Source organism: Platalea leucorodia (genome assembly GCF_965183815.1).
Source record: "Platalea leucorodia genome assembly, chromosome: 7".
NCBI lineage: Eukaryota > Metazoa > Chordata > Aves > Pelecaniformes > Threskiornithidae > Platalea > Platalea leucorodia.
In genome coordinates this window covers 46823241-46893588 of record NC_138829.1, presented here as the reverse complement: position 1 = coordinate 46893588, position 70348 = coordinate 46823241, and the positions used below count along the sequence as shown (strand labels likewise).

The 70348-nt window shown below is 47.9% G+C and overlaps 1 protein-coding gene across 2 annotated transcripts; it reads left to right on the top strand.

Moving 5' to 3' along the window:
• Positions 1-28002: 28002 nt before the first annotated feature.
• On the top strand, positions 28003-69537 carry CD82 (CD82 molecule). 2 transcript variants are annotated; one of them, XM_082317167.1, is made up of 9 exons: positions 28003-28076; positions 47711-47792; positions 53351-53423; positions 56435-56559; positions 57255-57329; positions 64043-64150; positions 66417-66608; positions 66900-66983; positions 67502-69537. In XM_082317167.1, exons 2-9 carry the CDS (start codon positions 47730-47732, stop codon positions 67577-67579), a joined length of 798 nt encoding a protein of 265 aa, XP_082173293.1. In that variant the 5' UTR covers positions 28003-28076; positions 47711-47729; the 3' UTR covers positions 67580-69537. The 2 variants fall into 2 exon arrangements, with proteins under 2 accessions (XP_082173293.1, XP_082173294.1); XM_082317168.1 differs by lacking the exons at positions 28003-28076; positions 53351-53423 and having other exon boundaries at positions 47713-47792.
• The last annotated feature ends 811 nt before the right edge of the window (positions 69538-70348 follow it).

Sequence of the window (70348 nt, the reverse complement as noted above, 5' to 3'; positions counted from 1 at the left end):
CCAAATATTTCATGTCTGGCAAAGCCAATCTGTGCCTAAACTTCACCACATCATTTAAAGTTTGGGATGTGGCAGTTGGGCACGTACCAGAAAGAAGCAGCCACAAAGTCTGAACTCTCCCCAAGTTTAGGAGTACTCAGATCCCTGCGTTCACTTCAGTTTCCTCTCTGGCTTCGGCTGGGAATGTTTGTGCCAGCAACCTAGAGAAGAAAATGAAGTCCATTGCACACAGATGCTTGGCCAGCTCTCAGTAATGAAACACGTCTTTATCGTCCACAATTTTTGATTTAAGGAAAGGGGCAAAACTGCCCACAGTTTGCAGAGAAAATAAAATATATAAAAAAAGAAGCAAGCCTCAATGCTTAGGTTGTGAAACGCAGCTTCCTCGGGACAATAAAGACGTGTTTCATTATGGAAAGTGGCCGACCATCTGTGCGCGTTTGACTCGTATCCCTCAGATCTGGGAAGTAACAAGGCCAGTTTTACACTCACTTCGCTGACTGTAACTGCGCTGACGTGTCTGACTTTGTAAACATTGCCAGCATTTTCGGAGCGAAGACCACATGCCTCCTGCTCCTCTGGGCATGCTCCTCCCGTGGGGCGTGGGGGAGCCCTCCTGCTTCCCCTCCGGCAGGCAGAGATGTTCGGCACACCGTCTGTCTGTTATGTGTTGCTCTGAAGGGCTCTTTCGCCTGTCACTGGCAGCCTCTAGAATGGCTGAAATTATCTCAGAGCAGGAACACTCATGCTGTTTAAAGGGCGTAGTGTGACATGCTACCTTGGGCCAAAGTAATACTAGGCAGACCACACTTTGTTGGTAAAATCCTGCAGTGGCCCTGTGCATGCTGCTCCCCTGCTTGCTCTGCTCAGGCTGATTTTCAAGCAAGGGAGAGCTGCTGGATGGATGCACCTGGAGCTGGATGCTTGCTGTCTGTACGTAGTATACGGTAATGGCAGTGAAGGTGCTTGTACCATGCCTGGTCCCCCAGCTCTGCCCTGAAGCTGCCCAAAGCTGCCCAGTCGTTGTCTGGCCCTTGCCTCCCCTGCTGACACTGCCCACAAAGCTCCTGCTTGCAGTGAGCCTTTTTGAGCTGAGGATGCTTCTGCCTGCACCCCTTGGCGGCCCTGTGCTGGGCTGCTTGTGCCAAGGAATAGAGAAAAAGGGAGATCCAACACGGGCAAAGACAGTGCTGCACTCTCGGAGGTTGCTTTTTCATATCAGCCACTGCGCCTGACCCATGGGCACTTGCTGGAGAGGACACTGTGGGGGTGCCACTGCGGGGGTGCCACTGCCTCCACCATGATCTCCAGCCAGTGCCATGGGTGGTCGTGCTGCCACTTGCACCTTTCCCCCAGCTAACATAGGCTGTGTCCACCTCTGGCAATCAGCCCTCGACCCGGCAGTTGTTAGTCAGGCAGTACTTCTGTGTGTTGTTGCAGAAACGGGCAGAGTGGTACCAGAGGAGGCTGCTGTGGGAAGGGTGGGAAGGGTGTTTTGCATGTGAACAGTGGGATGGAAGGGAAGGTGAGATGTCCTGGCGTTGGCTCCATTTTGGGGTCGGGTTCTTCATGACATGGAAGGTTTCACCTCTCATATCTCACCTGTTGAAGGCCAAACCTTCACGCAGATCTTCTTTGGCTTTTACATTTTAAACATATCCTTTTATGTTTCTGACTCACTGTGCAGTCTATCTGTCCATCTATCTCTGATGCTTCCTATGGCTATCCAATACCAAGGCTGCCACTGGTTAGGAAAAAACCCCTCCAATTTCAGAAGAGACAGAGCTCTGGGAAGAGTCACAGTTGATACCTACCCAACATGATTGAAGATGTACCAAAATCTACTCAGGCTGCTCCAAAATCCATCAAAGACAGCATAAAAACTCCAGCTGTGACCACCAGCCCTTGGATCAGGTCCTAAATGAAGCCATGTGAACTATCTGTGGACAGAAGAAACACAGCCCTAAGTGCACGATGTGGCAAAAATATGACATTTCCCAAACAGCAGGCAAACTGATTTAAAAAAAAAAAAGAAAGAAAAAAAAAAAAAAAGGCAGAAGAGCAGAACAGCACAGACTTCCTCCATGTCTGTTCTGTATGGCTCAGAAAGGGTAATACAGTACCAGGAGCCCTCATTTCTAAACATGACACAAGGAGCTGGAATTGGTGTTTACATGGTCATTTTAGGGAAGGAAGAGAGTTTAATTTCAACAGCACCCCACCTACACATGTGCCTGGATATCATTATTGGCAGGTGCATGCAATCACAAAAACACCAATCAAATAATAAAAACATTAAGTTTCAGCTCAAGATCAAAAGAATGAACCAAAACCTCTACCCTGGCTCAGCCTGATGTGTCAGCCACATGCCTCAATACCTATAGCTTCAAGATTACTCATTCCTCGAAGGCACATATGTTTGGGTCTCTGGGAAAGCTGAGGAGCTTCTCCTCCTGGGCCCCCACCTGTAAAATCAGTCGGCAGAAGCTTTCCTTGGAGTAATGCAATGAAACTGAGCTAGGGGAAATTTCTGGATGGTGAGGTCTTGTAAAGGGCTACAGGCAAAAGCCCAAGGAGCAGTGCAGCTCGGGTAACCGATACCGACAAGCAGATCTCCAGCCGTGCCTGCTGAGGGTTTGCATTCCGCCTTTGGGGACGGACGTGGCTGAGCAGGCTGGTCAGGGACAGATGGGTGACAATGCAGCATTATTAAAAGTGGGAGAGATGGCACTGACCAAAAATAAATGTTCTTCCAAGGCTGGGGCCACATGCCCATCATTTAAGTAATTTAAAAAGTAGATTAGATAAGGAGTTGAAGAAGACATGGCCTGGATCAGTCCTGCACTGGGTTCCCAGGGGAAAGCTTGAGATAGAATTTAATAGCTTTTTCCCCCCAGTTGTAATTTCCATTAAGTGGAAGGCTTTGTGCCTGCCAAAACCAGAAGGCAAGGGTTCTCTGAAATGCTTGGCTAAACGCTCCTCTCGCTTGCACCAGGAGAAGCATGGATTTAATTCCACAGCAATCAGTGGAGCTCACCCAGGGCCTCTGGTGTTCGGGGCAGGAGCCTGCCTGATGTCCCTGCCGTGTTCCCTGCTCCAGCCTTCACACAGACGCTGCTCATGTCTATCTCGTGCACAGAGCAGCTGCCCCATCACCCTGAGTAAGTCGGTCCCTCTCTCCGTTGGGCTGTGGTGCAATGTGGCTTTCTTGGGGTTTTGTTCTTTCTAAACTAACTAGCTGCTGGCCACTGAAACTGGTGTTTTAGAGTTACTAAACTGCAGCTGCTTGGCATAGCGTGTCCAGACAAGTGAGGAAAAAAGGAAAGGGAGCAAGAGATTTGTGCGCATAGAGTCCAGGTCAACAGTGGTTTATTAAGTCCCATTAACCATATGGTCACGATTATAATAAAAGTCTGAGTTATGGCCAGTGACATGTGTAAACCACCCCCCCTCCTCAAAACCCGATATATATATGATGGGTATAGATTCAATGTGAACACAGACCTATATCACAGTTTTTTTTAACCCTTTCTGATCCCCAAGGGAAAGGAAGAAAGACATGGCTGCGGCCTGGCTATGTCTGATAACTCTCCAGCTCAACAAAGCCTCTCAAAAGATACAGCCTCTCCTGCTACTGCTTTCATTTCCTTCAAGGGTTCACTGCAACTGCTTGGGTTGGGACACTGCTCTTACACCACCGGACCCCAGTAATTAGGATACTTTCCCATGTACCAGCAGCGGGCCCAGCTCCTGCTCCATCTCCGTCTGCCTTGTGAAGAGCCTGCATGGCTCCTGCAGGCTCCCCCTGAGCTGCATGGGTGTAATTCAGAGCAGAATTTGGCTCTGTATATTTCTGAGCAGTTTTTTAGTGGGCTAGCTCTGGACTGAAACACCTGCAGGTTGACCCTTATGGGTGAGAAAATATTCTTGACACTGTGAAGACATCACGTTTCTTTAGTACCACCCACAGAAAGTGCTCACAGTGCTCTGCTGGCACGTAACAATTTGACACGTGAGATGCAAAGGCTCTTCAGCTATTTCACGGGTCAAAGAGCCAAGGTAAAAAGAGGTACTGGCTAACATAAGTGATGACACTGGTGACAGAGCTAGAAGGAAAATTCAGAGAGCATGAGGAGGGAGAAACAGCAAAACTTTCTGAGGTATTTTCCTGGCCAGGCCAGAGAAGGCAACAAACAGTGAAGAGGAATATGTAATTTTAAAAATTCTTTCCATTTTAATCATTGCGGGAGTTATTAACCCCTGGAAGGAAATTTAAATGTGTGAATTTTTGCTTTGGCAAGGTTCCTTTGAAACAGAAAGACCAAACTGTCTGTGAAGGGCAGTGACTCCTCCCGGGCTACCTCCTCTGCTGCACAACGGGGCTGCGGCTCCTCCGGCTCCCTCGCCTGTGGCTGCGGGAGGCTGGGAGCAAGCTGGGCTCCCTCCTGCAGCCACAGGCGAGGGAGCCGGAGGAGCTGTGCAGAGTCCAGGAGTCCTGCGCAGAGCCTGTGGCCAGCCCAGTGCTGGTTCCTCCGGCTCCTGCTGCCTTGCCGCCACCTCTCCCAGGCTGCAACTGAGCCCTCTGGAGAGGCGGTGGTACTGGCAGCTCTGCCGTGTTGACTCTGGCTGCTTGCCTCGAGGTCTCCGAGTCTGTGAGATAACTGCAACGCAATTCACACTCTGTCCTGTCTTTCCAAGTGATTAATTTGCTGGAGAGGTTCTCTTCTCTCACTGCTCCTTCCTTAGCCTGGTGTTAGCGTCTGCTCCTCCCGTGTGAACACACACCAGGCAGATCTCCAGCTCTTGTAAATTGGAGCATGTCTGGTGACACCTTGCCCCAGTAGAGGTTTTGACCTGTTGGTCTTTGACCATAAACAATGATATTATAAAAGGTATTTCCATTTCCTGGCTCTGAGGAGAATCAAAATCCAGGTCTTCACGGTTTGGAAAGACTCCCCCCTCCTTGTCACTGTTACAGGGTTGATCTGAAAATCAGCAGAATTTGTGCCCTGCTCTACATCAGGAGCGAGGCTGGTGGCAGAGAGCAGACAGGCATGGGCTGGCACAGCAGGCAGGGGAGCAGTAGCTGGGGTGGCTGTTGAGGAAGACCTGGGATTTGGGAAAGATTATATCTGCATGTAGCAGTGATCAATATGCAAAGCCCGCTGAGGACAATACCTGGGCCTGTTCTCCCCTCAGGCATCTCAGCAGCCTGCAAAACAAGCACTATGGCCAAGCAATTCCCAACATGCCTTCATCATGCCTAAACCACGCAACCGTCCATCCTTTCTCCTAACATGGCCGCATGTCCGGCCTCAACCCAAAGTCATGCAAAACTCAGCTGCTAGCACTTACCTGAGCACCCCCTTCTGACACACCCCCCCACCCGTCCCCTCCTTTCAGCAGCTTCCTAAATCTCTGTCCTGAGGAGTGATTTGCCTCAGGGACTCCAGTTCTGCTGGAGAAAAGGCCCCAGTCAGGAGCTCAACTCGCCTTTCCATCACTTGGAGCTGGAGAGTTTCAGACAGCAAAGCCTAGGACATAAATAAAAATTTGGTTGAGACAGCATTGGAAAGTGCTGGACGTGCAAAGAAATGACCTAAAAGGTAAAAGTCAAAGATAAATAAGAACAGTCCGTGTAAACTGTGTGCTCATCTTAACAATAAACAGAGCGGCTGCTGCAGAGGAACTTGAAAGGGCTCCACTCTGCAAAGATGAATGGTTTGCTGAGCCTGCTCCGGGCTTCGTTCGAGGGGCTTCGGCATGAGTAATTGGGTGTGAGAAGCGCTTGCTCACCAGGGCCGGAGCAGGCGAGCTCCAAGGAGGGGGAATGCGTAATGATCACTGGGGTTATTTATTGTTTCGTTTGCTCATTAGCTTGGCATCACCTTAAGTCTCCAGCCAGAGCACGTGACTGCTTTGAACTGGCGCCCCGGGTGTCGCGGACGCTGTGACATGCAGTTTTGATGTGTGCCCTGCAGCTCCCGTAGGATTTCCGCTCTCCACTCTGCTCAGTCCAGCCGTCCGGCTGGGGATAAATCACCCTCCCCTCTCCAGAACAGCCCGGGGGTTTATTGGTATTATCTATCATTGTAGAGTCCCCGTCTGGACGCGTGCAAGCTTACTGTCTCTCAACAGTGAGGGCAGGATTTCAGTGTGCTGGGAGAGCTAAAACACGGGGAGCTAAAGCCTCGTGGGCTTCCCCAGGCTTGCTATTCATCACAGGCAGCATGTGAAACTAGAGACAGGCCTGGGATATAGCACGGTCGGGTCTTGCTGAAGGCTCTTGCCTGCAGAGGGGCAAGCTCTGCAGCCAGCATGTGTGCTGCTCCCCAAGATGGGGGAGCACGGCAGGGCTAGCCCTGCTCTCTGTAGCTCTTGGCTGGAGGCCGGCTGAACTTGCACTCCTTTTATCTCCTCGGAAAGGGAAATCTTCCTTGCAGGCATTGCCTGGCATTAGCGGTGCTGGGGAAGATGCAATGTTGGAAGACAAGCCCAAGGAGAGAAGAGGAACTTTCAGAGAAATTATCAGTTCAGGGACACCAGCATCAGTCCAAAACAGCTGGACAAATGCCAGTCCACTGCTTGCAAATGTAACCTATAACAGCGGACTTTGTCCAACATGTTATGGACTTCAGCAGGTCATCTGCACAAAGGGAGACTGTCAGTATCAACATCTTGTGCCATTAGCCACTTTCATTCCTTTAATTTGGCACCAACATTCCCTAACCTAAAGAAAGCCGGAGTTGCAAGTGACAGTGTCCTGGTTTCAGCTGGGATAGAGTTAATTTTCTTCTTAGTAGCTGGTAGAGTGCTGTGTTTTGGATTTAGGATGAGAATAATGTTGATAAGACACTGATGTTTTGGTTCTTGCTGAGTAGAGTTTACACTAGTCAAGGACTTTTTAGCTTCTTGTGCTCTGCCAGGTGCATAAGAAGCTGGGAGGGAGCATAGCTAGGACAGCTGACCCAGACTGGCCAAAGGGCTATTCCATACCATATGACATCATGCTCAGTATATAAGCTGGGGGAAGAAGAAGGAAGGGGGGGACATTGGGTGTGATGGCGTTTGTCTTCCCAAGTAACCGTTACGCGTGATGGAGCCCTGCTTTCCTGGAGATGGCTGAACACCTGCCTGCCGATGGGAAGTAGTGAATGAATTCCTTGCTTTGCTTTGCTTGTGCGTGTGGCTTTTGCTTTACCTATTAAACTGTCTTTATCTCAACCCATGAGTTTTCTCACTTTTACTCTTCCGATTCTCTCCCCCATCCCACCGGGGGGGAGTGAGCGAGCGGCTGTGTGGTGCTTAGTTGCTGGCTGGGGTTAAACCACGACAGACAGACAGAGACCACAGTCTTCCTTAAGACACCCTGATGTCACTCGTGATCATGACAATGTGTCATGCTATTGCCATGATAAAATACAAGCTCAGCAAAACTACATTGGCAGGAGGATTCCAAGAAAACACCTCTGTGATTTGAGAAAGGTGAACGAAATCCCAAACTGCATTGCAGTAGTGTTTACACTGTCCTTGTTCTTCTCCTAGCAGATCTGGTCTGCTTGACTTTCCCCCACTGTTTATTAAGTAGGGTTTGACCATGTTCTGTGTTAATGGCTTGCTAGAGCATACTGCTTAGGGTGAGCCTTCGGAAAGTACCTACCAGCAGGAATGAGCACATCATCAAACTTGTCAGTAGACGGATCCATTGTCCGACCTATATCCTAGCGATGAGTATAAAATAATGGAATGAAAACTCAGTGGTAAAAGACACATGGGAACTCCTCTCTTCCTTCTTTCAGAAAAACCAGCTAGTTAGCAAAAGCCAATGCAAATAGCTAAATGTTTCAACATGCAGTAAAAGGCAGCAGGCTTTGAGTTCTGCTGGGAGGAACCTTGAAAGTCCTCTGCTGAGAAATTTGTGTGCTCGGACATGGAAAACTGGAGACCCGAGGCAAGAGCCTTTTAGAAGATCCTAGGTGTTGGGAAAGAGCTCATGTCCTTAGCTCGTATCCAACACAAAAGATATAACACAGAGAACAGCAATAAGCACTTGGCTTGGCCATAGGGGCAAACACAATGTCAATGATGTGTCCAGAGTGATGGATGTAAGGGGCATCAGAAGGCAAAAAGGTGTTTTTAAAGCTGTGGACCCACTTGCAAATATCAGGTGGGTTTTCTGTGAGTGTCCACCCAGGAGGCATCACCCAGCTTCTCTGGAGACAGCCAGAATTACAATGCTCCCAGATGTTGTTCTGAGCATCCACCCTGGCACAAACATCCTGCAAATGCCTCTGCAGTCTCTCCAGCAGTTTGCAAGCTCCAGATAATGCTGACACTTAGACTTTTCTCCCGGCCTCTCCCTGGCTCCCTTCCCACCTTCCCATCCCAGCTCCATGCAACACGAGCAGCAGATCTCCCTTCTCAGGGCTATTTTCCCATTTTTTCCTGTGATGCTCTGTTCTGTCATATGCCCCACATATGTGCCAGAGTTCGGCTCCCTGGGGCTGCAGGCAGGGGGGCAGCTGCATGGCATGGGTGCTACCCTTATTAACATGCTTCCTTCCTGGGACACAAAACGATGTCTGTGAAATGCTCTGGGCGGCAGTCACAGTTCTCTGCAGTCCCTCCTGCACCAGCAGAGAGGATCGCAGGGATGAGCAAAGCCAGGTTTTGCAAAGCTGGTTCCATTCCCTTCTCACTAGCCGTGAACACATGCAGCAGGTCCATGCCCAGGCTTCCTCCGTTGCTCCACCTGGAACCATCCAGGTGAGTGCAGATGTAGTGCCCAGGTAACCGGACCCTGGAGAAGGATGATGAGGCCCTGGAAGCCTGCAGGAACAGAGCGCTCCAGCTGAAAAAGCCAAGTGCACCTCTGTAATGCTGGATGACGGACACATTAAAGGCATCTATTTCAGCTCCTTGGAGCCAGATGCCTCCTCCTTCCTCCGCTGGGCAGAGAGCTGGCTCAGCATGGAGTTTTCTCTCCCATTTCCTAGGGATGTCAGTCAAAGCCAGGCTCTTGGAAGTTCAAGCGTGGCCAAAAGGAAGCAGATTTCAAAACACACCCCTCCCTCCATTCCCCCCTTCCTAGGCCTTTTGTTTCCAGTTCCCCCTCCTCCCATCAAAGAAAGAAACAAGAAAAGATTCTGGAGTCACCAAGCCATGATCTATCATTCTTTCAGGGAAGTTTCTTCTAATATTAATCAACACAAGCCTCTCTCCCCGCCTCCCCCGCCCCAAGGGAGCAGCGGGCTTGGAAAGCTCAAGCGGGTTTCGGATGGGTCTTGCGGCAAAATTCCTTAGTTCTCAGTTGGAGCGAGATGGTGTTGGGGCAGTTGCCAGGCTTTCCGAGATTCTTGGAAGATAAATGAGATTCACTGCCTATTGCCTAGCGCTGTGAAGGCATAGGACACCCAGAAACTCCGCTGTTTTCTGCAAAGTGACTGGCGACTTCGTCCTGCAAATTAGGGCCACGGTCCCCGCTTCGCTGCAATTGTCCCCAGCAAAGAAGGTGAGGGTCCAGCCGGGAGCTGATGACTCATTCTGTATTTTGCTTTTCAACCCTGGACCAGATGGCAGAAGCATAAAGATTATCCTAAATATGTCAGCTGCTGACAGACCTCTGGGAGTGGCCTCCCAGTGGCACAGACTGAGAGTACAATTTCTCAGGCCACTTTTTCCCCTTTGGGTCCCTCCCCTCAGTCTCTCGGGGGGTGCCAGCAGAGTGACGCAGGAGTGAGTTGTTCCCTCCCTGTGCCCAGTGGTGACAGCTTTGCACTGGGACATGAGGCAAGTTTGGGCTGTTTGGAGGGTGCAGAGGGACTGAAGTGAGGCGGAGAAGTTGCCTTGTCCTGCAGTCTCTCCCCCCGCCCCGGTATGGCATGAATGCCTCTGGTGTTAAGCTCTGCAGATGAGCCAAAGAATGTCCTCAGTGGCTGCCAAGTGGGACACTCCCATCCATGCAGTTCAAGACACTGGCTGGCTTACCCTCAGGCCAGGGCTTGGGTCCCTAGATGGCAAGAGGCACACAAGGAGCTCCCAGCTCCTCCTTACCAGGAGGTAAAGCAGGTGCCCAGTCAGTGTTTAATCTCCTGGGGAAGAAAGAAGGACACTTTCAGGATTCCAGGTAATCTTAGAAGAGGTTCCTCTTCCTTCCTCTGTATCTGACTCCCATGACACACTCTTGGCTGGGGATGAATTAATTTTCTGCTGTGCCCATCATTGCTGATTTGGCTGTTTTGCAGAACATCATTTGCAAAACCTCGCACCCATGCCGTTGATATAATTTTGCCACTAGATTTGCTCTAGTCCATTAAAACCACAGTGAAGGTGCTCTAATCTTTCACAAATCCTTGCAGGCTCTGCTGACTTCATGGATCTTGCCATGATCTCTGCCCTCAACATCTCTTTGACTTTTCCTTTTGCTATTTAGTTAGTTTAAGCATCAACAGCCATCAACAGCCACTAAGCAACTGTCTTGTTAGTCCTCCTGATAGCCTTAAAAGTACAACAGACAAGACGGAGAACAAACAGGAACCTTCCAAAACCCTGCATGAGAACCTGGGTTCTGAAGCATAAGTGGACCACACCACCCCTGATCTATCTGCCCAAAAGAGTCAAAACAAGTCACAGCAGAAGAATTTGCTGACAAAATAGTGCACCCTCCTGAGCACTTTGGTTAAGACAGCTAATTAATCTGACAGCTAAAGATGGTGACCTGAACCTTCTCCACTACCAAGAGTAAGGACTGCCTCTAAATCATACTCATGTGAGTGCTCAAACTGACTGGCAGAAGTCTCCTTCTGTTTGCAGATGATCTTGTAACAATCCCTTTGATATATGTTACCAGCAATAAAGGTGTCCTCTCTGGATCCTGATCTCCAGAACACTCTTGCCATATTTTATTCACTTTTCATCTCACTCTAAACGTAGATGATTTCACACTCCCCAATTTCTGATTTTCACTCTCATTGTTTTATTATTTAACCCTGTAAGAAGTTCTTTTTTTCTTTTTCTTTTTTTGCAAATATCAGACCAAAGAGTCATAAATATTGATACGATGTTGAGGACCAGGTTGTAATTATATGTGGCCCATTCTTCTTCCAGAGCTCAGGACTGTCAAGAAAAAAGCGTAATACTTACTGTGGTTTTAAAATTCCTTTTTAAACTCAGTGTCAAAATCTGCTGGCTCTGGGTCAGGCCTCGGTCACTGGCTTTACCCCTGTGGGACAGCCTGGGCAGTCGGCACAGAGCCAGGGGCCAGGGCAGCACAGACCTCCCCAGGGCTGACCTGCTCCAATACACCTCCCCCATGAGGCTTTGCCAGAGAAAACCTCACTATATTCACTATATACAGTGAATACACTAGTATTCATTATTTGTCTCATGGTCCTTTTCATGGCTCAAGGATAATCACTGATACAGAATTAAAAACTCAGTCCCCATCTCGAGGATCTTACTCTCTGGCTGCACTAGGCCCAAGTGCCTTTCATGTTAATGTCCACTCCTGATCTAAATTTCCATGAAGACTCTACTGTTGAGGCTCATCTCAGAAGACTTTTGGTTGGATGTTTGAAAGACTTTCCAATAACTTTGGAGGAAAGTGCTAACATTGCATTGATTTTGGTGAAAACTCCCACAGAAAAATGCTTCATATTAGAATTTTTTCCAGCTATAGAAATTGTGCTGGAGTTTCAAAAATACTATTTTTGAATATATGGTTTGTTTTATCTTATTTCATTTTGTTGATTTGTATGTTCTTGTTTCCACTATTTCATTTCCCATCACCATGAGCACATGCTAGGGACACACTTGGAACTAGCATAAAAAGGATAGCAAATATAATGCAGAAAGGAAGGAAGACAAAATGGTATTTTGAAATTTGATGCATTTCCAAAACTGGAAGCAGTATTTTTCTGAAACAAAAGCTTTTTTAAATGTCTGAAATGATCTTAAAATCCTGCTTCACTGAAAGTTATAAACATATTATTTTCATTTTTAGTTTAGACAGAAAGGAAATTCATTGATGACGACATCTCCTGTACAAGTGGCATTTGGAGGCTGAAGCAGCCCTCGGTCTGTGTCTTTAAGAAGGAGGGATGACAAGAGGCTGGCATGCAGTGGCTGTTAGCATTTCCAAGATGCTTTGTATTATGGCAGGACAGAAGAGTTGACAGTCTCTTCTCAGTTCTGTGGTTAGCTGGCTACAGGCATGCAGTCATTACTTTATATTAATGTGAGATGTGAACATTGTTTTGCTGGTTATAATTATTCTCCAAGCAGTACAACCTTAAAAATTACAGCTTTGGAGAATCTCTTTCTCTGTAGTTCTTCCTGGGAGTCCCTGCCTGGGTCGGTTCCCAATAATGAGATTTTCTAAGGGGGCTGGGAATGTATTGATTGATTTATTTGCTTTTGGATGTTAATTAACTTTGATGTTCTGCAGCCACGCTCCTGGCTGCCATACTGCATGCAGGGGAACAGCAGGGCCGGGCCTCCGTTTAGCAAAAAGACCACAGCGGGGGTCAGATGGGAGTGAGTGTTGCTGGTTTGTATTGCATTTTGCTCCTAAGACAGAATTAGAAACCTTTCTGAAGAGCCCTTCTTTTCACAAGACACCCCAATGGACAAGAGCAGGGGCGTCCCCGTGCACCAGGCATTTCTAACATGGCCAAGGCAGATGGAGACGCCCCGGTGTTGGGCTGCCCTCCAGCGAACCAGGAGTGGGAACTGCCCACGCCCCCACAGGCAGCTGTACCTTCTGGCAAAGGTTGTCCTGCAGCTGCCAGGGCCCCCAGCTTCCACTCTGACCAGGGCAAAAGCAAGGCAAAGACATCTGAAACAATTGCTTAAGCAGTGATGAAAGGGATCAGCTTCCCTTTATCTCCACAAAAGGCACTGTGTCATCAGTCTTTGCACCATATTTCAGCACTATCCTCTCCCCCAAGCCTGCCAGTGAGGGGCTGTGTGGCTGCACAAGCAGATGTGGTGATGGGCTCAGTGCTGTTGAGTCCAAGGCTTGGATGAAAACCAAGCCGCTCCTCTCACACAGGCAAGAGTCATCAGCAGTGATAACTTCTGGTAACACTCAGCTCTCAACGGGGTCTTAACCAGAGCCTTCCCCCCGGTCACCACAGCCCCTCAGCACACATTGAAATGAGAGTAGAAGACCACTCAAGCCCTTCTAGGCCGTGGGCTTGTGTTGCTGTGGCACACCAGTGGTGGGAATTTAGGAAGGAATGTAGGTGGCTAATGCCATGCACTGACGTTCCCTCCTCAGCCCAAAGGATCGGTAGACATTTGTGAACATACCAAAAGTGGCTGGCCTTCTGCTGGGGTTCAGAGTGTGCTTCAAGATCCAAGTGAGGCTGCAACATCCAAACTGCCTGAACGATGGAAGTGTAGGCCCTTATTTTTCTTCTTTACTACTTCCCTCCTCACTCTCTCTTTGTTTTGTCTTAGTGCATAGCAGGGCATAGCAGGGCAAAGTGAAATAGGAACAGAGGGATGTACTCATTTCTTCTGGTAATGAAGAAGAGAGATGGCCTCTTTTGCAGAGGAAACAACCCTGCACTCACAGAATACCATTTTAAGATCCCTAGCGTTAATGTTTACATGATGCTGCATCTACTAGAGCAACACATGTGATACCCACATTTATGGTAGCAGCCTCCTCAGCCATCATTTTGCCACACACATCATAAGTCAGCAAGACCTCCTGCGTTTGCTTATGGAGCTCTGGCTCTGTGCCTCTCCTCCAACCAATTTGTACCATCCTCTGAGTATTTAGCAGCTTGCCACAGTGCAGAGCCAAGCCATAAATCCCTTGTGGGGAGCCATGCTATAAATGTCCACTTGGACCTCTGCACTGCCAGGGTGAAGCAGGCTGTCCCCTGAGGCCACTGGAAAGCAGCTCCTTCCCTGCTCCCGGTCACGGAGTCACCCTTAGAGCAGAAAGGGCCAGGTGCCTACTGCTGCTGCTGCTGCCTAGAAAGGACCCAATCTGCCTTGAGCATGGTGGTGTGGTCAACCACAGGACACAACATGCTGCCTTTCCTTTCAGTTGTGTCCAAAACTCTCGGTAGTGACCTCAGTTACTAATAGGTGACATAAGGGTTTGAGATCTGGACACAGCTTGGTAGCTGCTTTTTGATCTCACATCTAAAAAGCCTCTGCCACAGGAAAGGTGAGTGAGGAGAGCCCCAGTTAACCTGGACAATTCACTCCTGAGCAGGATGCAGAGAGCCTCACTTGAACTTAAAGTGAGACAACAGCAACTCTGCCCTGCTAGGATGGATCTGACATAGACAGATGGTCCAACGGAGTAAAGTCAAACAGCTTTCGTGCTGCAGCAAGAGGTGGATAGATAAGAACAGGCTGGATCGTTGGGCTGGGGCCAACTGTATGAGATTCAACAAGGCTAAGTGCTGGGTCCTGCACTTGGGTCACAACAACCGCATGCAACACTACAGGCTTGGGGAGGAGTGGCTGAAGAGCTGCCTGGTGGAAAAGGACCTGCGGGTGTTGGCTGACAGCCGCCTGAACATGAGCCAGCAGTGTGCTCAGGTGGCCAAGAGGGCCAATGGCATCCTGGCTTGTATCAGGAATAGTGTGGCCAGCAGGACCAGGGAGGTGATAGTGCCCCTGTACTCGACACTGCTGAGGCCGCACCTCAAGTACTGTGTTCTGTTTTGGGCAAGAAGTACACGGCAAGAAGGACACTACAAGAAGGACATCAAGGTGCTGGAGCGTGTCCAAAGAAGGGCAACGAAGTTGGTGAAGGGTCTAGAGCACAAGTCTTATGAGGAGCGGCTGAAGGAACGGGGGTTGTTTAGTCTGGAGAAGAGGAGGCTGAGGGGAGACCTTATTGCTCTGTACAACTACCTGAAAGGAGGTTGTAGCGAGGTGGGGTCGGTCTCTTCTCCCTAGTAACAAGCGATAGGACGAGAGGAAACGGCCTCAAGCTGCACCAGGGGAAGTTTAGGTTGGATATTAGGAAAAACTTCTTCACTGAAAGGGTAGTCAGGCATTGGAACAGGCTGCCCAGGGAAGTGGTTGAGTCTCCATCCCTGGAGGTATTTAAAAGCTGGGTAGACGTGGTGCTCGAGGACATGGTTTAGTGGTGGCCTTGGCAGTGATAGGTTAACGGTTGGACTCGATGATCTTAAGGATCTTTTCCAACCTAAATGATTCTATGATTCTATGAAGGGGCAAGAAAAACCGTGGACACACCCATTCCTGCTCATGACATGGAAGCAGCAGAGAGCTGGTGCTGCTCATCAGCAGGGTGGATGCAAGTATCCCTCTAGAGAGCAGGGAAGTATTAAGGTGTAATCATTCATTCATAGTAAACCAAATTTTGGGCTCCTGCTTCCTCCCTCTTTCTAGTCCAGGCCCACATCCTCCAGGATTATTCGGATATCTATCTATCTATCTATCTATCTATCTATCTATCTATCTATCTATCTATCTATCTCCTCTTTAGACACATACTTCCCATTAATGTTAATGAAAGGTTCTTAAATAGGAGTCAGATGCCTAGATCCTTTAGAGGACCTGGGATCCCAGCAGTCACTGATTTCTGTCAATTAACTCATTTTTTCTGCTGGTGGAAATGAGAACAGAATTTAGCTCACTGTTCTCAGAGCACTCAGTGGGTACATGTGCCAATATGCATTCAAAGAATAGATATCTCTAAATACTGGAATGGGTAAATTTTATTCTCAGCAGCAGCAATGAACCTGATTGCTTTCTGCAAATGGAATTTCTTTAGAAATCTCTGACATAATTTCATCACCCCTTTTCGAAAACCCAGTTGGCATCTTTCATTTTACTTCATTCTCTTTCCTCTTCCTCACAGTTTCTATCTTGAGATCGCAGGTTGGAAAAGTTTAGCTATCAGCAGACCCGTTCATCCTTTCTTTACCAGCTCCTCTGGTCAGCTGCGCATCCTTCCCCCTTTGCTTTGTATTTTCTTTACAACTCTGGGATCTGCCTTTTCCCAGCTCTTCATGATGTTGGGCTCCTTGATTTCTGGAGCATTTTAGCACATCATTGAAATCCTTTGAGTATATTCCCTTCCTTGCGTCTCTGAAATCTGTTTGAACTGCTAATCATACTTCCCATTACTGATGGCAATAGCCAAACTTTGATTTCATGCAGGCCAATGCTTTCTGTGTTACACTACTCAGGACACAGCAATACAAGCCAGCTCTGTACATTCAGTGGCACCTGGATGGCTGATGCATGGCCAAAATGTCTCAGTATGGTTTGTGGTAACACGTAAAGGCCCATAGTTTGCATAAAGCCCAGGTTCCAGTGCTTGGGCTCTGGGAACACTGAGCTGGCACTCAAAACTGTAGTCTTGACATTGTGCTGAATGTGAAAAAGTAGCCAGGACCAAAGTCTTGAATAAGAACAGCTCTTAACTGCTCCATGTTGAGAGGAAAGCAACTCCTGGAAGCCAAACAGCTGCTGCATCCCCCTCCACGCCTCCCATGTCCAAATCTTACAAGGGACCAAAAGTCTCAACTTTACTTTCAGAGATTTTCTGAATCTCTGCTGGCTCTTTGGCTTTTTCTATCTCTAGCTTTGTGTTGACTGATAACAGAACCTAAAACCATAAAAGTTATCAGTTTCTGAGTCCCTCTCTACCCTGGCAGATCCATAAGCTCTCTGAAGGAAAACAAACAAGCCAGCAGAGCAGCACTCATTTTTATTCCTCCAAGGAGGACCAGGGAAATCAGCAGCCTTTTGTCTTCCTAAGCTTTCTAGAGCACCTCAGAGAACCAAAAGACATTTACTCACAACAGAGTACTCACCCTTTCTCTCTGTATCTCTAATCCCACCCAACGGCTGGGTTAGGCATGTGGGATGGGTGAATCCATACCTTATGGTGTCTGTGGTAGAGTGCAAAACTGCCTCAGTGCCCAAGACCAGCATGCTGACCCCCAAAGAAATGCAGAGATTTCCAGCAACATGACACAAGTGTTCCAAATCAAACCTCAAGCATCATCCATCCAGTCTCCAACACAGTCCAAACTATGTGAGAGACTTTATGAAACAGTGGCAGCTGAGCTGGACTTACCAGGGCTCTTTTAGCTGCCATGAACTGCACTAGCAATCCAGCTATTGGCCAACAGTCTGAGCTGTCTGTAACAGATGACTGGGTGCTATGGGATCGTTCTCCGAGCTCTCAGACAATGAAAGGACTGTTTTTTCCCAAGCCTCCTCACTGACTGCCACATTTAATGAAGATACATAATGGGACAGTCAGCACCTTAGGTGGTGAGACCATCAGTTGTCTTCTGCAATGAAAGAGGGTCTTTTTTTCACCCTTCTAGTTACTGAAGCTTATTCAGAGAGACTGCAAGAGATGAATTATCTCAGCTGAAAAGTCTGGGCCTGTTAAATCTTGTAGGGTGGCTAGCTGGGCAGCACTATTGCAACATGAAGATGACTCAGCCACATAGCATCTTTGTTGGCATCCTATTAGCTGCTGCCGAGACGATTATTTCTTTATTGCTAAACAGAGTCTGTCAGTGGCTTGGGGCACTTCTGTGAAAAATGTAACAGAGGCAGAATAATAATTCAAAACATGCCAGACCAGAAAGCCATGGCTCATCGTATCAGACTCCTTCTGCCTGAAAATCAACCAGTCCATATTGTTCAGGGTGGGTGAACCGATGCCACAGATGCTTGTGACTTCAGCAAAAGCAGCGCATCCTTCCAGGAAAGCAGGATCCCCTTCTCATGCAAATGACCTTACAAATACAGAAGCAGAAGGGAGCAGAGAAATTCTCCAAGTGGAAGCTACATCAGCAGAACTGACTCAGAAGAGAAATTTGCTTTTCAAAGTTTTCCATGAGGCATCAGCTGCTCTTGGGTGAAGTGATGCTAGCAGGCAGCGTTGCAGTTACTTTCCCACTGTGGGAACAAAACCCTTTTAAAACTGTTTTGACTGTAACTAAGGAATTAGAGAGATGGATGAAGCCAGCCGAAAGTGTGACAATCTCCTAAAGGCGCACAGATGGTGAGCAGACCCTGGAAATGGATTCACTTTGAGCAATCACTTTCCAGAAGCACATTTTGGACAGTTTTTCAACCTCTCTGAGGACCTGAGGAAACCCGTAACTTCTCCGAGGCAAAATGAGGGGCAAGGGGGGAGACAGGAAAAAAGCATGATTTTTTCTTGAATCGCACATTCACACATAGTTATTTATTTACTTGCCCTTTGACATCGAGAGAAGCTCATCTCTCAGAGAACGATCACCCGTGGCTCAGCCCAGATGGAGGTGGGATACAAATTTCATTGCCAGTGGTAACCATGAAAAGATTTTCCCGTTTTACCAGAAACCACAATCTCCCATAGTTCCCAGACTTCTCAAGTGATGTATAGCTTGGTAATTGTCCTGAGAGATAAGGGAAAGCCTCCTCTGTGGTTGCATTTGATATTGGCCTGATGTATGGGATTGCTCAGTGCCGGCTCAGTGGAGGGTGTCTAGAGACAGCCTTCTGCCTTCTTCTTCTCGCTGGGGAACCTCTGCTGGTGGCAAGCAGGATCCTGAGGGTTGCAAATTGCTTTCCCACATCTAACATCCCTTTCATAGCAGCCTTAGTCAGTTTTTGGCATGAGGAGGAGAGTTAAAGAGTTGTTTATAGCTGCTCCAGAGCCTCCTCTGCAGTGCTGCCACCCCTGTGGCACCCCTGCACCAAGGACTGAAAGGAATTGCTGAGGGCAGCCCAAAAGGGTAGGAGGGAAACGGGGCACGGAGGGGAAAGTCTTGCAAGTGGAAGAGGGAGAAAAGCTTCTGGAGAGGGAAACCTTCAGCCACAGCAAGTGGCAGAAGCCCCTTTTCTTGGGTCAGTGCAAGTGACACTGGACAAACCCTCACTCAATCACCTATTCGAAACACTGGTTGTGGCAAATCCTGCTAACCAGACGGAGCCTTATATAGACACCTTCCAGCGTGCTGCTGTATAGAACAAATGGACAACTTAAGATTTTCAGATAAGACTCTGCAATGCTTAATGTTCCACTATCCAGAGAGAAATGAGGACCTTGTTAAGAATTTGGGATAAGATTGTCCAAGCAATCGGGACGAGCAGCCGCTAGATGGCACGGCCATCCTCTCCAAACTCAGTAGCCCACAGCTATGAAAGTCCAGGATGACCCACTCATCCCACGCAGGCACAGCAAAAGGCTGAAATGTTATCTCAGCATCTGCTCTAAGAAAACGCTGGCACACTTTGCAGTTATTTTGCGTTGGGGCTCTGCAATCTGATGAACATTCCTCTGTGATTTTGAAAGGATTTAAAAATAAGCTGCACGCAGATTTTGCAAACTTGCTCTCACTGGTTTCAGTGGAGATGTACTAGGACTGCAAAGAGCATTTATGTGCAAAACAGCTCGTAAAAGGAAATATACAGTGCTTTGTTCTCCCACAGGAGGGCTAGTGAATTATTTGGGTAGAACCCACATGAAGTAAGAAGTTATTGGTAGATACTATTTTCCAGATCCTCAGCTGCTGTTATGTGGTATGCTTCCCTCGTTTATACTAGCTGAGAGTCTAGTCTCTAGGTCTCCAGGTCAGAATTAAACAAGACACCAAGAGGTCTTTGGAGAAAGGAACTTTTATTTGAGGGGACTGCCAAACACATTAGATTTGGACCACTTTCTCTCAGAGATTTAATCTCAGAGGAACTGGCAAAACAGAAAAGGCCCAGAAACAGGAGTGGGTCAAGCACATTAAGGCATTATGCTGTAAGCCACAGCGTTTTCCATGTGTAACAGCAAATATCTGAAGTCTTTCAAAGCAGAGAGTTCCAGTGTAGCTTTTGTCATTGAAAAACTGGCTTGCACTATGCAGAAATTGAAAAGGAAGCTAAGCTTATAGATTTCCCTATCAAGTCAGTCTTATGTACCATAAAGTTGTAGGGTTCTGGTGCAAAAAGGCTTAAATCACCTCCTCTCCCCCGCCCCCCCCCCCCCCCCCCCGAAATTTTCCCACTATAATATGAGGAAAGATTAGGCGTATTGTACAGGGTTTTAAAATTCTCCCTCATCTTCTCTGTTTGTGCACAAGGGCAAAGACTGTGCTTCTATTTGATGTTATTTTGAAATTATCCTTTTAAAAAATGCTGTTTTGTGAATTCCGTAAAGTAGCACTTTGTGTTTCAATTGCATGCCTGTAAACATCTCTAGCATTTGTTAGTGGGTGAGCCAAACCAGCCCTAGCTCTCTGTAACACGAATTAGGTCAAGTTGGACAACGAATATGTTACTTTCATGAAACAAACCCAGCAACCAAAAATAAATATTTGAATTTCCTAAACACATTTAAAACTGATGGGGAGCATACAGCAAAGCTATACAGCTGGGAGGGGAAGAAAAGGGAGTCTCACATTTTGTGAATTCTCTACGTTGCTGATCGCTATGGAGTCGTGGTGCCTCACTGAAACTTTGGAGTACTTCTACAATGCAAATAACAAATAATCATCCCCAGGAGAGCACTACTGGAGATCCAGCCCCAGATTTGAGACTAAAGAGAGACACCAAGTGGAAGAAAGGCACATGACCAGTTGCAAGTCATCAGCGGACCCCAAGGATTTAATTCCTACATGCGATTCACTGCAGCTTTACATGCATAAATACATGATGCAGGGGCACATTTGGGCACCTCATTGCCCATGTGGGCATTGAAACGTGCATCTGGGTGAGCAAGAGCAGGGAGGCAAAGGTGAAAAAGAGACTTCTTTCAATGCGGACCCCAAGGATTTAATTCCTACATGCGATTCACTGCAGCTTTACATGCATAAATACATGATGCAGGGGCACATTTGGGCACCTCATTGCCCATGTGGGCATTGAAACGTGCATCTGGGTGAGCAAGAGCAGGGAGGCAAAGGTGAAAAAGAGACTTCTTTCAATGCAAGATTTAAAATTACCTGTACACAGCAAGGAGGTACGTGGATGCCTTTATAAATGAAATTGAAGGGATTTAAGTCTCTAAATACTTCCGTGGATCTGAGCTTATGTAAGAAGTATTAGTATCATAGGATTGTTTGTTCCACTCGCCTTGCTCCTTCAGGTAAATCATGCCAGTGTTGCACACATTTCCCTGAGAAAATATCCAGCCTGCCAGTGCCAGCTCCTGAGTGCTTTCATTTACTTTGTCAGACCTTGAACTGGGTTTTCCTTCCTTGGATTTTCTAAAGTGTTTTTGTTAACTGGACTGAAAGGGATGACTTCTCACCAGGCTCCAGGGCTGTGGGGTGTGGAATTAATACTGCCTAAGTAACAGCATCTGTCCCAGCATACCTCAAATGCAGATCAACAGGGAAGGTTTCCCCATTGCTGGGTAACGTTCATTCCTCTCAATCCAAGGTACCAGACAGTTAAAAGAACTGTCAAGAAACAGATGAGTGTTTAAACACAGTTATTCAGCCTTGTATTACAGACAGAGCTGGTCCAGGTCAACATGGGTGCTGGGAGTGCATCACATATGAGATCTGCCCAGATGTGCCCGTGTTTCTCTGGTGCCAATTCTGTTTTTCCTTTTTGAAAGACGAAGGCAGATCCATGCAACTTTGCATTCAAGTTATGATCTTAGGAGGAAAGTAGTCTTATTATCAGTGCTCTGGCTCCTTCTTCCTACTATGCAGAAAAATGCATTTACTCATCCAGGCAGCCTAATCTCAGAAACACTGTTATGGAAAGATATTATGCAAAATAGCTCAAATCTTGTGGGAGGGGAGGGATCTCATGGTGCTTTGGCATTTCATAACCTCCCTGTGCAAAGCTGGATGTAATATCCAGAATATCACTTCAATCTGTAAGTACTAGATCAAAACAAGGTTGTAAGTGGAACCTATTGTGCTCCACCAGGCTGCCTTTAGAAACAAGACCCTACTTGGTTCCTGGAGGAATGGTGGATATTCTTGTTGCCCTCTGAACAGGAGGTTGTGATTCAAGGTAAAAGGTATCATCTCCTGCAAAAGGCACAAACAAGACGCCTTATATCTCCAAGGAGAGAGAGCACACTGGAAGAAGCAGAATGCTCCTGTGTAAGAGCAAGAAGAAAGATTTTGGTGTCTAGTATGGAGGCCTCAGGAGTAAGGTCAAGTTCTTCACATGTTCATCCATATCTACATGTGTTTAAAAGGACTGAGCCTGAATGCTCTCTCTTTGGAGTTAGTTTCTGGTTGCCAAAAATGACTGCAAAAAGCACAAAAAAGATTGTAAAATTGGGTTAAGTCCTAGCTCCACCAAGTTCCACAAAGTCACACTATGGGGAGTGTTAGCTCAGGCATGCCCTGGTACTGAACAGAGCTCAGCAGCACGAGCAAGAGCTCCTTAGTGACTGGAATGCTTTCTTGTGTCCTGGTTCTGGCTGGGATAGAGTTAAGTTTCTTCCTAGTAGCTAGTATAGTGCTGTGTTTTGGATTTAGTATGAGAATAATGTTGATAACACACTGATGTTTTAGTCGTTGCTATGTAGTGCTTGCACTAGCCAAGGACTTTTCAGCTTCCCATGCTCTGCCAGGTGCACAAGAAGCTGGGAGGGGGCACAGCCAGGACAGCTGACCCAGACTGGCCAAAGGGCCATTCCATACCATGTGATGTCATGCTCAGTATATAAACTGGGGGGGAGTTGGCCAGGGGGCAGCGATTGCCACTTGGGGACGGGCTGGGCATTAGTCAGCGGGTGGCGAGCAATTGCACTGTGCATCACTTGTTTTGTATATTCTTTTATCATTATTATTATTACTATTATTTTCTCTTCCTCTGCTCCTATTAAACTGTCTTTATCTCAGCCTGCGGGTTTTACTTTTTTTTTGTCAATTCTCTCCCCATCCCACCGGGGCAGGGGGGGAGGGTGAGTGAGCAGCTGTGCGGTGCCAACTGAGGTTAAACCACATTTTGAAACTCATCTGACATTTTCTGTATTATCTGCCTCAAATGAGCAAGCCCATGGCAACAGACATGGTCTCATCTCAACCCAGAGATGTCTGTGACCTGCTTGCACTCTGTGGAAGACTTTTTGAGATTTGTTTCTATGAGGATTTTTAAAAAGGGAGAAATTCTGGAAAGCATAGCATGATAAATCTTGATGATGTGTTCCATCAAATTTCCCATCCCAAAGGTCAGATAGACATCCAGCTCATGGGGGCACATGCTCCCATACTTGCTAATGCTCAATGGATCACAAAAGCTTAGAGTTCAGAAGGCCAAAGTTAATGCACACATCCCTGTCTGCTGCATTTTCCCGTGCCCATTGAGGGGGGAGCAATCTTTTCTTGCAAAAAAAAACCGAGTTAGGGAGTGCAGTCACCTCTGTAATAGTGAGCTGTGAGGGACCCCTACCAGGGTCCAAAATAACCAAGCTACAGAGGAATCTGCTTCCCGTTACGTGGTGCCTCTGGCAGAACAGTTTCCCTTTGGCTCGTCCAAGTCTAACTTCTGCTGGAAAATTTCAGTTGCCTGCATTTCTCACTTCAACCAGGGGAGGGCAACTGGTCATCAGGAAAATTAATGCAGTTCACTAAAGCTGACTTGTTCGCTTCGATGTCGTAAAACTCAGAATTAGTAAATATAATTAATCCTGAAAAAAAAAACAGACTACTTTAAAGACATACCTTTTGGCAAACATTTTTTTTCCCTAATGTAAGTTAAAATAGTCTCCCTTTGCCCTACAAGCCCTACCAACCAGTGCACTTTTATTGCTGTTCACGCTAACCATTATTCTTTGTATATGATTAATGTGCTAGTAAATCACAGTTTTTGGCAAATAAAAGAGGATTCCACTTACGGTGCCACGAAAGCACTTCTGTCAAATTAGACTTGACAAAATCTGTAATTTTAAATCATGCTTTGCATTCTATCTATTTTAAACAGATACTAACTGTGAACTGTAAGTTGTTTGATCATGTGTTTGTTTTTTTTTTTTTAACTTGGAATTTAAACAGAAAAATTACCACAATTCTTTGCTCTATTTTTGAAGTCTTTCCTCCTTATCAAAGCAACTTTGAAAGAACATTTTTTTCCGAAAGTTAGGCAGTTTGTGTTGATAATTACAGCACTCATCATTGTATCACCTGAACCCCTCAATGTTTTGGCCCTGTCAGAACAGAAATCCTTCCCCTCTTAGAGTCCAAGTGTGGCCAGTTCAAAGATATTTTAAGGGAAAGAAATATGCAAACATTATAAATCCACATGTGTCTTCCTCTGTTCTCCCTAACGCCAAGGACTAATTTCCTGCTTCTGATACATGTGACACTGGGCAGCAACCTGTGCCAGCTGAACCTCAGATCCCTTCTTCTCAGAGATCCTCTGAGACCCGAGAAAAGCAGTGTGGTCCCTGCCACTCTGCAGCTTGCTGCAGAACAACCCCAACACCTTCCATCCCTGATTCACAGAGACGCGAAGCACTGCCTGTACATAAAATGATGGGAACTTGCTTGCTTGCATCCCGCTGTTCCAGAATGGCTCCTACCCAGCCAGGCATGGTTTTACCAACAGAGAATGAGGGGCTGCAGCTCCCTCCATCATTAGCAGCCACCCATAATTAGTAGCCCCCCATGCAGTACCCGTGTTTTTCATTGCAAAGCAGTGGGGCTCTGAGGACCGTGCAGCTTCTCGCAAACCAGAGCAAGGCTGCAAAGGGCCGTAAAGGCGCAGCACAGCCAGCTCCGTGCAGGGCATTAGTATTCCCCTGTGCTTGAAGGAGACAGACCGTGTGTACAAATGAATCAGGACCTGTATGAGGCTGCATCCCAGGGACTTGGACTCGTGTGCAGACTTCCTCTGTTTATCCACAGAATAGGCCATGACTTGACTGGGTAAAGAGATTAATTCCTTCTAAAAAGAAAGTATTCATTTGACAGGGAATGGTTGTTGTGCTTGAAATGAAGATGGCCCAAGGCAAAAACAGATTGCTTGGCTGAATGACCTGTTGGCTGGTCTCTGGCTGCCTTTGAAATGGTATTCGGTCTTCAGCCTTACAAGCCACATAATGGTGGGTTTCTCCAGCCTTCGTGTTTTCTTACAAGCACTTTTGTCCTGTCACTAGCTGAGAATCCAGCCTACTGTGTATGTTGTAAAAGACGCTGTTTATACTTGGGCTTTTAGTTTACCATCTGTGCACAGCTCAGCTGCAACATCTTTGCAGATCTGTTTCTCCTCTGATGCCAAGTCCCTGCTGCAAGCCCTCAGAAGAGCATGATTTACTTCAGACTTTCTAGTAAAATTCAGGCTCTTTGCAAGTTCTCTTTTAAAACCTATCCCCTGTTCTCAGCAAATGCAGTGGTATAGACCTAATGCTTTTCTACAGACTCACTGATTCAAATCCGAGTGGCACTGAAGCATAACCAGTTACACATGCAATCGCTCATGCATGTATACCTCCACACTGCCCTAGCTAACATGTATCCCATTCTCAAAGCCATTGACACAAATTCATTCAGGCACCAGAGCGGCTGGCGCATACACAATCCATTTGCACTGCACCTTGTAATCACTTTTTATTTTAAACCCACTTTCTTTAAGAAGCAGCCTTGCACTAATCCTCAGGGGGAATATTTTGAGCCCAGGCTTCCTTTCTCAAAGTAGGACACTTTTTGTAAGAATCAGAAACAAGCTACATGCTCAGTACCTGTAGGCTTGGGTACTCTGTCAGTGCACGGATGAGGAAGGCTGAATATAAGAACAGGCAGACACTACTTCAGCTGCCCCATAGGGCTTTGCGTCTTTAGAGGTAAGCATTCTGGCTTACAGAGTACGGGCATGAGCCTGACCAGATGTTTAAATTAAAGACAAAGCCTATTACAGAGAGAGAGAGGGGAAAGAAATAGTACTTTCAGTATTCTGTAGGAGAGTAGGAGTGTTTTTACTGAAGGTTAATTCTGCTTGAAAAAGAGATGCTGGAGTGCTACCAATTTCCAGAGAGACACATAGTCCCCAAGACTGGTTGTAAATGAGTTTTCAGATACTGCCCCAAATAATTCTGATGCAAAATTTGTCCTCATCTTAGACACTAACAACTGACCTTGCAACTCTTTTGGTAAGAGAGAGGAGCCTGAGCAAAGTTAGGTTTATTAGACAGTTTGCAAGCCATGGATAGCCTGGTATTGCTGTGGAGAGCTGCAGAAATAGAGGTGACGAGACCACACCTACAAAAAAGTCCCTGTGCAGAGCGAGTCATTTCACTTCCACCTTATCGTCTCTGTTCTGCTTCAGCACCTGCATTTCAACCATCTGTCCTTGCCCGAGCCCACACACCAGCTGCAGCTGATGAGCCTGCAGTTACCTGCCAGTGGCCTGGAGGAGGGCAGGCAGCCCGGGGTGCTGCGTGCAATGTGTGTAGTGCCCAGCGAGTGGCACCTGCTCTGAGGTGCAGCCCCCTCCCACGGCCTCTCCTGTTTCACACTATCCAAGATGCATGAAGGAGGACTTGTTATGTGGCCTGCGTTCGCCCATGACACGACCACATGCTCATCCTGCCAAAAATGTAAGATGTCTGCAGGATACAGGCTAGTGGTAAGGCTGCTGGGAACCACTGCTGCAAAACAGGGGAAGGATGTGTTTAATCCTGGTACCAGAGGAAGAGAATGGGAGCTGCACAGAAAAGTTTGAACTAGATGTGGGTTTTGAATGCAAGAATTAAAACCAAGTGCATGCAACAAATAAAGCACAGTGTAGAAAAGGACCTTTAAGAATCTTTTCTTCAAAGTCTGGTGGCATAGTGAGGAATCACCCTGCAGGCACAGAAAGATGATTGAGAGGCATCTTGTAAGGACAGAGTAAGGCGGCCATGGTACACCTGTCTCAGTACAAAGGCCAAACTGTTTTTTGCTGCCCCCAGGAATGAGGACTGGGGCCTTGAGTTCCTCCTCCTCCCAGGACAGCAGAAACCATGAAAGTGAGGAATGCTGCTCCTCAGAAGAGTGAGGGACCTCCTGACCTTCCCTTGTTTTAGGATTGGCTTGCCTGATTTGGTTTTGGTGTCTTTGAAATGAGGACTTAAAGAGGATCACAATATTGTTGCTGTTAGATTGCCTTATCGCTATTATTTTTATTTCTGTTCTGCCAGGAGAGAAGAGGCAGGATCCTATCGGGCTAGTTATGCCACACGCCAAGAACAAAGAGACGGTACTGTGAGCTCGTTGCCTGCCGCGCAAAGCGGACACGCGACACAAAACGGCAAAGCCCGGGGAAACAATGCAATGACACCGGTCAGCAGAGTCAACAGCAGCCACAGCGCGCTAGCACCTCACCGCCCTCACACTGCTGTAATCACTGGGGCAAACAAGAGCTTAACGGGGTTTGGATGGGGAGCAATGCAGCAGCCCTACTGATGTTTACAGAGTTCACTAGGGCAGCAAAATTCCCCACTGGAAAAATCTTTGAGTGTGTCATCAGGCTTGCTTTCGCTTGGCAGAGAGCCACAGCGCACATCTCGCAGGAGCAGACAAGCTGTGAGCGGCCTTAAATATTAAGGTGCGTACGTACCTCCTTGATAGGCCATAAAGGGAGAGCCTTCAGTGAGGTGGGCGACGCAGCAAATACAGCGAGTCAGGGCAAGCGACCCTAGAGCAGTACCTGGGCTACCTGCCTAAGGGGAGCAAGATGAACTGATCACAGCTGGAGAGGATGAGGTAGCAGCCAAGGCCTAACAGGTGAGAGGGGCCGAGAGGAGCTTAGCTCCCACGGGGAGCTGAAAAGGTGTTACTTGGTTTGAGGGGGGAGTGTAAACGGGATGCAGCAGCCGAGCGAGAGGCTGGCCCCAAAGCAGGGCGGCAGGCGGCGAGCGGGGCACCGTGTGGAGCCGCGGGCGGGCGCTCGCAGCAGGGCCGCCAGCCCCGGGTAGGGCACGACGCGGCCGCCGGCAGCGGCGCCGGCGCTCCGCGGCCTCCCCAGCGGGGGCCGGGCGGGGGGCGGCCCGCCCCGGGGCCGGCTCAGCGCAGCCGCCTGCTCCGCCCCGCTGGGACAGGAGCAGAGCCGGGGCCGGGAGCGGAGCCGGGGCCACATCGGCGGAGGGAGGGAGCGGATCGCCGAGCCGTGGGGAGCCCGCCCAGCAGGTAGGCGCGCTGCGGCCGCCCTCTCTGTGGGGCCGGCGAGCGGCGCGGCCCGGGAGGAGAGGGCGAGGGCCGGGACCCCCTCAGCCGGGCCCGGCGGCCGCGCTCCCCTCGGCCCGGGGGTCTCGGCGGGGCGGTGCGGGGGCCGGTCCCGGCGGGGCTCTCAGCGGCGGGGACTTCCCGGGGGCTTTCCGCGGGGCGCTGGCGGCCGGGACCGGGAGCGCCTCCCCCGGGCGCGGCGGGGCGAAAATCCCCGCCGCGGTTAGCGCAGCCCCTTGCGGGGGGCGGCCGGGCGGGCAGCCCTCCCGCGCCTCCTCCCCGCGGGGGCTGCTGCGGGGGCCGCGGGGCGCCCCTCTGGGGCGAGTCCCCGCTGCTCACGGCTCACACGCGTGCCTCCGCGGGTGCCCGTTCAAACGGGTGGGTGAGCTTCGATCCTCTCGCGTAGCTGATAGGTGCCCCGAAAAAGATCATCAGGTGCAGTGGACCTGGTGTCACGCAGGAATGAGTCCTGCAGGCCGGGCGTGTTGGCGCTGTAAAGCGGTTTCGGCAGGCTGAATGTGCCTCGGCTGCCTACCGAGAGACTGGGCAATGCCGCTGTCTTCAGCGGGACTCGGTCTTGATTGATTTCTAAGATGTAGATTAGTTGCCTCTGTAGCAATCTTACCCCTATTACAGCTACAGAAATCTAGTACTGGCCCAGCCTGCTGTGTCCCTTTTTTTTTTTTTTTTTTTTCCTCTTCCTTTTAATGTCCCAGTGAAGAGAAGAGTTCAGAGTAGTGCTTCCATTGCAACAGCTGGGTAGATGTTGGCTGTGAATCGTCTTGCAGTGTGACTGTTAACAAATCTGTTGATACAGGGGTAAGGGCTTGTTACAACCCAGGCATGCAGTTTCTGCCCCAGAGCATAAAAGCTGTGCTGTGTATGCTTTAACATAAAATGGAGCACTCAGTACAAAAAGAAAAAAAGGGGGGGGGGAGCGGGGGCGGGAAACCCAACATCCTGGAGTCTGAATGTTGGCTTCAGTAAATGGTAAAGCTAGTTCAGGATGAAGTGTTCCTATGTCTTGGACCAGCTCTAGCATTTCCATCTTGTGCATGAGATGAGAGCTTGCAACTTTACTAGCTGTGCAAGGGAGGGACAGAGTGTCCTGCTGCGGTGCTCTTGGAGAAGAGCAGCTCTTGGAGATGTTTGTACTGGCAGTAGGAGTTCGCAGGGACGTAACCTATCCCAGTGCTAGCGAGGCCTCTCGATGTGTAGCTTCTGAAAACACCCGTACACTTCTGTGCAAGTGAGGGTGTACAACTGGAGAGTGCTGTATTGAAATCAGCCATCAGTGATACTTCCTCTCCACGGAAGACTTTTTTTTTTTTTTTTTTTTTTTTTTAACTTTCTCAGGCACCTTGGGCTTGAGAAAAGTCCTCTTCAAGCCCGAGGCGTGAGCCTGCTGCTGTGAAGCTTGCTTGCTGCATGAGAACTATCGAGCAGAAGCGTGTGGCTAGGATCCTTTTGGTGGGGTGGGTGGGTGGGTCTATGCTTTGGTCCAAGTGTAGAAACACTGCTCTGAAAACCTAGAGGGAGGTGTCTAGTGAGAGGAGCAATCGTGGTAGAGCACTGCAGTATGCTGGTGTCAAGATAAGCATATGACAAACAAGCTGGAAAAATGACAAATTACTCGGATCTTACTAAATACTTCATGAGCCCTAAGTGGGAAGAAAGCATTAACAGGGGAGAAGGGCACTGGTGGTGTGGTCAATGACCTGTTCTGCAGTGTCACTGCACGGGCGGTCGCAGTCCTGCCAGTGTCCCATCGCAGGACCTCTTTGTGGTTGCTGCAGTCACAGTCCTGCCAGTGTCCCATCGCAGGACCTCTTTGTGGTTGCTGCAGTGGGGTGGTTTTAACATTCGTGCTTGTTTCTGGTCCTTTGGCTGGAGGAAGAAGTCCCACACCGACAGTTGTGCTTCTTTTAAAAAAAAAAAAAAAAAAAAAATCCATGGGTGCTTTCTCAGGTTGGGCTGCCACATGGGTGAAAAGGACCTTTGCCACCTGCTCAGCAAGCCAATGTGTGGATTTGGAGTGGCTCAGGGAAATGAGTAGCCTCTCCTCACTCCTAACGTCCTTTCATTTAACACCTCTTTCATAGAAGGATCTTGCTTCCAAAGTAGCTTCACTCGGTGGAGCCTCTCTGGGCCCAAACCCCTCTTGGCCTGGGCTTGTCCGTCCTTGCTGAGGGCTCTGGGGACTGCTGGGACGACAGCCTTGTCCCTGTGCTGCAGGGCAGGGGTGGCTGGGTGAAGTCTTGCAGCATTTGCTCAGCTTCTTACCTGCATCCAACAGAAATAGAGCAAGATGCAAGCTCAGTGCCTGGAGAAAGCTCTCCCTGTAGGCAATCTCTGTCCTGCTGCATGGAAGCTCCTCCCTTAAGAGGATTTAGCGGCTTTAATGATGTGGCTCATCTGGACTCTCTTCATTCCTGTTATTGTCTCTATTTTAGTTCTCGGGGGACAGGCAGGTGTAGTGTGACCTGCAACCGTAAGCTGGTGCAGGAGATGCTCTAACAAGGCCTTCCCACAGCTCCGTGGAGGTTTCCTGCCCCTGCTACCCAAACCACTCTCTGCTTGCAACACCCTGAAGTGCAGGAGGGGATTCATATGAAATTCCTTATCTGACCGTAGCTGAGGAAAGGTTTTATCCCTCTCCTCTTTCTCTGGGTCATTGTGTCGCAGCTGTAAGGCAGCAGGGAACCGTCTAGGACTGCAGGCATTCATCTAGTAGATGTTTAAATCAGAGAGGTGCAGGTGGGAGTCTTGCAGGCCTCTGGTAACCACAGGCCCCGAGGCACTTTCCAACTCAAACCATGGCTGTGGTTCTTGGTGCCCACTGGCACTGTTACAGTGGGAAGCAAGCAGCAGAGGCAAAAGGCGCTGCCACAAGGACCTCAGGCACCGATGGCACAGGATCTGTTACGGGAAAGCCAGGGTGACGCCGGGAGGTGGACCATGCCCCATGCTATCCAAAGTGGTAATTATTGCTCCGCTTTAATGGTGCCTGTGGTGTGGCAGCTGCTTTCTTCCTGGTCTCCTTTCTGTTTCTGTTCGCTGGCGAGTGGGAGGTGCTGGTGTGGGTCTAGCAGGGCGCGGGCTGTGGTTGAGTGGCTTGGAAGGCTGGAGGAGGTGGTGATGCTTTCAGTCGGCCTGTGCAACAAGGGATGGTTGGAGCCTCAGTTCTTGCACTTCTTCCTCAGTTTCCTCTTCGGAAAAACTTGTGTGCATCAAAATTAACTTCTTATTGCCAGAAACTCTGGCCCTTACCATACAGTGCCTTAACTTCACCTCTCTGAAACAGGAGCACCACGTCTGCCTCCCCTTCTCCTTCCCTGCCTTCATTTGTCTCCGATTATGGATCATGACATCCTGGGATCTGGGGTCCTTCTGTACAGCAAAGGGTGAGCTGGGCCCAGTAGCCTTGCCCACTGCCCCGTGGTTGTCAGCTTTGATGGGCTAAGAAATAAACTGTGCTCTTGCACTGATACTTCTGTTGGAAGAACGTGGGATTAGAGCTTTCTACAGGCAAATGATTAACGACACGTGCGTGAAGGGACGGCTGCGTGAGCCACCTTCTCTTTAGGAGGTGTGTAATGAGCTGCAGTTGTTACCTAACCACCTCCGTCTCTTCCTGGTTTGTCTGTATTCTTAAAGAAGGAATGAAATGGAGGAAAGGCTGAAAATTACAGGCTCTCTCTTGGCATGGTAAAAGGAATAATAGGGGAGGCACAGCCAGCGCCAGCAGTTCCTTGATGGTTGGTCCGCTGTGGCAGAGCCTGTTTGCTGAAAGCTATCTGGGCTATCAGGGCTCGGAAACACTGAAGCAGTTAATGGCTGACTTGAACCTAGACGAGGTGATAAGCGAAGCACAAGCAACTCGGTGCTGGAGATAGCTTAAATCATTGCTTGCCTGCGCTGACAGATTCAGAGCGAGCTAATTTTCTGGAAGAAAGATGAGGCGTTACTGTGGGCAGCTCTGCGAAAGGGACTGCCTGGTAGATGACAGGAGAAAAAGGGAATAAAAGAGTAGCCAGTTGGGATGGGGATCGGAGACTGCCGGCTCAGTACCCAAGCGTGTGTTCTCTCAGACACAGCAGGGCCAGGGAAGCTGGGTGGTTCGAGGCTCCTCCAAAGTAAATACAGGGGAGAAAGGGAAGGAGACTAAGCTGAAGGCAGGCTTTCTCCTGTGGGAAGAGGCACTTGCATGGGCTGTCTGGCTGACTGCTCTAGTTCTTTTATCTCCTTGATGGAGCTTCAGAACTGGGACAACACCATTTAAAAACAAGTCAAATCAAAGTGCGGTGCATGTACTTAATTTCTGAAACTTGCTGCTGAGCTAAGTGGCCTGTCTGTCTTTAAGGAGCTCAGGAGCTGGGAAGGGCCAGCTCTCCTGTGCCACCAGGAGCCTTGTATATGGGCAAAGGGCTGGTGGCATTTGTTAAGAATGCTACTGGGCTGCTGTTTCAGTTTCTCTGCAGTGCAGCCTTGAGCACACAGGTGCATCATGAAAGCGCTTTACCCTTTACTGCAAAATTGTTGCTGGGCTGTAAGCAGATTGCTGATATCTTTCAGTATGATGATAATCCCATTGCCATGTGTACTGGAGAAATGCTGATGTGGGACAAGCTATATATGTTCGGATATCCAGCAGCCCAGAGATTTGAAGTTATATAATGGAGAGTTCCCCTTGTAGGCAAGAATAATTCTGCTTCAGCCAGAGGGAGGTCTCTTCTACGCAAGCAAAGGAAGGGATGAGCCGTCAGAGCTGCAGCCATGCACCTTCAGCCGAGCTGACCTTCCCACAGCTGGAGTCTGGGACTGCCTTTGGTCCCTTCTGCTGCCGCTCCCCATCCGTTGCCATGGAGGCAGTTTGGGAAAGGGGAGGGAGAGGAGCTAGCTTACAGGGATGTGCATAGCAGGGCCCAAACTTGCTGTAAAGTAGCCCTACCTGTTGGGAATGAAGGAGCCTGTTTTGCAGTTGCCCTGGAGAAGAGGTTATGGTCACTGGATGTGGCAGTGTCCTCTGCCAGCACCTTCCTTTGGCCACTGCTTCTGTGATCCATGAGGTTTCTGTGCCCTCGCCAGGATGGGGTCAAGGGGCCACACAGGAGCTCGATGCCCTCACCTCCTGCTCTTGCAGGAGAGGCTTCATGCAGCAAATTGTCTGTCTAGTTTTAATAGCAACTCACTGCAGGACCCTGATTTCGCTTGGGCTGGCGTATCAGACTGGCACAGGTTTGAGTGAGTTGCCTGTAGGTGTTTTATGCACTGGGGGGCTGCGGGATCACCACCTGCGCTGTATTGGTGCGGGGCTTCAGGAGCAGCACGCGAGGCAGGTGTGGAAGTGACATCTTGGCACTTGACTAGGACTGCATGGGCTGCTGCCATCATCCCATAATATAAGAATATGCAAATCCTAAATGCCCGGAGCTGGCATGTCTCCTGTGATAGATGATTAGCAGTTTGGTTGGGAATCAATTGTGAAGTCTAAATTAACTAGAAGAGCTCTACTGTTGCACAATAATGGCTCAGTGCTCTAGTTAGACTTTTCCAGGGAAGTTTCTGTACCTTTCATGGCATTTCAGTTTCTAGGTGCCCTAGTCTTAGAGGCAAAAATATCTGTGTTGGGAATGTCTTATTCCCTTCCTACCTGATTTTTTTCTGATTTCTCCTTGGTCCTTCAAATGGCTTACTTAACATTACTTGAAATATGTGTGGACAGAAATTGAAGAGAGGTTCTGTATTCAGTAGTGTCAGTATGGAGTGGTTGTTTTTTTTTTTTTTTTACTCTGGTCCCCAGAGCTAACATGCCTGCTTTCGAAAGGCACTATGCAGACTGCTCTGCTCATCTCCTTTCTGCTTGTAATAAAATAATTTGTAGAGTACTCTTCGCATAAAACGGTACCATTCTGGCTGGTGTGGTGATAGGACACCATCCTCTAGTACTGCAATTATTATTGTGCATTGGTTCTGGGGCTTGTTTCGTGCTGATGGTGTGGCGCAATCGGTGTCCTCTTGACCGCTGTGGAGCCAGTCATGTGTCTGCTCTGTGTCAGCATGGACTGAAGCTGCTGGTGATGAGTCAGTCTTGAGCAGCTTTGCTGGAATGCCCTCAGCTTCCTAGTGTGCTTTACTAAGTAAACTCTCTCTCCTGTCCCCTCACTCCCCATCTTCTGTGTCTTGTGATCATGGAGCTAGGCTCCCTGTTCATACAGAAGCGTGGCTCCAGAATACTGTGCTGGACTTGGATTGAGGAGACTGCTGACCTGCAGGATAGCAAGGCTGTTTCCCCCTGGTGTTGCCTTGAATTTTCCACTGACCAAGCAGAGATGGGAACTACTTTCCAGCATCTGTGCTGGATGCTTGAAGAATCTGGGGCTTAAAAGGCAGGCAGCAGTTCTAATTATGCTCATCTCTGAAGTCTCTTCTGGGGGGGGGAAAAAAACCCAACCAGACAAAACCCAGCTGCCAGGATGTACTTTCCCAACAGTCCAAGAAGCTGCTGGGCTCTTCTTTGCATTCAGGTCCCTTTCTAATGCAGGTTTGCAGAGACACTGCACATGGAATAACTAAAGAGCCCTCTGAGTTGTGCAGTAAATCTGCCTATTCCTGAAGGAAGCTCTTTTAATTAGAGAAGACTTCTGCTGGGCAGCTGCTGTGCAGGACAGTGCTAGATCACAGCTGTGCAGAGAAGCCTTGCTGAGCCATGCGAAACCAGGTAAAGGCACAGCCCTTCTCTTTCTGCTCCCAAGAAGTCTGCTGCACCTCCTTGGGGATGCTGCACAGGACGGAGGGGAGGCTGGGGGTACAACGGAGGTCCTCAGAGGCTGGTGGTGAGGGGGAGTGGAGCCCTGTCGGGCAGGTCAGCCTTGCAAGCGAGCCCCAGCCCCTCTGTGGGACTTTCTGCAGGAGGTGGCTGCTCTGGCTGCACGGGGCTCAGCAGGTCCCTCCCACTGGATCCTCCAAGGGCAATAACAACTTGTCTGAGTGCAGATAAAATGAGGGTGGTTATGCCTGCTCCCGAGGGGTGGGAGGTGATGCCCACGGCCGCTGGTGCCTCTTCCGCCTGACGTGAGGGGACCTGACAGGTCGGAGTTTCCTCTCGCCCCTGCTCCCTGGGGGAGGCGTTGTGACTCGTGGCTTCCTGGAACGAAACCCAGGTGACCAAAATGCTGTTGCCGAAACCGCATGGGAATTTCTTAATGTCAAAAGCAGCATCAAACTGGCTGCTACCTTGTCAGAAGAGGTTATTTCAAGGGAGGAACAGTAAGCTGCTTTAATGCCTGAGTCCAAGACCTCAAAGGCTCGTTTGATTTGATGCTGCAGTCCTGCTGGTGGTGTCAGAGCCTGGGTGTTTCTGCATTCATTCCCAATCCGTCGTGTTGCAGCTTTGGGCGCTGTCGTGGCAGTGGTTTAGACTTGATCCTGTAGTAAAACAGTAAGTTTGTGCTTTGCGTAGCTTCAGGCAGATGGGAAATCTCTTCTATCTCAGCTGTCAGCTACAAGCAAGACCTACCAGCGTGTATACAAGTAGATGGCCATGCATGCGGTGTTGTCCCGTGGGAACCTAAACAGTTGCTCCTTGTTTGCCCAGAGGAGAGACAGCCTTCGGCACAGGGTGTTTGCTGTCAGGAGGAACAGCCTGTGCAGCAGTGTGTGAGCTGAGCCGGGTCAGCGGCCATCCATGTTACTGTGGTACTGTCTGGTTACTCCTTTGCCCAGGGTCTTGGCGGAGAGTCCCGGCATCCTGCGGTGGGTGGCTGTCCTGCTGGCAGCCTCCTGTCGGAGGAGGAGCAGGTGATGGGGCTTTGCTGGGCTGGGTTTCAAGCTGCTGCGCTAGCGAGGGGTGGGCGTGTGTTCTGGGAGCAGAGGGAGCCTTCTGTTGCAGCCCTTACCTGCCTAGGTAGCATGCATGAGACCCCTTGCTGTAATTCGATGTTATTAGTACATTTGGCTTGATTAAAAATTGTAGAGCTGATGTGAAGTAGAAACAGTCTCTGGGGAGTGGGCTGTGGGGGAAAGAGCACAACGTGGTGGGACAGGCAAGTAAGAAAAAAAAAATCTGTCTGCAGCCCTATTAAAGAGTAATCTAAAAAGCCTCAATTGTGATTTACCAATTAAAGATGAAACAGCCCTGCTGTTTCCTGGGAGCATTTATCTCTGCATTGAGGCTTATCTGATATTTGTAATTCAGTTATTCTGGATAAAAGTTCTTTCTTTTTAAAATAAATACCTCTGAACTACCCTTTTTCTATCTCATTCTTCTAGCATTGCTCCATCAAATAGTCTCCTGAAGTATTTGTGCCCTAAATTTAGAAAAGGAGACCCTTTCAAGAAAGTAGAAAAGGCCACCCAGCCTCCCTTGGTTTGGGTTCAGCTGAACCCGTTTTCCAGACCACTGTGTGTGGATCTGCAGACTCCAAGGAGGCCCCTCCTTTTCCCAAAACAAACCCAGCTTTTCGAAGTCTTGCTGTCTATTTTAACTGCCAAATTCCTGGGGAACTTATCCCATATGTCTGTTCCTCTTGGCTTGAAGCAGTCCTGTCCACAACCTACGCATGTGGTGCTTGGAAGGCTGGATTGATGATTTTCCTTTTTTTGGATGGTATTTGGTGGAGAGGTGATCTTAACTGCAGGTGGCAGGTCTATAATTGAGTAATGTTCTCACATTGCTACAATTAAGTCTGCTGGGATTACCTGCCGTAATGCAGCAGTCAGCAGGTATTGCAGTCTGCCTTGGCCTCCAGGACCATCTTCATAGAAGGGAAACCAAAAGCTTTTGAGCATCTCTTCCAGCTGGCTATGTGTTTTCTAGAGGCCCCCTTTGTTTTCCAGCTTTGTCTGCTGAGATTTCTTATTGTGGCATTTCACTTCCCGAAATGCTTAGGCTGGGAACGAAGCAGCTTCACTGCAGCTTCTGTAACAGCTTGTGCTGTGTTACTCTTGCTCCTCACAGTGCTGCCCTTTGCTGCCATACAATGCAGCTTTCTTTTCCACTTTCTTTCCCCTGTAGGAAGGGCTTGGAGTGAGGAGACTGCTCTGCGAAGGTGGAAGAAAAAAGTGATAGACAATGCTGCTGTACATCTTGGAGACTGTACAGCAGCCTCTGCTGGGACTGACTCTTCCAGAGTAAAGCACAAAATTGCTTCTGAGCTGCATCCTCAGAGTGATCAGACCAGCGAGGGGCTGGGCTGTTGTGGCCAGGTGCTGCCAGTTACAAATGTGAAGAAATTTGTATTATTCACATTGAAATTGGAGGGGGAAAATGTGGTTGCAGGTGGATATTTTTGAGTAGAAGGGAATGACTCAAAACATCTGTGCTCTAAACTCTTGTACTTCAGGGCTTTTCTTGCCCTTTGCCCTCTCTGGAATCATCATTCCGAAAGAGGGGCTGCTTGAGACAGAGTCCCTTCCTCTGAAGCTTTTAATAGTTCTGGTTTTGTCTTTTCATTCATGCCTGCTGATAGTGTCAAGTAGTATCTGTGGCATGAAACTCAGGATGTTGTGAAATGTTTGTCCTCAGACTGTGACGATGCTCATTCCGCCAGCAGGCAGACCAGGCTCCGGTCGGGCATGGGCTCTTGTGTGGCCCTTGGGTAGTTTGATGGGAAGTAAAGCTTGTCCTAGGGCAGAGGGCAGTGAGTGCAGAGGCTGGGTCCAGCAGTAACCTTTCGTGGCTGCGGCACCAGTGTTGTGCGAATGGCTCTGTACCATTGAGTCCGTTGAGTTTGCAGACCCCTTGCTTAGCTGTCCCTGTCTACTTGTAGCCAGTGGGTTTGCTGAGTTGCTTTTCTTGTCCTCTCCGATACGCGTGTCTGGGAGACACCGTGAGATACTTCGCATGAGAATCTTGCAGGAGTCCTGTTCTTCTGACTCTGGGTACTAGCAGCCCTGCAATGAGGTCCTTCAGGTTGTAGAGTGAAGGGGCCATGGTTATGGTAGGGCAGACCTTGTTGAAGAGGGATGATTATTACAGCTGCTGATCTGTGATCTTCTGCTCTAGAAGCACGTGTACCAGTGCCATCATACTAGCAGGGGAACAGGAGTGGTTCAGTGGGCACAGGCATACTGACAGCTGGTAAATGCTGAGGGTGCTGCAATTAGCAAATGGTGTATTTGGCAAAAACAAGATTCCTGAGATCACAAATAGTAAAGGGGCTGTTGTGAACAGGCCAAAAGATGCATCGCTTTGTGGGCTGAGGCACTTCTCTGTGCCAGTAGGACTTATGTGACTTTCTGGTCATGCTGAGTCTGCAGTAGTCTTCCAGCTCTGCTTGTCTGTGGGGCTAAAGGGTTAAAAACCTCTGCTTCTTGAGATCAGTGCCTTGCTATCAGCAGAGGTTCTGATACAAAGCATGTGATATGATTAAAGTAGACTAATAGCCTGTCTATTCTCTTGTTCCAGAAAGCTGACTTAATTCTAAAGCTTCACAATCATTTGCAATAACGAGCCAGAGGTCTCTTCTCTGTTTCCTTTGTAGTGGTTTTTTTGTTTGTTTGTTTTTCTTCCTTTCTGCCACTTAAGATCAGGGGGATAGCTAGAGGGGAGAGATCTTGGAGAATCCTGGTGCCAGAAGGCACTTCCATTCTCCAGTGGGCTGGTCCCCTAGCAGCAGGGGACTTCAGTGCTCTGGTAAGCACTCAGCTAGCTTGGCAGGGTGTCTGAGCTTCTCCAGAGGCTTAGCCTGAGAAGCACAAGGGAGTGCTCGTCCCCCTACGCCCTTCTGGGTAGGCGATCTCTAGCTCTTGGCTTCTAGCAGTGTCTGGCTTCAGCTATGGAGTGAACTACTGAACAGCCTGCTATTGCTGGAAATGGTGGTGGATAAGCTGGAAATGGTGGTGGATAAGCCTAGTTGGGCTCAGCTTCCTTCCCATGCTGAGTGCCAGTGCCTGGGCTCTGCTCAGCCCTGTGGAGAAGAAGGGTGCAGTCCCAAGGTTTGACAGGCAGAGGGAAGGTAGAGAGAGAGAGGATGTTTGTTTAATTGCTGTGCAAGTTGCTAAGCTGGGGAAAACTTCCTGCCCTTGAAGTAAAAGTACTTGCTCTGCACCTTTACTACATCCTTGCTAATTCCTGGAAAGAACCAAAAAGAACAGGAAACCTCATTTCCCAGTTCAAGCAGATGCTGTAACTTCTCAGAAACATGTTTGGCATGGGTGTGCTGAATCTAAACACCCACTAGTTATCTGCCCTAGCATCTGAGAAAATGGAAGTAACTGAAAACCAGTTTGTTTTGAAAGGCAACTTTACAGTAGAAAGTCCTCAACCTTGACCTCTTGCATTTTATGGGAGGAGGAGGTGGAAAAGATAAAAATCAGTTATATTACCTGGCTCCTACATCAGTCTGGCAATCTCTGGTGCTGTCTCATAAGATAGGAAAGAATCTTGTGTTAGGGCTTTCTTCTTGCCTGGACTGCGGTAGCCCTTGGGTGCTTTGGCAGGGAGGGAAGGCTGCTGGGTCTCAGGAAGGTATCTCCAAGCCAAGTGGCATTGGGAGGGATATTGTGCAACTCCTCAGAGGAGATTTGTTGACATCCAAGGCATTGCCTGCATGAGAAAGGAGGCTCAGGAGCCAGTCCTGTGCATGTACTTGCTCTGGGAATTTCCAGGCTGATGAGTCAGATGGCAACAGCAAATGCTTAGTAGTGTCCTCTGCCCGCTGCAGAGCCGCGATGAGGAGAAGCTTACCTGAGCACAAGCAGGGTGCTGCTCGCCTGTGTTGGCCACCCTGCTGCAGTTTGGGGTGCAGGTTGTGCTCAGGGGCTTTGCTCCTCCATGGGGTGGTGTGGGGCAAGCCAGCATGGGGGGGGGCTGCCTTTGACACACAGGCACAGCTCGTGGGCGGGGGAGCCAGTGGAGGCATCCGTTTCAGGGGTTAAGTTTACAGCGTAACAGCTCCAAGTGCAGAAAACAAAGCTGACCTGGTCTTGTTTTTGGAGCCATTAAAGAGCCAATGTAGTCAAGTGACAGAGTTGCCCAACCAGTTTTGTGAAAACTGCATTTTTACTGCACCTTGTGCTGGTTTTCATCAGTGTGGAGACTTCTTTCTGGACCCTACCTGCAGCGTTTGTTGCCCAGATAACTTTCTAGTACGTGGTAATCAAAAAGAGAAGAAGTCCACTAAACTGCACTTTTGGTGCTTTCTTCTGTCTGCTATTTCTGGTAAGTTGTTTGGTTTTGGTTTTTTGTGTTTTAAGGGGGAGAGGAGAACCAAATGACTTCTGCGACAGGTTGTGGGGTTGTTTTTTTTTTTTTTTTTCCATTTTTTTTGGCAGACTTGTCTCTCTGGTCTTGCTGAATGGAAAGATTTACTTAAATAGGAGAAATACTGTCCTGCAAATACTGTCATGCCGTGCAAGCATGAGTGTATAGACTGAAAATAGCAAAGAACTTTCTCAATTTACCAGTCATAGGGACTGAAGACCTACTTAAATGCTGGCTCTCAAACTGAAGTGTGAAGTTCAGATGTTCTTAGAATCTGATTGCATCCCTTGCAAATATAGAGATATGATAATGGGCGCCTCTAAAACCTGCGCTGCTCTTTGATACTGAACTGTGAGGCGTTTTTTAACAGTATGATAGTGGTTTATAAATGTCTAATCACTTCCCCTCAAGCATCAGAAGTACATTTCCAAAATACGCATTTCCTTTAAAAAAAAATGCACAACATGTGCTGCTTGTGATAAAACATGCTGAAAAACCTCTGCCATCCTAGACAGTCCTACGAGTGCTTTCTAATCTAGGGTCTGACTGGATGACACTGTCGCTTGTCAGATTATTCACACAACAATATACTAACTACAGAAGTCAAACAGAAAAGCTTAATGTCTTTCAGGTGCACCAGGAACAAATTACCTTTGCAGTGTGACTTGATGAGTTTCCTCAGAAATCTAGTCTTTCCAGTGGTTTTTCTGCAGTACTTGCAGCCAACTGATGCCTTGCTTTAGTCTGCTCCCCTTACTCCAGGGGTAGCAAATGTGCAGGGACTGCGTGCACACTTGAGCCTCTGGCTGGCATCAGTGACGTATGCATAAATAAAAGTAATTTCTGCATCCACAAGTGTGGCCTGTTTGAGAGAGTAACCCTGATTAGCAGCCTTAATTTTTAGGATCCAGCTTGTTCTTCAGATCCCTCCATTGTAACTTTAGAAGAGATGCTGTTTGGAAAATCTCCATGACAAACATGATCCTGTTTGTTTTCAAGGTCATTACACAGCTGGTATTATCTCAGTGGAGCTTAAAGAAAAGTTCAGTGAATTCAGACCTTGGTCTTTCATTGGCTCTGCAGTTATTTGCTTGCCAGAGACAAGATGTACTTCCCAGGTATACTCAAAGTCCAAGGCCTTTGAATATTAACATCAACAAGATGAACTCCTTTGGATGTTCTTTGTATGTTAATGTGGCTGTAACTTGCAGTCTCTGCCCTGAGGGCAGTGCTGTACCTGGTTAACAGGAGACTTAGTAACTCTGTCATTGTTCATTAACTGGTACTGTTGTGTGAAGCTGTCCTGTCTCATCACTGATGATCAGGAGACCTTCTGATTGCCAAGTGCTTGTTCTTCATGTGCATGGATAGAGAAGCATTCTCGGCAGCTGAGTTTTGGGGTGCAAGGGCTCAGAATCCTGCAAAAGATGGGCTGTTTCCTCCCCTGCCGTTACAGATCATGGCTTTCTGGGCTGCCCCTTCCCCAGCCTCTCCTGCGTGCAGGTGTCTGGCTTGGAGCTGGAAGGGGAAGTGACCATTTAGGGAGCAACTCTTGATCCCCAGCTGGCTTCTGTGCGTCTCTAGCCTGGTATACGGCTGATCTGGTTCTGGTTTCTGGATTGGGCTAATACTGCAAAAAGTAACTGCACCAGCCTTCAAAATGGCCTTCACCTCTTGCAAATTAGCATGCAGATAAACATCTTTATGGAACCAGCAGCTTGCTGATCCCCTCCTAGGGACAAGTGCTAGTTGCTTTCATCAGAGGGAACCAGCTCTGTGACCTGAGTATATCAGGGGGAGCTCCTCCTCCTCCAGGGCTTCTTGGTCGCTCTGTCTACAAATGAGCCCAGCTAACTTTGGTCACTGTTGTGGTGTGAAAAGAAGGCGGGGAGGTGAGATTGGATCAGGGAGAGGTTTAGAGATTTTCAAAGTCAAGCCTGGTAATAGTATCCTGAGGGAAACAACCTGTTGCAACATATAAGGCTTGGGTAGGCATGGGGAAGGTGGCGCTTGCTTGCTGTGTCAGGAAGCACTTGCAGGGCTCGTAATAAGCTGAGGTTGCTTTGGAGGTTGCTTCAGTGGACTAGCTGAACTTTCATCCAAAGATCTCACCTGCCACATCAGATGTAAGATGTGAAGGATCAGGAACCTCAGGGTATGCTGCAGAACCTTAGTTCACAGCGCTGGCTGCTGCATCTCTGCATCTGTCAAGTTTCTCCTTTGGCAGGCAGGAGGGATAGTAGAAATGAGCCAGCATGCCAGCCATGCAGGGCATTCAAGGTGTTTGGGGGGGCAAGGGGAACAGCAACTGGAAAACCAATTCTGGTGCTGGTTTGACCTCATCCTAGCCTGGTAAAAGCTAGTAGCAGCACATCCTATAGGGTCTGCCTTTGTTTTACACTCCCTAGGGTCAGAGCCTGAGGAGTGGTGGTGGGGACCAGCTGGCCAAAGTACATAGAAACAACCTGCAGCTTCTTTGTAACTGATCATTTCCTTTCCTTAAGGAAGAGGGTCTGGGGAGAGGGGACAGCATCTTCCCGGCTATGTAGATGCATGCAAATGTGAACCCTCTTCTACTTGACTTTGAGTATCAGGGCTGACCTTCAGAGCTCGTTGTGCTCGGGAGCACGTGTGCTCTCCTCAAGGGTTTGTGGGAACTTTGCACTTGCCTGTAAATGTACCGAGACGGTGATTTCCACAACTGATGGTTTGTGTTGAGGTTGTTCCTGCTTGTCTCCTTCTCTTTCACTGTGCTTGTAAATGAGCCCCTTATTTGTGCTGTGCAGTGACTTGGCAGCTGAGGTGCTTCAGCTGCCAGAGCTCATCAGGAAGGAACCTGCGCTGCAAGAGCAAGGGCGGTGTTGCAGAGGAAAGCTGAGCTCTTACCGGCAGAGCTGCATGGCCCAGGCACGTACAGTGCTAGCCTGAGCCAAATATCATAAACTTCAGTGAGCACCAAACATGCAGCGCTTGCTAGGTGGAAGCAGTACAGGATCTAATTGGAGAGAGCAGAATTGCGATTAAAAATTAACTTAGCCTCTCTGCCCCTTGACTGATGTGGTTATAGCATCCGTGCACAAGTGTTCCCCTTCCTGCCTCAACGGCCGGTGGTGGGGCTGGGAGGCAGAGGTGTTCGGCTCTTCCCATATCGCCTGTCCTTCGCCGCAGTCACCTTTTGTGGGAGTGGGGCTGGGAGTATCGCAGGCTCCTGCAGCAAAAATAAGTTAATCTCCGAGCTGTGATGGGACTCCTCTGCTGTCGCTAACAAAGCAGGCCTCTGTCTGCCTCTCCTCAGACACACGTGTCCTGGATTTTGTGCTCCACATACCAGCCTTGCTGTCATCGCTGTTGCTGGGAGAATGACAGGCCTGAGCACTGGAGGTGGTGGAGGGGGCAGGATGCCATCCCGTCATGCTTGTTTAGCCTGTGCGGACTCATATTATTCCTCCCCCATGGGGGGGAACCCCGGGGTCCTGGATCAATTGATGCCTTCCTGGAGTTAGTTCTCCCTTCATGTCCTAGGGCTGATGCTAAGAAAGACCCAAGATCAGCTACACAGAAGCTGACCAGGCTGCGTTGGCAACCAAGTTTTTATGGCAGTAGTACCTTAAAGGAGCAAACTGGTAGATGTGGATAAATGCATGTCTTATAGGATGTCTTTATAGGATGGGAAATGAGAGGCTGGGAGAAAAGCCACTCTGCAAGTTGACGGTATGGTCTCTTGTTATATCCCTTGCAGAACTGGCATCAATCTGGAAAATGACAGGGAAAATTTGGAGTCATGTGGTCATGATTGTTGGAAAGACTGAGTGTGGCTGCTTGGGGAGGAAAGTTCAAGTGGTCAAAGCAGTTCGGGTGGAGAGGAAAAGGAGGAAACAAACAGTTGCGGACAATCAGTGGAATCTAAAAGTTGCAAAATTCGTGTATTAAACCTTTGCATGTGTGGCTGCGGGATGTTAAGGCTTAAAAGCTGACCGACTTCAAAAGGCAGCTGGTCAGCTCTGACTGCCACAGTCCACAGGCAGCACTGGCTGACACAACTCAGTACTTGAGCCAGCCCTTCACTGCCGAGAGGCCCATGGAGATGCCTGGTTGTGACAACTACAAGCCCGTCTGCTGCCAAACCTGACCCATCTCAAATTTTGTTGAGCTGCTGCTTCTACTGTATGGTGGTGGTGTTGGTTTTGTGACTGTATGTGCAATTTCAGAAGGTAGGGTTTTGAGGAGTTTCATTAATGTAGTGAACAAAAGTAAGTTTAATTTCAAAAGGATAGCAGAAGAATTGGAAAATCTGTAATGTTTCCGTATGTGGAGCTCTAAAGTATCTTAAAAGCTCAAAGCAAACCCCTAAAAACCTGGTTCTCTTTTGGCTTGAAAACTGTACTTTGAATTACTTTATGGCTAGGAGCTACGAAAGAGGTATATCTCCCTGTGGCAAGAGGAGAACGGTGCATAATGCTGTAATGCACAGTTGGGTTTTTGGGGTTTTTTAATAAACGTTGAAGACGGTATGCCTTTAACAAATAGCTAGGAGTAGAAGAGTCCTGAAAGCAATCTTTTCTTGTCACCTTAGGCATGTCTTCTTCCACACCAGCTCTTCTCAACTTGTTTGGCTACTTAATTATCTTAGATAACTATTGTAAAGATCCTAACAGCTCTGCCAATGTCTGTTTTCCTGACTAATCAAAGTAGTGTGAACAGAGTCGGAAATAGGCAGCACATGGCTACCTAGTGCTAGGAAGCAAGTCAGCAAGTAATGAGAATTTTCCCTCCAGCTTGAAAATAAGGAGGATTGCACCTGGGACTGGACATCTTAAGGTGAGAAGTCCAATGCCTTGTGCAGGAGGTTATTGTCTAGCTTAGTTCTTGGCTAGTTTGAAGAGTAGAAAAATACTTGTATCCCCCACAACAGACATTCATCATTGCCTAGGGACCTGGCTGCGTCAATGTTCTGGTTAGACTGCCAGGCTCCAGTTTGTGATGCTATTAAGAGGAGAGGTGTTCATGGTGAAGCCAGTAAGCAAGCCAGCTGGATGGGAAAACTTACGTCTTAGTTATCCTCTCCAAGTGCAGTCTTAAGTGTTGGTGCCTGCCAGGATTAACGGCCCGAGAGAATGTATCTCCTGCGGAGGAAAGGAGGGGAGCACACAGTTTGAAGGAAGCGACATTAGTGCTGTCCCTGCTCCAATTCTTGCCCCTTTTCTGAGATACCATTGAAGGCATGGTAGTCTTTGGGTTACAGTTGTTCTGTGACAGCAAGCTGGCATATGATTTGTGGTAGGAGAGTTGCTCTAGCATGAGCAAGGCTAGCTGAATAAACTTGCTGTCATTAACAAAGGGCAAAAATCTGCTAACAGAGAGCCTTCACTCACTTCTCATAGGTTGGTAGTGATGCAGCTGTTGTATAGTGCATCTGTGCTGGAACAGAACAAGCTCATAGCTGATGGCTGCACCTGGGGGGACTGGAAATGGGAATGCTGTGTCTTTGATACTTGATGTAAGTATGGACCAGAAACTATTACAGGAGCTTTCCCCGGCTAATTTGAAGGACCTACTTTTGGGTGCTGCGGGCTTTAGGGACTCTGACCTGAGGATTTAACTGAGTAAAAAGTGACTGAGATGATGCTAACCTAGCTGTGCAGTAAGAGTTCCTTAGGTGCAATGACTATATAGCATAGATGGGATTTTTAAGATCAATCTGTAGCACAGCTGGCTGAGATTGTATGTCCATGCTGCTTTCCCATCTCAATAACATCTTGCTGTGTGCTGTGCAGTGATGGGCTTAGCACAGCCTCTAGCTATGGCATCCCTTCAAGTTAGAGCAGCAGTGTTGTCTTCGGCCACGGAGTTCAGACTTGTGCTCTCTCCTGGTAGTTGAAGGGTGGCCATTGCTTGGTGGGAAGACTAGCCAGTTATAACAAGGCCCACATACCAGTTTAGCTCCAGAGTTAACCTAAATATTTAATAGGATTAAGCAAAAGCCTCTGATTGAAACAAAAGAACGTACTGGGCTCCAGTGACCCTCGGTACACCCAGGCTGGCAGCAGGGAACCCTGCTGACCTTGCTCTCTGTTGGGGCTGGCTCTTCGCAGACCAGACCGGTGACCCCAGCCTAGCATTGCTCTTCCTCTGGCTGTTGCTTCTTAAAGCAACGTGGTCTGTTTTGAGCAAGGAGCTTGCTAGAGCAAATTTTAAGGAACTTAAAAGTCCTCTGTTGCCTATGCAGAAAACGTAACTGAGCACGGGGGAGGAAGAAGAAGCAGGAAAGCTGACCTGAGACGTTCCCCCACCGCTCCTCATGTGTTACTCGGCTGTGCTGCTTCCCCAGGAGGAGGCTTACTCCAGTAGCGGGGATGGTCTGTGGGACTTTTTTCTAACTTCTGAGCTCTTTGCTGTCAGACAAGTGAGAATAGGAGTAGCTTGCAGTAATACAGATCTATTTACTCCCCTGGTCCTGTAGCGCAAAGACCTGATGAGGATCTATTGTTGATAAGCTGCCTACTTTGCAGTGTTAAGAGCAACCTTGTCATCCCTTCTCGTGAGGGTTTACATAGGCTTCAGCCATGGTAATTGGGCAGAGTTAACATCAGATACAGTAAAGTACCTTCTCTCCGTGGTGAAGACCTGCCCTGGAGTTTGTCTCTTGCCCTCTCTGTATTCCTTGTTAGCCACCCCATGGATGTGTGTAGTTTGTGTGGCTGATACCAACAAACTAAACCCAGCATCTTGTCTTATCAGTCCTCCCACACTGCCTCGAACTTGTGAGGTTGGCTTTGGAAACTGGGACTTTTTGGAATCTTGCCTGTCTTGATACTGCAGCAGAATTGGTAGTATGTAACCGCGGAGAAGACTTGCTGGTCCTCCTGCGCTGTCAAAGCATCAGGTGCTGATTTAATGCTGCCTTTTAAATGGACCCCTTGGTCTTGCTCTTCAGTGTTCCTTCAGCTGCTTAGGGATCACAAGGAGATGAGATTTTCTGCAGGAGGGAGCTGGCCTTGTGAGCTCCTTCAGATAAGTGCATCCCTTTTTTCCGCTAGGAGTGGTAGCTAGAGGTGGTGTTTTGGTTGACGCTATTAATGCAAAGTTTATAGAAATAGTGATGGAATTAGTAGTGTATTTGTGATTAAATCCGTTCTGTAACTACTGATAGCCCTCTGTCACTCTCCAGGAGATCTTGGCAGCAGTGGCTGTTTGTACTTGTAGTGACAATGGTGTCCTGTTTTGCTGCCCTGAAAAGGCAACTCGGGTAGTCTATGGAGCACATGCTTTCTGTGTGTCTGCTCTGAAACCCACTAGATGATCCAGAGCTCTGCACAGGGTAAGGATGTTGCTCTGAAACTGCCTGAAGGACCTGTCACTAATATAACTGGTTGTCTGTCTGCTTTCCCCTTAGGTCCCGTAAGTGAAAGAAGATGGGGTCTGGCTGCCTAAAAGTCACCAAGTACTTCCTCTTCCTCTTCAATCTCCTGTTCCTCGTAAGTATTGTGGGCATCTGCAGAGTAAAAAGGAAGGCCTGGACTAAAATTAGCTGGAAAGGTATTTTCTTCTGGATGTTGGCCCAGTGTGTTCATTAAATAAAATAAATAAATAAATAAAAAGAGTTTTGGAAGGAGGGAGGGAATCCCTGAAGCTGAGGGACGTCAGAGCTGCTGTGCGGCTCCCAGGTATGTCGAGCGGCTCTGCTCCCAGTACACACCTGCTGTCTCCAATGCCCACAGCTCTCTTCCTGCAGTGGGAAGGGAAAACAGGAGTTATGGATCCTTTCTGGAAGGAGGGTAGTTGTAACTACTTTCTCTGCCACATCTGGAGCAGCAGCTGAGCTGCCCCTGAGCAGCAAAGCTACAAAACCTGCCAAGTAATGGCAGTGCCCTCCTAAATAGGCCAGGCAAGCTTCAAAGAACAACTCTAATTTCGTTCGAGTCCCAACGGCTGGTTTTGATTTTTAACAAGATGAATTAGTCCAAGTCCCCTATTTGAAATGGAGTTGGGACGTGGGGGAGATAGGGGCAGGCTTGCCTGGGGAAATGAGGCAGCCCACTGGATGCAGTTATTTTCAAGTGTGAGGCTCGGGAAAGGATGAGCTCCTTTTGGATCAGAGTGGGTCTGGGAGGGCCACACGCATTCTTGTATGTGTTGTTTTGTGAAGCTTAGATGTTGTGTGTCGTGGACGGTGATGGTACTGTTGGTGCTGCTGTCCTGCAGTGGGGATGGTGTAGTGTGGAAACATAAGGTTTCAGCTTTCCACATATCAGCAAGAAAATAGCGTGTCTGATATTGTTACCCTTTGTGCAGCGTGTAAGGGGAAGGGCGGGCCAGGCTGGGAGGGCAGGGAGGGAAATGGAGCACGATAAGGTGAGCACCACTTTCTGTCTCTGTCCCTGCACACAGCTTCGCTCTTGCTTCCTGCATGGCTGTGCTGTGCTGCTGGCACACAGACTTGAACCTGAGGCACATCTGGATCTGGTTTCCCTTGGCTTACTCTGCTGGCTCTTTTCTCTCTGCATTTTGTTTCCATCCTAAGTGGTTAGGTCTGGTCTAAGAGCTGAAAGTCAGGGGTGCTCAAAGCATCCATGGGGAAGACTCTTGGGAAGGAGGGGAGAGCAGAGGTTTTTCAAGTGCCACTAGATCTTTCAGAGTATGATTTGTTCCACTTTTAAGGATAGGAAAAATCTAGCAGAGTCCAAGCCTGTCCTCGTACTAGTGCAGGACTCCTCTGAAGACATGTTAACATCCAGGCTATCTCCTCTCTTGAAGAGGTGGTACTTTTTAAGCAGCATATAACTTAATGAGTCTCCCCTGGGAAGCAGACCTGCAATTGTTAAGGCAGTGTTTAAGTCTTGCTGAAGCCCAGTACCTGGGCACTGTCTAGTCTTCCTTTAACCCCAAGTCGAGGTCCAAGTTCATTAGCTAACCTCTGTGTAGAGAAAGTTCTCTTCAAGAAAGCCAGTCTAGCATGGGAAGAAGGGGGAAAGACGACAGCCTAAAATACTACAGTGCCTTACAACACTGTCACTGTTTTTGCTGGAATCTATCAATGGTCATTGTGGCATCTCTGTTCCACATTGCCCTCCTCTCCCCTCTCTGCTGAGCCAGGCATGGTCACGGGCAGCCTGCAGGGATAGCTGCACTGTCAGGAGGCAGAGTTGAACTGCTTCGTGGGGCTGACCCACGTCTGTGCTGAAAAGCGTTTTCCTATATTTTGCAAGAGTGTGAGGATGGCAGGCGCTGAATCCCTCTGCGGGTCTTGGGGAGGCTTGAGCACTCCTGTCTGGGTTGCAAGTGATGGGAAGCAGCTGTACTTTGTCCTGTGCACACCCTGCTCCAAACCAGCTCCTCTGGTGTAGCAGCCAGCCCCCCTCCCTCTTGGGGAAAGCTGATTTGATGCACTGAGCTGAGCCTGGAGAGCAAGAGTTTTAAGGTGGGATGTGAGGAGGTCTGTGCTGACCAAAGGGAGAAGCTGCTTTAATGAGCTCTTGGCTAAGCCTGCCATGCAGCATGGGTGCTGTCTTCCCTTCAGGCTGCTCCATGGAGTTGAGGTCTCTGAAGCCACTGTGTTCTGGTGGGGAGCCTGATACTTCTCTAGAGTGAAGGTTTTGAGCATGCTTCTCTCTTGACTGATGGCAGGCTTTCTGCATGTGCCAGATGTTGAGGAAGGTGGTATCCATTATACTCTCGCTGTCATAGGAAGTAGTTGACATGAGAAGCTTTTTCCATGATGGTTGTTCAAGGTCTGAATGTGAGGGGGATTCTTGAGCTTATACAATGTGGTAGATCAATATTAATCTAGCAGAGAAACTGCTTCTGTTGAGTTTCTGTGAGTTCCCAGCACGGACAGGTTTTGCATACCTCACGCTGGTTTCCCCAAGCTGCTGAGTTTTGTTGAGGAGAGTGCTTGCACAAATGTGAATGTTAATGCTGGTGGTGGAGCTGTGTGTCTGCTCTGGTCCTTGAGCTGAGCCTCTGTGACTGCACCCTGTGCCGACCAGCCCTCACTGTCTGAAGTGTGCTCTCCAGCCTTGCCTGGACCTGAATTAAGCCTTTAGAGACATGCTAGTGACTCTTTTAGCGGTTAGTCAGTCATTGAAATAGCCCTTCTCTACAGCTCGAGGTCTATGAGAAGGTCCCTTGCTATAGCTGAAGTAGTTCAGGGACTTGGTGGTATTTTGCAGTTTTGGAGCCTTACTTCAGGGAAGCGTTTGGCCTGCTTTGGTTAAAGGGAAGAAAGTTATTTGGACTTCTTGCCTACTTACTACAAAAGATACCAAAAACATAAGCTTGGAGTATAAGCTTTGTTTCTCTAATCAAAATGCAACACATCTCTGTCTTTTTGGGCATAGACACTGGCCACAGCAGATGCTTCTCCGTAAAGGGAAAACAGTTCTGTGAAACAAGTTCAACAGTCTCTGGAAACTATTCATTTAGAATATATAACTGTCAGTCTTACTTCTAACCCTTCTGTAAATGGGGCAGAAGGCCACTACCTAAAACAAAGCTTGGAGTTCAAGAGCCTTTCTGTCGGCCCCTGTGCCAGGCTCAATGTTACCTCCCGCAATCTGAGTGTGAAGGAAGGCGGTGCTGGGGGAGGACAGCCAGGGACCCCCAGCTGCTCTTTCCAGAAAGGTGAGTCAGCTCCGTGACAGCTCAGTTCTTCCATGCCCCTCTTCACTGGGCTCTGCTGTGGGAAACTGCTGGCCCTGCCTTGCGGGAGCTGCATCCTTCTGGCTTGGGTGTGGAAGGGGATCTTGCTGAAATCAGGGGTGAAATCACCACCCCCAGGGTGGAGGGGAGATGTCTGTCCCCCACTTCAGGAGTTTAAAGCAGTGGAGCAGAGGAATTAAACTATGGAAGGTGGATGTGATTTCTTCTACAGAGGGTCTGAAGCCAAGCCAGTGACAGAAGCAGCCTTGCTACGCTATGCAAACTCCTGAAGATGCTGCACAGAGATACTATCTTGCTAGGAGGTAAATATACTGTTGTTAATAGGACAGTGTTTTCTCCCTGTGGTTTATTTTCTCCCTGCCTTCCCCTTTTAGTGTTTTCTACAGCAGCTCCTGGCAAATGTATGAGTTGTGGACTAGAGCAAAGATCAGAGCTCAGCTCAGCAGCTGTTCTGTGTTTTGTCAGCAACAGCAAAACTTAGGTGACAATTCAGGGTCAGGGAGCCAAGAGAGATGTCACATACAGCCTGGTTTGCATCTTTGTTAAGACAAATATTTTATTAAGACTGTAGTTTAAATGTGAGACTGCCTCAAACTGTAAATTCAGCAGTTCTTGGCAATGACAAGTTTGAGAGGAGTTTTTTAGGCATCACAGCTGATGCATGTTCAAGGGGCCTTTCTAGTTTGATCAGCAGATTGAGTGCTGAGATGCAGCATGTTGGGACATAAGGCAAGGGGGAATTCTTGTTAACTGCCATATTGTCTGTCTTTTTTTTTTTCTGGGATACAACAGCTATGTGCTTTCTGCAGCTGAGTCAGTCTTCTTCATCCATCTTCATGGATGGGAACTTGCTTGGTGACTTTCTAATCCTGTCCCCAGAGCTAGCTACATGTTGTGCCCTCTGCCAAGCCAGGAAAGCTTTCAAGCAGCTTATTTCAGACTGTTGCTTTATCTTTGCTCAGAAAAGCTTCTTTGTATGAGGAGCTGAAGCATAGTGTAAACTTTCAAAATGTGGAGCCAATGCCTGTCCATACAACCCTCTCTGCCAGCTTGCTTCAGGTGGTGGTTTGGCATTTCCCTTGTCTCCCAAATATCAGAACATTCTCTAATGAAGCACAGAATTGCAATCTCTCTTCAGCCCTGTTGGTTTATTTAGTATTTCACTTCTCCCTATCTTGAAATCCTAGTGGTGTAAGAACTGCTGCTTGCAGTTAATGTCCTCTGGAGGCATCTCACTTGCACTCCTTGTCCTTCCCTTGTTTCTTCAAAGTCTGTTTTAGATCTTTGCACAAGTGGTTCCAGCCTTTGCCACTTCTAGTTGGCTGAACAGCACAAGTTTCAGCTTCTCATGAGACCTGCAGACATACAGGCATAGTTACTTTATTATGGATATAATGGTGCTTTCATCCTAATTTGGGAGCTGGGGTCATCTACATGCAAACACCTCGCAGCGTAGCATAAAACATGGCGATACCTGGAAGCTAAACCAGAGCATGCTTCCCTGCTCTACACCCCCATCTCACCCTTCAAAATGAGATGGGAAAACTGTATGTCTCTTGCCTTCTCAATTCAATGTCTGGATTCAGCTGAGTCCTCATAGGGATGCGTTGCTCTGCTAATCCTTGCCCTAGATAAGACTGTGTGGTGAGCAAGGCAGAGACCGTGGCTGATGTTTCATAACTCTTGACTCTGGTGGTAAGATGTGTTCGCTTGAGGGGCTGGGGTATTCTGGCGTAAAGTAGTAGCCAAGGCAGAATGCCTAAGCTTGGCTTTGGAAGGGGCAAAGCACTTCACTCAAGGGAAACTGCATGCAAAGTGAATGCTGCTGTTTTTTTGCACTTGTGGGTTGAAGCCGTAATGTTATAGAGCCTGACAAGCCGAAGATTTCCTTCCTGGGAAGGTTCCAGCTGCCAGCTATCTAATCCTTTGGCAGCTGGCTCCCAGTCTGGTCCCATAGGGTCAGGGATTTCTCTAATCAAAAAAAACCTTCAAAATCATATGCTAGACGTGTTTGTCCTTAGTTCTTCACAGAAGCAGTGCACTTACCTTTTGCTTCTGACAACAAGGTTCTAGCATCAGGGTGTCTCTTTCTCAGACCGTTTTGAACGGTCCTCCTATACAACATCATGTACTACTAAAATACCGTGTGAAGGACTGCCAAGCAGAACCTGGGGCTCAGATGCAGTTGGCTGAGGCACTCTTCCTGGAGTCGTGCTAATCCTGTTTACTTTGGGAGGAGTACCATGGGGGAGATGGGTGGGAACAGCAAAAGAATGGTTGTTTTTGCTCTGTAAGTATGGAGAATGGTGACTGCCTCTTCTTATTTGTCTAAACTAATAAGCTAGCTATATGTGTTTTGTTCTTACTCTTTCAGATCCTGGGTGCTGTCATCCTGGGTTTTGGAATATGGATTCTGGCCGACAAAACCAGTTTCATTGCGGTTCTACGTAAGACCGTGTTTCTTAATCTTCTTTGTCCTTCTTAATTGACTCTAGTCCAGGGCTGTGCTTGACTATGGTGTAGTCTAGGCATGGCAATACTTTTATGCGCAGTCTGTGACCTGAGCAGTAACGTGCTATATGGCAAGATGAGACTCTATCAGGGACAGGGTGAAAGGGAGCAACCCTGGAACGCAGCATTCCTCCTAGTCTTGTGGATTGCAACACCAGGGTCAGACTGAGTGAGGCCATTGCCTCTTGACCCAACAATCCAAATACCTCATCTTAAATACAGGGACTAGTATTTCATCCTATTTTCACTTTATGCTCTGTTTCCATAACAGCTTCCTTATTACCATCGTCTCTGAAGGCCCCCAATGTCTTGATGTAGTTTTGCTACGTGAGTCTCCTACACTCCCACTGCATTCTGTAACGATCTATTTCAATTTGAGTGTTTTAAATGCCAAAGAAAGAAAGCACGTGGTTTTATTGATGCTTCATATACATTGAAAGTGGCCAGTATGTTTGCTCCTAAGCAGTAGGGGATGTAGATCCGAGGGGGGATGGAAAGTGTGGGTCTGTGAAGTCTTTCGTTCTTTGACTCAGTTACACACACTTCACGAGACTTAGCCTGGCCATCAGAGGTGTTTTGTGTTGCTGCACATGTGAGAGGCTAGCTTCCTTCCCCTTTAAGTCAGCCAAGAGCATCGACTTGAGTCTTAACGGTGGCTCTGCTTTCTGCAACAACCAAAAACCTGAGCTGGCTTTGCAGAGCCCGGGCTTTGCAGGGCTGTAAGTGGACTCTCACCAAATAAGTAGCTCAGCTTCATCTTTCACAGGCTCTGCTTCCTTTGTGCTTCTTCCTAGAGGGGGCTTCAAACAACTTTTCTGCTTGGTGGGTCTGGTTACCCATTGCCACTACCTCCAGAATTGCTGACTCTGGCACCAGTGTCAGATGCTGCAGGAGGGCTGCCTGCACGCTGCCTGCACACTGCCTGCAGCCCCAGGGAGTGAACAGTAATGGCATTCATAGCCCTGTTTCTACCTACACTGATCCTGCAAAGGGATTTATCTCTCGAGTCCTACTGAACACTCTGTCCTGGCTTTGGAAGGTGCTGGGTGGAGACAACACCCCCACTAATGCCATACACACGGATACTGCTGCTTGCTCTGTTTGTTGTGCTGTGGCATCTGGCTTGCTACTGCAGTACTAGAAGGGCAAGAAGCACAACAAAGGGTGTTGGTTAATAAAGTGGGTGCATGAGCAGAAATGCACTTTTAATACAGGCAGCCAAAACGGAGCTTATCAGGGCCTGGCTGTTTGCAGCACCCCTCATGGTCTGAGGTGTGTTTGGTACCAGTGAGCCAGCAGCTGGTTCCCCCAGGCTGATGGGTGTTACTGCCACTTGTGGAGGTACGAAGCCCCTGAGCTTGGCTCTGCTTCTTCCCATTTTACCCAGAATCTCTGCTAACAGAGCATTTAAGGATTTAGCTTCCTTCCTGGGGATTTCCAGCATCAGCTCTTTCTCCCTGCCCCCTCGCTTCCTTTCCCATGCCTTGCCCCTCTTTCCCTCTGCTTTAGTAACCCAGGCATCAGGGAGGGAGCTGGGCACAGCAGGGCACTCCAGCTGCTGCCAAAGGAGCCTGTTGTACTTGCTTGGCCGCCTGCCCAGTGCAGGGGAAAACACGGAGTGACAGCAAACAGAGCAGGAATCATCTTGCCAGCAGAGTCTTCTCTTGCAAGACGCAAGACGAAGATGTATTGCAGATGAGAAGTGCAAACATGGCTCCTGTCCCTCTTTTCCACTGTCACTTCTCTGAAGGGCTTTTGAGTTGGAGATACCTTTTTCTTTCTTCTAATGAGAAGTTGGGTAAGCAACTACTTTCTAGCACTGTGGAGGCGCTGCAACCCAGGCACTTGAACGCTTGTATGATTGCTGAGCAGATTTTGGGGGAGGGAATAGTGGAGTCTGTAAGAGCCACTCCTGTAAGGCTGCTACTTCGGTAAATGCTTTGCAGTATCAGCACCTAACCTGCACAGCAAGAGTCCCAGGACTGGTGAGGAAGGAGGAGCAGGATCCTGGTTTCTGTGGCTTATGTCCAGCCAGGGAGAGTCTGGTCTGGAAATGAATCAAGGCTGAAGTGTCTGAAGTGACTTGTGTGGCAAACAGCTCTGGTTCATTTTTTGATAACTGGTCTTTTTCCTCTGTTCGACATGTTCCAGGGAAAAAGTTTGGAAGCTGGTGACTTGCACCAGGTATCAGAAGTGGGGGGAGGTATGTGTTAGGGGGGAGAGTATTACTCTGGATTTGATTACTCTCTCTTAACCTATTTCAGGAGGAGCTCAGCGGAAGCTTGCCTCCTGCGACTTCTGTCCAGGAAGCTAAATGCTGAGCTCTAGGAACATTATTTTCATTAATCACTGGACATCCAGAATTCCCCTACACTGTGTAGCTTGCAGGTTTAAGAATGTCTCTTAATGATAAATGAGGTTTCTGGTTACTGTTTCCAGACAGTATCTCTTCAACTTTTATGCTATAATGCTTCCTCCCTCCAATCCTATTCTGCAAGAAATAGTCCTGTGACCAACCCAAGTATAAGAGCTTGTTTCTTCTGTTGCTCACAGTACTAAATGTTGAGGAGTGAGGCCTGACAGCACCAGCATGTCTGAAATAATACTGCCTACACTTGGTTGAAAAACAGTTGAGTGTTCAAGAGCACAGTCATTCCAGACACAATAGCAGATAACTTTCTCCAAACACGGTTCATTTGTTTGGAATGACCTTGAGTCTTCCAGGCTCTGAGATAATGGAGACCTGCAGGTTGGCTTTGAAAGTGTTCCTTCATCAGAAGACACCCAGAAGCAGCCTTCTGTCCCCATGTTCATCATGCTTCTGTGCAGTCGCTTTGTAAAAGACAGCAGACTATTATAAGTAGATGTGGAGGCAGTTCTCTAAATGGTGATGGCAGATGTAGTTTTTGTCAGTAGCTAATTTTGTTCCCTCTCCTGGCCCCTACAGAGATGTCATCTCCCTCCCTGAAGACTGCTGCATACGTCCTCATCGGTGTTGGGGCTCTCACCATGCTGATGGGGTTCCTGGGCTGTCTTGGAGCAGTCAATGAGATCAGATGTCTCTTGGGTCTGGTGAGAGAATTCATGCTATGTTTTAGATCCACCCTTTAATACTTCTCCTGCAAAATATCTGTTGGATTGTAGCTGGGGCTCAGGTCTCCTGGGGATGGTACTTCTGCATTGTGTGTCCTGGCATTAGGAACATCTCCTAATGTAATGGTAGTAGCTGCCACCATTTAAAAGTAACCTCAGATGTCAAACTTTACTTAAAAGTAGTTTGCTGGTGAATCTTAAGTTTAGATCCTCAAACAAATTAAATAGCATTTTTTAAAAAGGAAACTGACTTTAAAAATAATAATAAAAAAAAAAAAAATTAGGTTTGTAAAATTGGCTTTTCTTGCCATGGAGGCTTGGGGTAGGCAGAGTCCGACTGATTGAGGTCAGAGTGGACTGAGAATGGAGCTGGGAGTGGGAGAGAGTCCCAGCTGGAATGACACATGCAGAGGGTGCTTGTAAACCCTCTCCCTCCTGCAGTCTTCCTGTTGGCCTGATGGGAGAGGTCCTGAAGTGCACTGGTCTGATGTAGATGCTTGTACTTAAGCCTTTTAATGGGGCGAGCATTGTTGATAGCAGAGCTTGTCTGCAGGCAAAGGTGTTGGCTCAATGTTATGACTGCTCCTGTACATGAAATCTTACTAAAATTTGTGCTGTTATGTACAGACCTTCCTAAAGGCTGATAGTGGTCATCTGTTCTCTTTTGTTTCCAGTACTTCACCTGCCTGATGGTAATCCTCATAACTCAGGTTGCTGCTGGACTGGTCATCTACTTCCAGAAAGAAGCGGTAAGTGTTTCTTACTGTGCATGTTTTCCTTGGTCTTGGTTTGGGGGAACAGGAGACACCTGGAAATTCTTTCTTCCAAACTGGGCTATACTGTTAGCAGGTATAACTGGATTCTCCTTTCTTCTGCCCCAGCTCAGCAGCTTTGCTGTACAGTTTGCTGCTTCTGTATCTGCCAGCCTCAGTAGTGCTACTTTCTCAAGGATTATGAGGCTCTGTTTGGTATGCAGGCTTTATTTTTGGGTAGTGGGAACAGTAAAAAGAAATTCCTGCAAGGCTTCTGACCACACCTCCTCCTGATCCTGCTGCAGACTACTATTTGGGCATATAGTAGCAGTGATTACTACCATGTTGCCATCATTGGTGCCTTGAGGGGTTACCAGCCTGAGTGATTGCTTTTCTGACTGGCCTCCCTCGTTGTGTCATCTTGCTCCATCCTTTCAGCCCTTCTGCATCTGTATGTAAAAAACTCCTTGGAAGAGCTGTCCTCTTTCCCCAAGAGCAAACTCGAGTATCTGACAGTTCCTGTACTAGAGTTTGAACTTAAAGCCAAGTGGTTTAACATTTTGAAGTGGATCTCTTTGTCAGGAATGCAGTTTCACAGTGTATGCTTCCAGAGCTCCAACAGGCTTAGTAGTGTAAAGGGAGTAGCTTTTGAGCTACTTAAGTGCATTGCAACAGCCTGTCCTGGCTATAGGTTCCCCGGCTAGGGCAGTGCCCAGTCAGGCCTCCAGCTGTTTGACAGCTTAAACTGGGAGCCACACTCACGCAGTGGGAGCAAGTCACAACTGTGGGGTCCCTGCCTGCTTCTGCCCTGCTATGCAGGTTTCTGGTACCAGTTGTGGGTAACCCTGTCCTTTGCCACATAACTGTGTATCTATACCACTGCACGGCTGTGCCTGCTTCTCCTAAGCCAGCCCTCCTGCTAGGTGGTTACAGAAAGCAGGTGATTGAGGAAGTTATGGATGGGGCCTAGTGGTGAAGTCTGGGGACAGGGGGAAGGTGCCTGTTCCTGGCGTAGCTGATATGAGCTTTGTACAAGTGGCTGTGGTGACTGTGAGCAGCTGTTGGCTGGGTTCCTTGCCAAATGTGGTGTGAATGTAGCTTGCTTTCTGGGCTGGCTGGAGCTGAAGGAGAAACTGAAACGTTGGCTAGCTGGTGTGTAAAGTTACAGCTTTAAACAAGCTGCTGATTCTCAACAAACAGCTCTGACTAACGTGGAGGAGGAGGTGTGGGGATGGGCATTCCCCTGCGATGGGGAAACGTGACTTTTTGGACCATGAAATTCCATACCTCAATTGGTATTTCTCCTCCAGCTGTCACTCTACTCTAGGAAACTCCAGCTTTTGAGCTGTAGTTCTTAATCTGAACCTCAGTCAGACCAGGGAGAGAACAGAAGTGCTGGGAGTTATTCTGCACAGCCCTTGGAGCTGATGTGGCTGAGATCATCACTTGTACAGATCCAGCAGAATGGTAGGGGAAGCTGGGCTTTGAACGGATGTTCCTGTTCAGTCCTCAGTGAACAAAACTTATGGAAAAGCTCTTCAAGAGCCTTCTATTTCAGGGATCCTCTGAAGTTACCTGCCTAGAGCACTAAGAAAAACTGTTTCAGGAAGGTCTTGGCTGAAACCTCCCACACACTTGTTTGTGGCTGCGCTTCAGTGATACTATGCGTGTCGCTCTGCTTCACTTGATGTACGTCATCCCAGGGCAGCTCGGAGCACAGTAAAGCAAACTGAAAACTGCGCAAGATCCAGTCCCTAGATGTCTATTGTGTTCTTCGTGTTTATTTCTTTCTGACTTCAAGAACTTGGTTACATATAAAACAAGGAATAACAAGAGTGGAGGAAAGGGCCTTGGATTCAGAATGTAGCAAGGTGATACTCGCTCCTCCACTTCTTGTAACTGAAGTATTTATTTCTGCACTGCAGGAGAGTAGACAGGATTATTGTTGTACTCCTCTCTACCTGCCCTTTTCTTGATTAGTAGTTACTGAACAGATTCACCTGATGTTTTTTGGTTGGAGTATCTGTTCCTTTTCAGTGTCAAAATCCTTCCCCACCCCTGACATGTGAAAGTATGCTGAAATAGAGTTGGTGTAGCTGTAATAGTCCGGGTCTCTGACAGGAAGGCTGCTGCTTTGCCTCCCCCATGGGCATTGCTAGAGGAGTGCCCCTTCAGACTGGAATTGCCTGGTGGTACTACTGGGAGGATGTTGATGGAACATCCATTTCCCTACATCTGTTGGTGACTGAAACTGTGGGGTGGGGTTTTTTGAGGGACAACAAAACAGTAATGTCACAAATGTTGCAAATGGCATTCTACTTTGTGAGCTGAATGTTACTACTCACCTACATCTAGTGGATCACAAGCCCCTAAACGTGTGAGAGCCTGGGCAAGATCTCTCTTGGCCTAGTTCACACAGCTTGGCTCTAAATGCCTCGAGGGAAGGAGAGCAGTGCTCTTCTGGGAATTGCCCTACTTGCTAGCTGCTGTTTGCAGCAAAGAGGCCTGTGTGATTGCGTGCAGCGACTTGCCTGGGGCTATGGACTATGCATTAGTTTCAGAATCTGAAGTGAGTGGGGGAGTGAGAGCCCCCTCCTGGCTTTTTGAGTCTATTTTCATGTGCAGGCTAGATGCTAATAAATGCTGGGGGAAGGATCTAGCTTGAGTCTCGGACAGAGGGATAGATGACCGATGGTGTCTGACAGTGGAAGAAGCCTGCATGATTCATTCTGAGACTGGAATTGAAGACCTGTGCTCTTGCCTCTGGTGTTTAGCTTTCCCCAGCTCCCTCTTCAGTAAGCCTGTGTGAAGGGGAGACTGACAGCCCTGCTGCTTTCTGGTAGTGGCCCATGGCTTTGGTGCTGTGCTGGTTTTGACTGGGATAGAGTTAATTTTTTCCATAGTAGCTTGTATGGGACTATGTTTTGGATTTGTGCTGAAAACAGTGTTGATAATACAGGGATGTTTTTGTTATTGCTGAGCAGTGCTTACACAGAGTCAAGGCCTTTCTGCTCCTCACCCCACCTCACCAGCGAATGGGCTGGGGGTGCACAAGAAGTTGGGAGGGGACACAGCTGGGACAGCTGACCCCAACTGACCAAAGGGATACCCCATACCGTATGACGTCATGCTCAGCATATAAAGCTGGGGGAAGAAGAAGGAAGGGGGGATGTTCAGAGTGATGGCGTTTTGTCTTCCCAAGTAACTGTTATACATGATGGAGCCCTGCTTTCCTGGAGATGGCTGAACACCTGCCTGCCGACGGGATGCAGTGAATGAATTCCTTGTTTTGCTTGCATATGTGGCTTTTGCTTTACCTATTAAACTGTCTTTATCTCAACCCACGAGTTTTCTCCCTTTTACTCTTCCGACTCTCTCCCCCATCCCACTGGGGGAGGGAGGCATGAGCGAGCAGCTCTGTGGTGCTTAGTTGCTGGCTGGGGTTAAACCACGGCAGGTGCCTAGGCTTTGAATGCTCCTGCTGTTGGGTGGCAGGGTTGTGCCTTCTGACACCAGGCTAGCTAGAGCTGGGAAGCAGACGGAGCCCAGAAAGCCAGGGTGATTTCTTGGAGCAATCATGCTCTACACAACAGAGTCCTGACAGGCCTTAAATGGATGAAGATGGTAAGGATGTTGAAAGCCTGCTTAAGTGTTCAATATGCCTTTCTAGCTTGTTGCTCTTTCAGTTTTCCTCTGCCACACTTGTGGAAGGGTGATTAGGTGCAGGTGCCTGTGTGTCCCCTTTGAGCTGCTCTGCCGGTTAAACCTGTGAACAAGCTGCCTCTGTGTGTGTGCTCTGCAGAGCTGTGCTATTGTTTGTGTAATATTCCCCCGTCTCCAATTACTTCCTGAAACACCTAAGAATGCCTGAGTTTTTCTTTAACTGAAATGCCTCACTTCTTGAAACCAGAGCTGTTTGTAAGACTTCTTGCCTCTTCTTGTGTAAGAGTAGAGGAAGAGCAGAGATACAGCTTCCCTATGCAGCTGTGATTGGGGACATCTAGTTCAGGCCCTGTCTCTGCTTGTGGTGGGGTCCTGGGGTGGAGAACAGAGGCACTGCCTGGGATTCTTGCAGAAGTGACCGTAGGCTCCATCTGGCCTAATAGCTAAATGGCCAGATGGGCCCAGGGTAGGACAACAAACCCAGCTCTCCTTGCCTCCCTCTGTGCATGTGGAGCAGCAGTGTGCGGGAGGGGTGAGGGTGGGAACTCAAGAGGTTCAGTAACTGATAAGGCTTATGGCAGCAGCCAAGGCCAATCTCATTAGTGAGAACCAGGTCAGGTTGCCTTGATTTGAAGGGAAGGAAGAGGGGAAGCAAAGTAATTAAAAGGGGAAGACCTAGACAGCATGAGAAGAAAGATCATACAGCTCCCATCTGTCCGGCCTGACGTAGCTGATCCCGGTTTGCTGAGCTGCAGTTTTCCTAGGAAAGAGAGTTGCTGATGTAGAGACGCTTCTCTCTAGCAGTAGGCACTGCTTCCTCTTGCTGGGTGTCCCTGGGTTTGCCATGGTCATTTGCAATGCTTAATAGTAGAAGGAAAGGGAAAAACCATTTCCACTGATCTGAAATACATTGTAGCACCACAGACAAAAAGGTAATACATGGGATGGGAACATCCTAGTGCTCAGGGTGATGTAACTCTGTCCCATCCTCAAGCAGTCTAATGACACTTCTCTCCAACCTCTTGTGATCTGGGTCTGTCCTTAGCAATAACAGCTGTCCTCATGTACAGGCTGGCTGAGAAGAGCCTCAGAAGGCGGTGGGAGGAAGAAGGTGAAGGAGTACGCTGGGTGGTAGCTTGCACCTCTCATCAAACTGAAAGGTGTTGTAAATATCTCTGGATAAGGAATAGGGGTGAAGGGATGATTCGTTATACCTGAGCTTTGACAAGACTGTTCATGAGCAGCTTAGATAGTTGTAGCACTTCCTGTTTTAATATAGAAGCAGCAGTTGTAGGAGTTTGGGGAGAGGCTGATCAACGCCTTGTGAAAAAGGGAAGTTTCCACCAGCTGTATGTCAGAAAACCCAGCTGCATACAGGAGCAGAGTGACTCAAACCTTCCCTGACTGGTGGAGATGAACTCCAGTGACTGAGATTCTAGACCAGAGTCTCGCTTGCGGTGCAAGGTTAGAAATATTTTACCTGTGAGTACTTAAGTGCAAGCTGAAGGATAACATTGCCTTATCTTTCACCTCTCTCTTGTCTGGGGCAGGCAGCAGGTGTTCAGCCTGTGTCTTACCATGATAACCATGCCTGGTTCTGTTTTCTTATTGCTCATCAGGTTTGTAGCCCTTCTGTGTGCCTGGGCAAGGACTTGCTGGGAAGTACTGATGCTTTGGCTGTTGCATTGCATAGCAAAGCTGGTGTCTTGCCTTCCTTTCAAGTCTGAGGCTGTATATATCACCTTATCTGTACTTGTTACCTTTTGCACTTAGCTTTTTTTGAGTGACTGAAGCTGCATATAACATTTCTGAAGAGATGTAGTTTGTGCTTTGTAGAATCGTTTTGCTATTTTCCCGTCTCTCCTGGAAGGATTTTCCTGATGCATACTAAGACTGTTTCTGTTCTCTGACTCTGGACCACCGGAGCCTATATGTATGTATATTTGTTTTTGTTTTGTGGCCACCAAGCATACCAAGCTTTTCTGTGGTAGATCTCCAGCTGTCCTCCATACATTATAGGACTTATTTGCCTACGACTCTACAACTTTGGTTTCTTGTGAGTTAAATTTATTTCCCTATCTATTGTGATCTTAAGGGGATGCGTGATTGCTCAGTCTGATGTCTGAACTTCTCTGTGTATCACATGTGCTTCCCATCAATGCTGTAACAAGCATAATGCTGTACTCAGTAAGCAAAGGAATTTATTCCAAGCCTCACCTTCTGAGGAACCTGAGTAGCAGTCTCCCATCTGCTTAAAAAGCTTGAGAAGAAACTGATTGGTGGAGGAAATGGGGACCTAGAATTAACTCATTTTCTCTAGAATAACTTCCTTCTTACACAGCAGCAGGCCGTGCAAAGCTAGGGTGGATTTCTTGTGTTTACTCCTGCCTGGAAAAAAAATTTCTTATCAAGAAATGCCACCTGGTCATCATAGTGGAACTTTATCTTGGTAAACCTATCCTGTATTTCATCCTGTTGATCATATTTATTGCCTCTTCTCAAAAGCATAGCCAAGACTGCAGAGTAAGGTATTTGAAGGTCAGTCCGGGGGATTTGTCACTGCCTGGTTGGTTGTGGTGTGGGTTTTTTTGGTTTTGTTTTTTCCCCTTTAAGCATTGCTTTGTGTGCCAATTAAATGCTCATTTTCCAATGACTTTAGTCATGGTTCTATCTGTCTTTTTGCTATAACTTAAAAATAGCTGTATTGTGGGAGTGTGATAGCTGAAGCACCTATTACTGTTTCCATCAGATCCTTTGGAGAAGGTCTAAGCGGAAACTACTGCCCATTCTACTTTTTTTGCAGCACTTGTAATCTCTATCTGCAGTTTCTCTGCTGTAGCCTCGTTCACTGGAGCTAGAGCAAAGCAAAATGTTTTCACACTTGTGATGATGATGATGAGCCCCTGTTTTTCTCCACTGTGGGAAAGGTGAACCCACAGCAGGACTAACAGAGGTGATAAGGAGGGGTGTTATGTACCCTAAAGCCCCAAAGAAAAGGCTACAAGGAATTAACTAATCTAACTCTCCTGCCTTTCTTTCCTTGCCAGCTGAAAGAAGAGTTGTCCCACATAGTTGGAAGTCTGATTGAAAATTATGACCCTTGGAACAATGATGAGAGGAACTTACAAGATGCGTGGGACTATGTGCAAACACAGGTGAGTCATGGGGGGCAGCCAGAGGCAGATGATGCTATTTGTCAATGCAGTAAATGGCCTTTAAAACTAGGCTGAGGACAGGGAACCAGGTATCACAAGAGGCAATACTGTAGCACATTGATTTGGCTGATTAAAAAGTTCCCTGTGAGGTTTAGTTCCTGCGTATGAGAAAACAATCTTACTTGTTATTACTAGGTAAGACCCTGAACCATTCCTGCATGCTGGCTGTTAGGACTAGCTAGTATTGGCTTGATAGCCTAATGTATCTGGCCTATCAAATGGCACCTCAACACTTCTCTTTGCCTGCAGGGCCTCCAGAATACTAGCATGTGTGAAAACCACAGTGCATACTATTTTTGTAGCAAGTAAAGTCCCTAGCTTATTGCCAGGCAAGTCAGCAGCACTGCCTTGCTACTTGGTGTGTGCTTGCTTATTGTGATGGCTCTTCTGCAAGTGTTAGCGTTCTTGGGAGCCATCCAGCTGCCCGTGGTTTCTGTTTTAGCATCAGGGTCAGCGCTTGAGCAACTAGGTCAGTGTTCAGGCATACTGGACTCAGATAGCTGTTTACTGCCAAACCACAGCCTTGAGAGCTGGCTAGCTGTTGTGGTTAAATACATGCTCAGCCTGGGACTGGTGCGTAGTAAGTACAAGTAATAGCATTTTTCTTCTGTCTGTTCTTGGGCCTCCAAAACACTGACTTGCAATATTTCTTCTCCTTGGAGGGAGAATGATTTATTTATGTTTTATCACTGTAGCTGTATCTCCTTGCTAGTGGACTCAAGACGAGGCTGAGTATACTGTGAAAAGAGGATCCTGCTTGAGCCCTTGTTTTATGTAAGAAGAGAAGAAGGCTTTGTAGAGGTGAAGTTGAGTATTAGGAGTCTAATTCCTCTCATACACTAGAGTTAGCATTTGAAAGGGGGCGGGTATTCTGTAGACTGGTCTTGGAATTAAAGTCCAAACCTCTGTGAGGCAGAGGTAGTTCCTTCTGGAGGCTGGATCTTCAACACTTGTTTGGAAACGAAATGCTTGTCCTGGTGTGGGTGTTCAGCTGTTTGTACCTCTGCTCTCATGTCTGTTATGTCAGACCGAAATGTTACATTTCCTTTCTGAGCAGAGGGGGATTTTCCCTAAACTTCCACCTCAAGCTTGATAGCCTTTCTGTTCTGTACCACCGTGCAAGCACTGGGATCCATGCTTAAGATAGATCTTAGTCTTTCCTGGACTTCCCGATGTGCTTTCCCCTCCAGCAACTGCAGTTTTATCACGTGGCTGTATAGGAATGTAAATGTTTCTTTGGATGGAAAAGTTTCCTCATCCCATCTTCCAGCCAGTCCCAACTGCAGCCAGGCAAGTGTAAACTCGTTGTGACTTGCTGGGGCTCAGTGGCATGTTGACGCCATCGTGCGGTGGCTGCTGGTGTCCCCCGGGGGCCACAGCTAATTGGGAACCAGAAAATGATAAGTTCCTGCTTCATGTCCGCTCAAAAAATGCGTGCTACTCAAAGAAAAAGTAAAGTCTTAGCATTTGAACCTATGGAAATGGCATCGCTAGTGGAAGACGAGGTAGTAATCCTTTTGAGATGTCTTTGAATACATGGGATGTCTTGTCAACACATTAATCTCTTGCCTGCCTTGCTTCTCCCTTACCAAATCAATCTGCTGACGATGAACTGGAGGGACTGGAAAAATCTCTCAGATGTGTCACACAAGACAACAGCCCTCCTCCAGCTGACCCACCAGCAACATCTGTTTTGCACTTTACTCCTGTTTAGCATTGTCACCTGGAGATAAGATGAGGTTTGCTAGTATTGAGTCTGCAAAAACTAATCAAAATTACACTCTATAGAATTGATGTCAAGCTGCATGGCCTGCTGAAATCTGAGTATCTAGGCCTCATGCAGTAAGGCTTGTGAAGGATTCATATTCTAGCATGACTAGTGTGCTAGAACTTTATGGATGGCCTGTGCATATTATAGTCTACTGTGCTCAAAGTCTGCCAGAAGTGGCCCTTTAACTCTTGTCTTGCTAGCAGTGATTCTTTGGTAGGAAATAATGGCCTTGTCTTCTGAATGGCCCTATGGATAGGTTATCCTCCGGTAACCAGGGTGATGTTCTAATGTAACTAATTCATGCAAACTGTATGGCCTGACTGTTGTTATTACATGGAGAGCTCCTGTGTACTTCTACCTCCACTGCCTGTTTTCACGTGCAGTATGTTACCAGTGCAAAGTGTAAGACCATGACAATCTCTCTCTGCTTCTTAGATCAGCTGCTGTGGCTGGACTGGAGCAAAGGACTGGGAAAATAATAAGATTCTTATCAATCAAAGCATGACTCTGTACCCTTGCTCCTGCTCTAATAGCTCCAAGGACATTCAGGCAGAGAGCCGTTTCTGTAATCTGGATGTCCCTGTCAACGGCACTGCAACGTATGCTGACTGGCCTGTTCATGAGCAGGTGAGTGGGTATGTCTGGGCTTTGTGAAGCTTCCACTGAAGTCACCTTGTCTTTGTTCCTCTGGGAATTATTTAGAGCACTTTTTTAAAACCAGTATTGCTTGAAGTACCTGTGGAAATGGAGGCAAGGGGCAACAAGGATCTTGCCCTTTTCTGCTAAAGCTACTGTGAAACTTGGTATAGCAAGTAACTGGGATAATCTCTGCATGCACAAGGAGATGTGTTATGGATTTTCAGTCTTGAGATACTTAGACTTGTGCTTCTTTCCCTTGTGACCATGTTTTCTCCATAGGGATGCATGGATGGTGTAGAGAAGTGGTTGAAGGACAACCTTGGTGTCATTCTTGGGGTCTGCACCGGTGTTGCTGTTATAGAGGTAAGTCACTCTCTGATGTGAACCTATACTGTCTTACCATGCAGAGTCTTTTAAAGGTAAAGCTATGTTTTCAAGTAATAGACACCTTGTTTAATAGCAGTGCAGTTCTAGCTTTTGGTTGTGTCTACCGGGAGCTTTGAACTGCTGCTTTCATTGGTTGGATTAAAAATTGAACGAAGCCCTGTCTACTTGTGGTTCCTGCTGCTGTGTCTGCTGCTTGGCAATTCACTGCATGCGTAACCAGAAAGAAAGAGAGAAGCAACATCCCACTAGTGAGATCCCACTTGTTGCCTTAAAAAGCTCATAATATAGATTCCAGATGAAGGCATATCTTTTTGCAGCAAAATATTTTTGTCATCCCGACTATTGCATTTTCCTTGCATTGGGGACCAACTCTGTTCACCTGTATGGTGTCATTGAAAGGAGACCATTGTGTTCCGCTTCCCTGTACCACCCTCTCTTCCCACCTTATCTGTCTCCTTGCTGATGTTGTTCCCATTCTTCATTACTTATTCCAGCTGCTGGGGATGATACTGTCCATTTCACTCTGCAAGAACATACACAGCGAAGACTACACCAAAGTGCCCAAGTCTTGAGTTGGCTGACTCCAGAGCTACGGCACCACAGAGAAAGGAGCAAACAGAGCATTCCTGCCTCGTACCCAGACTGTCCAACCATTGACCATTATTCCTGTGACATCCCATTTCTGATACCACTCTGCTAAGAACTGTTAGAGCTGCAATACAGCCGGATCTTCTGGCAATAGGGCCCTTGGGGCACCTGCATCCTGTCTCTGGATTATTTCTACTTCAAGAAGCAGAACTTAACTGTCTCGTATCACGTGAGACACCGATTAACTTGAGGGGACAATGCTTTTGCTGCCTGCTCCATGTTAAACAATACTATTTGTATCTCCATTCTACAACCCACTGGGCCTAACATACAATAACTCCTCTCCTGCCTCGTTCTCCTCCCACACATCTTTCCCCTACCCCCAGAAGTCCCATCTCTTTGCCCCATGAGCCAGGATTGCTGTTGAGATTCCAATGCTTTGATAGCTTCACCTACTTCACTGACTTATGGTGGTAACCAGTCGTGCTTTATAAGCCTTCTCCTCCCTTGCAGTTAACCTGATTTGGTTCCTACTATGCATCTTCCAGCCTAGGCTCTCATCTGAAATACTGAGCGCTAACCTCATACTCGCTTCTCCTGCTTCTGGAGTCAGCTATGCCTTGCGTTCAGCGGAGCTCTTCCCTTCGAGCGTGATGAGAAGCCACTGGCAGGGAGCCAAGCTTACCTATTCCTAGTGTGGCCTGGTAGATTGTGGTGGTGCTCAGGTGCTTCTGGAATGGGTCCCTTGGGTCTGGATTTGACACTTAACATGTTTCTCCCACTTGCCTCTCTACCTTTTCCTCTCCCCCTAGCACTGCTTTGCTGGCTCCTGTCAGCTTGGACGTGCTTCAGAGACTGCTGCATAGTGTCAACTCAGCCCCAGGCTGGCTCTGCTGGTTGCATTCTTGAGTTGCCAACTTTTATAGAGGTTACGATTAACTTAATTCTTCCACTGCCCCCTTTATGAAGATAAAACTTGTTAGCTGTGGTTTTTAATTATGAATATGGAGGTATCTGGATTGCTGATGCTGTATACTAGAGATATCACTGCTACCAGTGCCCAGTTTAGGTTTTGTAGTTTGGATGCAAGGATAAGTCGCTTTTATTTCAGTTGTCCAGTCTTCTGACTCCACTGCAGTCTGGAGCCATGGCTGCATCCTGAGCTCTGTCTCGAGTGTAAGCACTGCAGCAGATAAGTAGCTGGTTTTGCAATCATGCAGGCTGGGTGGTTTCTGTACTTAATGGTTGGGCTATTTGCTGTATTCAGCCAGTGGCCAACAGCAAGGAGTGGTGTAGAGCAGAAGAAAGTAGGAAATGTATGTGAAAAACTGCCCCAGCTTCTTAGATAAGGGAGCTGGGTGCAAATCCTCAGTCTTAGAGGTAGCTTGGGCACAATAGATTTCCTGCAGTTGCACATGCGTGCAGTCAGCCTGACAGTAGGATGCTGTAGGAGAGAGAAATGGATGGTCCTTGCCTGAGACCTGATACAAGGTACTTGGTGAGAGAGCCTTTGCCTTACAGAGGTGGTCCCAGGACTGTCACTTGTCAGGGGTGGGGCTGGTAGGAATAACCCTAGTAGCAGTTCAAAGGGATGGCTTCACTGCCTACTCAGTTTTCCTTCTGGGAAGAAAGGCTTGTGCAGGGGATCAGGGCCCCAGCAGTGGGTCCCTGCTCTGTCCGTATCTCTGGACACAGCAGTGATTGGGGAGAGTAGATATGACTGGGCAATTGGTTTTTATGGAGGTCTGATAAGGCTTTGCTATTTTGAGACACCTGCCCTCTCCTGCACAGATCCTTCAAGCTGACCTTTGCTATAGCAGAAGGCACCCTTCTTAGCAGTAAAGCTTGCTAGCTTTTGTAGCACAAAGTCTATTCTCTAATGTGTTCTTATTTGTAAGATTCTTGTTCAGTTACAGATGCCAATGCTGAGCAGCAAGTAAAAGGAGCCCATGCTGGGTTTCCTTTTTGTTTTTTTGTCTGTTTTTAGCCACATCTTCCTACTGGAAGAAATGCATGTACAGATGTAAAAGTCTAGAGGGTGAATATTTCTGTAATAAAGACTTTGCTAAAAAAAAATCTCTGCCTGAAACTTGTGCGTCACCCCCTTCTGCTTAAATGCAAATCACTGACAACTTGTTTGTTCAAGGTAGCAAAGGGCCTGTCAAAAGCTTTTCTGAGGCCCATGTGCGAGATCAGTGTGGACTGTGAAGATACTGCCCAGCAGAGGGAGGTGACCATTTTCCTAGGCTATATTCTAGAGTAAACTTTGCCTTCTTTTATGAAGCATGTCTGTCCTAGGGTAAGCTGATTGAATGGTAGTTCCTTGGAATTACCTGCTATCTCCTGAGGTAAGTGATCTCTGTATATGAGGATGTCACTTCAAATCTGTACAATCTGCACTGTATGAAGTCATAAGCCTCAGGGACTAACTCTGACAAAACATAAGCTTGCTGCTATGCCCACAGTCCATACAGCTCTTGCTAGCTTAGCTTTATTATTTTTTCCTCTTCCTACTCACCTTCAGTAGGCTCCTGCCTCCACACTAATATTTTAAAGACTTCTCAGCCCCTGCCCTGCTACTGTGAGGAGGAAGAAAGATGAGGTAGCCATTTTTGTAGGTTATGCCACGACATGCTGGGCTTGACTGTTTTAAAAGCTCTTGAGAAGCAGATAGAGCAACTGTATGAATCTTCTTGCTTCCCTCAGCTAAGCAGCTGAGAAGTGTGTATGAACTGCGTATCAAAATTCCTTCA

Bases quoted from the DNA above. Each gene is read 5' to 3' on its own strand.
- CD82 (XM_082317167.1), top strand. From the start codon at position 47,730: ATGGGGTCTGGCTGCCTAAAAGTCACCAAGTACTTCCTCTTCCTCTTC. The intron at 57,330-64,042 runs GTAAGTGTTTCT...TTTCCTTGCCAG, and splicing joins TCTACTTCCAGAAAGAAGCG to CTGAAAGAAGAGTTGTCCCA. The intron at 66,984-67,501 runs GTAAGTCACTCT...TACTTATTCCAG, and splicing joins CCGGTGTTGCTGTTATAGAG to CTGCTGGGGATGATACTGTC.